Here is a 72,089-nt window from a genome sequence, read left to right on the forward strand (position 1 = left end):
AGACAGCATGTCTTCTTCCATATGAATGATGTTTCTAGACCATATTCAGTTTCCCGTTTGGATTAGTGTTCTTTTTCAAAGTCATTCTAAAGAGTCTGGTCAAGAAGGTAGTCCATAGGAAAGACATTTTATTTTGCGTTCTACTTCTCTGCATGTCTTGTTTAGGCAGAGTACTTTATCAGACTGGAAAAAAATAGATATTAGAAATTAAATGTCTGTGAATTGTGGTATGAGTGGATACCAAGCTTGCAGGCCTCAAAAGTACTTTAGCAAAAGGTGTTTCTAATTCACTAAACTTCTAAAGCTCAGTAATAATTTATCTTGGTAAATAAGAATCAAAAACATACACATACTGAAAGTGCAGTTATGCTCGGTAACAAAGTTGCTAATTTTAAAGACTTTTAGCTACTTCTGCTGTCAGTATTATCATTTTTTTTTTTTTTCTGGAACTGATAGAGACCTCTCTTCAAGGCACTTAGAGGATCCTACCACTTCACCTACCATCCTTCAACTAGTGTTAGTACAGCAGAGGTGCTGTACCTCCTCTTACATGGATAGAGTGGAAACACAGGTGGTTCAAAAACAGTCTATAAAAGAATGCTTTAAAGGCATAGCCCAATTTCCCTGTAAGAGCAGATTAACTTTATTTACTTTCAAGAAGAGACCCAATACACATCAGCTTAGAAAAATTATACAAAATACCAAACAAAGTAGCTAAGAGAGAATAGGCAATTTACAGTCGCCCTTTCTTCTAATAAAAGGGCACAAAGATACTCTGTTAAACAAAAACCAAATTCTTAATCATGCATACCCATTGCTGGCATTTGGATACTATCATATGTGTGTTCATAAATCTTGATCTCAAGGGTAACACACAACAGCTCTGCTAGATTTCAGTTCTTTGGGTTCAATCGTTTACCACTTTGTGGAGACTGGTTTTGATCCCCAGAGTAATTTCTCCCAAGAAGTGAATTAACTGTGTCTCTGTCAGTCTCTCTAAGGCGTGAGTAGTTTCTGGATTAACTTTATTGATCTTTCTAACATCTACACACTTTTACAACCTCCATCAGAAAAGCCCAAGAAGTTGAGGCACTGCACCCCAGTACAGACATAAGAACATTTATTGCACTAATGAAATAAATCAGAGCAGAGACAGGTAGTTAGGGCTAGCTGATTACCTAGCACAAACTGACATAATTCTATCAAAACCATAAAACTACAGTACAGTGATTTACAAGGACAAGCATGCAAATCTCTATCTCAAGACAGATTATAAAGGATGTACTATGTTCTTCATTCCTTTCTGACCAAATATACTATATATACGTATGTAGATAGATATTTGAGTATCTACAAAGGTTTCTAGCTTCATGCTAGATGTTAAGAGATTTTTGATGAATAAAACAGTATATTTAGCCTGAGGGAAATGAAATGGAAAAGCAGTAAAAATGCATAATTTTGTCACAAATTCCAAAGTTTCTGGAAGGAGAACTTGAACATATTTTCAATATTGTGTTTCCAAGAAGCAAAACTGTACAACTAAATGGCTAGAGTAAGGAAAATACCACAATCAATTCCATGCAAAAGAAGTCCTAAAAATCCAATTTCAGTACAGGGAAAAGCAAAACCAGTAATTCCATTGTTATTCTCATACGTGTACTATGCACACTTTCAACCTAAACAAATGCATGACATTCAAACCTGAGGTAAAAATTTCCAGTGTTACCCAGTACTATATGCATGCCTGAGTTGAGAACCTCACAATTGGAGGCTGATAGAAATGGAATCCTGGATTATCAAAAGTAGCCAGGATTTTCATTTTACATACCTTTCCTGGAGAGACTGTTGCATTAGCCTCACATAAAAGCACTGGCAGAGTAGCAGCCACTCTGAAGGAAGCTGGGAAGTTTCCAGAGGAAGCTAAGTCTTTTCAAAGTATTTCAGCTAGGTATTATATAACAAGATTAATAGGTGAATTACTGCAATGTCCCACTGACAGCAAGTGGGGATTCCCTAAGCAACACTGGCACCCTTACTTTATGAATGGAGTGAAGTCCTCCATCTTTTGTGGATATTAAGTCAGCGACTGCACTTCATGAACTTTCTTGTTCAGTTGAATAAAGTATATTATCAAAGAAATATAGTTCCTTTCCAAAAAGAGACAACATGAAAGAATTTTCCTCCTCCCTCTTTATAACTATTTCCCCACAAACTTGTATCTCTCCAGGGACTACATACATTAAAACACTGTCTCACATTAAAATCTGTGATCTCCATTTGCATTTGCTGACATCTACATGGATACTAACACTGAAAACAAAATATAAACTCCCTTCCTTTTGGACAATGAGGAGGTATTCATCTACTGCATGCCAATCCTCATTTACAAAGCAGCTGGCAGCACAAAGAATGGCTAAAAGTGATTAATAGCTACCTGTCAGCAATTTGCTTTGCCTACACTGGCTGTAATTCTGAGTTCCTAAATATACCATACAAACCCACATTTGAACCACTTAGCTATTATGCTATTGCTGCATCAACCACACAGATGGCAAAAAAGATTTCTAAGTTGACTGCCAGCAGACTGCTGAAAGTGCAGCAACAGTGGTGGAAAAATTCTAATAACTCTACACAGTCTGGCATTAGAAATGCACCAGACTGACAACTTTGCAGACTTAGTCCACAAAACAGCAAGGGCAACAGCTGTGCCATCTCCTCCATACTGTCCCATCACTGTATTTCACTGCTGACCTGGAGAGATCACGACTAGAAGCAAAGAAACATTTCAGTTATTTTGGCATCTCTGATGAGGCTGCTAGCAAGGGTGCCAATTAGTGCCAGGTTTCATCATATTTGTAAAGTGGAAATGTGTTTACTCAGAACTGGGCTGAGACTACCAAATTAATTTTACATAGAGCGCTTAGCCACCGGGTGGTAACAACTTGCAGCTACTAATGATTTGGCTGGATTTGAATTCTAGAGGTAAAAAGTGAAAGGCTGTCTGTCCCACCACTGGTCCCTTGAAACACTATGACCTCTACTAAAAATTTATAATGAGGAAGGAAAGCTGTACAGATTTTAGCCACACCACAACATAAGGAAGATATCTGCTCTTATGTTACTTATCCTTTCAAAGCATCTTAGCACTGCATTTAAGAGGATTACTGTAAACATTTTTCCATTTAAGAGCTGAAATAAAATCACCTGTTTGTGTAGTCCACAAAGAGAGTTTTCTGCCAATCACTAACAATTTTTAATACTGTAAGACACACCTTGCATAAAGCACTTTGCACTGTTTCAGTGTTAGGAAAATCTGCTGGACTAATGCTTCCTACCCCAGGCCATAAGAGCTCCATTAGGTTTAATTACACAATACAAATATTTCAAAATTTCTTATATCCCAAATGTGCAATAGCACAGAGGCATATTAAAAGAGTGCTTATTCATCTTACAGTTGAGAGACAGTCTGTGACAGAAGGTTGAGCTCCACTTAAATTTTAAGGGGACAGCTACCACTACTACCATTCATGCTTGTAGTACAGAGAACTATAAATAATTTGAAATAATTTGTGGATTAGAATCAAACCAAATCACGTGTTAACCACTGCTTTTAAAGAGACTCTTGTTTACTTCAAGAAAACAATCTCATTTCCTTTAAATAACTCCAGCAATGCTGTGACTCAGAACCCTCTGAAATATTGAGCCACTAGAATATATATTTGGCACCACAAAATTGCATGACACTGTATTTAACAGGGCATCCTCCTTTCTGATAGGTTCTTCTTAATGTCATCTCTTTTGTGTGCTGTTGAAGTTTTTGTTCTGACAAGGATGTTCAAATTGCTTTTAATATGACTGGGAACCAAGGTAAAGTACTTCAGCTCACATTAGAAGAGGGATTAGTAGAGCAATTTGTTCAGCCGAAGTGTAATGAACTGCATTTTGGCATCTGAAACTCAAGAGACCTATTCTTCCTTTAAAAGTAAAAATGTATCGTAAAGCTCCACAAGCAGATACCATTCTCCAATTTTCATGAGGTTAAAAAAATGTAATGGGTCAGTGCTTCTTTTCAGGTAACTACCCAGAAATGTTGCAAACATGCTTAAACCTTAGCTCAACCACTTGGGTTACAGCCAGGCCAGCTGAAGAAAGTAGTCCTACTGTATTTTTTCCTTTGTATAGTGTAGCAAAATACATAACACTTGAAGAATAAAAATAAGATATCCACCAAGCCCCAAACCTTCTAATAATAACTACAGAATCAGTTTGAGTTTTCAAGAGAAATTCAGGACTTCCAATCTTTCTACTCATCCTTCTGTTTTCTGAACAGGTCCTACAGGAGGATTTTCTGGTATCTATTAATGTCTAGACACCAACTGAAACTCTTCTCTGCTGTGTGGTACATTCTTAACAGCTCTAACTTCATGCACATCCTCTGGTGTTACACAAGGCTCAGGCTCAATATGCAACTTTTCTATCAGCTGCCAGTGGTCCTCCATCTGTAGTTAGACCAGAGTCCAACTCTGAGACCTCTACTCCTCTACTGACCTCGGCTGAAGTTGTTTGCATTACTGGGCTGGTGAGGACAGGAGGGAAACAAACATACAGGAGATGGGCACAATTACCTCAACAACTACCTCAAGAATAAAAGCATTCCCAAAGTGGTTTTTCTTTTTTTTCACTGACTGAACTGTGGTGTTTTTAGCTAAACACAAACCATATACTACGCTGAAGGGGAGATGAGTTTATTTGGTCCATTGAGTCATTTGGTCTCATTTTGAGTCATTTAGTGCTGTTTTCTTCAGAGCACAAAAATACTTGTTTTCTTTTTCAATTTCTTTCCTCACCTCCCATCACCCCAAAATGTTTACAGACTTACTTCTTTCAATCACAGAGGAAGCAAGGGAAGACAAACAGGACTGATGTGTACTTCTGTGTGCAGGAATGCCTCTCTTTCACTAACCTACTGCCCTCTTATTCCTTGCCACATCTAATAATAGCTTAGGCTAGGTAGAATTATGCCTATGGAGTTATGCCTAATTGTATTTGGTAAACAAGACAATTCACAACATTTATAGATCCTAAAGCTTCTTCTTCTTAAATTGTACAGAGGATAAAATTCTCTCTCCTACCATCATAACCTCTTTTCTTTAATACAGGATCAGGATGCTGACCTTCTCTGTACTGCTATAGCTGTAAGTGCTATAAACCTTTTTGACTTTTTTTTCAGCACTGTAACCAGATGTGAACATAGTCCTCCAAATGGGCAACGGCTGGCACAGACAGTAATCTCAGCATGACTCCCTTCGATTTGTACTCATCGGCTTCTGCTTTCATTTCACGTCTGGGCATTGTGCTTGCTTTCTATGTATTACATTTGTTTGCTTTGAAAACACTTTAGAAATGTTTGCAACAGTAACTCCACATTCATTTAAAACAAAACTGGAGAGCAGTATTGGAATTATGTTCCTTTACCTTCATTATTAATTTTTAAAATTATGTTCATTTACCTTCATTATTAATTTTTAAAAGGAACTCTTTATTAACTTCTTCACCTGGCTCCCTGGGAGTTGTTGGCAGGCTCTGCCTCATGCCAAAGCACTGTCACTCCCAAATTTCTTCCACAGAACAAAATGCCTAAATGATAACAGTGGTGAATCCAGTGAAGTCAGTAGCTGCTACATAGCTAATTTTCATTCTTCTATATCTCTACAGAAGCAAAACAGGGTTTTCCAGAGGTAACAGATCTATCCCTAAAATCTGCTTTTTTTTTCTACTTTGTCTGTACCCCAAGTTTTTCTTTCTAGTTTATCACAGATGATTCTTCTATTCCTTCTGTTCTCAACACTTCTCAGATCAAACAATTTACTAAAAAGTAAACTTTTTTCTTACAAGAAAACACATCTTTGACTAATCATTCCTGCTAGAAAGGCCACATGCCTTTCTTTCAGTTGTTCTGTATGTTCGTGGAAGTAGCTGTGCACTGGTGCAAGACAAGAACAGCTCTGTCTATTATTCTTTTCTGTTTGCTACTAATCATTCCCAAAGCAAGCATTTACAATATGCATTAACATTAGAACACTTTCAGCACTGAATAACCACAACAAAGTCATTCTTGCCTGCCAAGAAATTACAGACAGTATTACACCAACAATCTGACTTCACCCCAGATTCCAGTTCTTCAACAGCTGGCATTTCCCCTAAAAAACTAATTATGGATATCAAAATATATAAGACCTACTTCTTATTAAAAACTTATTAACAAAACAAACTTTCTAAACATACATTTTTATTACAATCTTAAAACAAAAAAACACGTGCTTTTTACTCTTCTTTCAACTTTTTCATATGCTTTACAATGTTTTACCTACAACCAAGAGAGGAAGGGATTTTTTTTCAGATGACAGTAGTGATTCTTATACCCTTGAATACAGAAACTGGAGCCTGATGAAAAACCATAATATGATGTGATTAAAGCACAAAAAGCCACAGCACTGTTACTGCAACAATCTGAGCCTGAAAAGCCTGATTTATTCCTAAGAGAAGTCCTCCTCCTCCTATTACTGGAAGTCTGTAATAACAAAAGGCTCTTAAATCAAGCCTAACTAAAGGATCTAAAGATGCACTTAGGCTTCTTTGTTTTTGCCACAGACTGGAACTAATTCTCAGGTAAAATTGTTTGTCTTCCTTAACTCTGACTGACTTTATGTCATTAAAGCCAACACTGTATAGGTTTCATAGCAGAACTAACGGGAAGCCAGCCGGAACAAACTTCTCATGCCCTTTGTTGTGCCAAAGCGTATGGGTTGTGTACTAGGGGGCTGGTGTACTAAAAGGCACTGGCTTCCTTTCAGGTTAAATTTTTGTCTCTTATCTCAAGGCATGAGGAAGGTCTACTTGGCCCAGCAAGCATAAAATTTATGTATGGCTTTTCATATTTTTACCTAGAGACAGTAAGTAATAGTCTTCAAACTTCCCGAGGTTTCAATATAAAATGTCTGAAGCAATTTTCTCAGCCTCCCAGTGCTTTAGCAGTTTTTCAAACACCCTCTTGTGCCAATAGCCCTCTGTCATTGTCTTTTAAGTCCTTTAAGGCTATGCTGATGTCCAAATATTAACAAGTAAAACTAACATTTAGATCATGTAGACATCTCTTGAATTAGTAGCCTGATAATGAGTTTTGCTGAAGTCCCATGCCTGAATGTCATGACCTTGCTGTTACCTTTGCAGCAGTATATCAGTGCAAAATACAGAATAACAGATATGTTCTAAATAACATTATTTCATAATGACATAATTCCCAAGGAATCCTTTCAGTTTTAAGACTAATCCACAATCTAAAGCTTTGCAGAAAGCATCAAGAGTGGTTCCTATAACAACACGGTCCTTCTTAATGCCTTCCAGCCATTTAATGTAACTGGAGTTGCCTGATAAAATCTAAGCCTCTAAAACAGAGACTCTCATACATCTCATGGTATGTAGTACATACATCAGTATGCTACTACTTATAACTAACTTCAAGATACAACATTATTCTAGAATTCTGATGTCCTAATTACTCACAGCCCATTAAATACAAGGTTCCATGGAACTCACCACTCAACAGTATATAGTATATTTTATGCATTTCAAGAACCTCCTCAATGTTGGGGGTTTTCCTTTCTGCTTCCCCCCCCCCCCCCCCCCTTTTTTTTTTTCATAAGAATTCCTTCTCATATTTTGTTGGAAGGCATCTGTATTTACTGGATAGGAAATAACAACCACATCAATAGCATTTTTCTTTACAAACCATTCCATTCTTTTCACTATCAGAACTTACAGAAAAAAAAAAAAAAAAAAAAAAAAAAAAAAAAAAAAAGTTGCATAATTCCAGCAAGACAGCAATTGTTTGGTGAATTGGACAGAATGTACATTTTTGTTCATCTTGAAAATCAGGAACTGCATCTGTATTATTTTGAGCATATGTCACTACTTTAAAATGAGTAATGGATTTTCCCCTCTGAAGACAGAATAAAATACTGGGCAAGTGAACCAGAGAAGAATGTTTTGATATGTGAGTAGTACTGGGGATGAATACATCTTTGGTGTTTCAGGGGATGAAGTACACAAGGAACTCTGTACTCTTTAACTCCTTTACTTTAACTCCTGTACTTTAACTCCTGCTTAATCATGAATCGACACCGTATTTTGAAAGAGAATATGTCCTTTGCCCCAGAGCTTCAAAACCTGTGCATACACACTCCCAGCAGCTCCACAGTTGTAACTCCTACCTTGCTGGAAGAAGAAAGCTAGTTAATATTCACGGATCACCTCCTCCAAGCTCAAGAGTGATGCATCCTAACAAAGAATAAGCAAAAATGCCACAAAGCCTGCATGGATGAACAAGGAGTTCCTGGAAAAAGTCAAACAGAAAGGAAGGGTCGCCTGGAAGAAATACAGAGAAATTGTTCAAGCAGCCAGGGATCAGGTTAGGAAAGCTATAGCCATTATAGAATTAAAACTATCCAGGAATGCCAAAATCAAGAAGAAAGGCTTCTGTAAGTATGTCAGTGATAATAGGAACACTAGGGAAAAAGTGGGTCCTCTCGAGAAGGAAGTGGAAGACCTGGTTTCCTAGAATATGTAGAAGGCTGAGGTACTCAATGGCTTTTTTGCCTTCACAAGTGCTCTGTCCACATAGTCCAAGTTGCAGGAGGCAAAGGCATGGACTGGGAGAAAGAAGAACCACCCACTGTAGGAAAATAATAGCTTCGAGACATGGAACCTGATGAGACACATCTGAGGGTCCTGAGAACTGGCAGATGAAGTTGCTAAGCCACTATTCATGGTATCTGAGAAGTCACGTCAGTCTTGTGAAGTTCCACTGACTGAAAAAAAGGGGAAACATAACCCCCATTTTTAAAGAGGAAAAAAGAGAAGACCTGGGGAGGTACAGGCAAGTCAGTCTCATTTCTGTGCCCAGCCAGACCATGGAGTAGACTCTCCTGGAAACTATGCTAAGGCACGTGGAATAAGGAGGTGATTAGCAACAGCCAATATGGTTTCACTGAGGGCAAATTGTACCTGACAAATTTGGTGGCTTTCTGCAATGGGGTTACAATGTTGTAACTGTAAGGGGAAGAGCAACTGGCATCATCCATCCAGATTTGTTCAAAGCAATGTACACTGTCCCACATGACATCCTTGTATGTAAATCAGCAAGATGTGAATTGAAGAGATGAACCCCTTTGTGGGTAAAGAAGTAGCTGGATAGTTGCACACAAAGAGTTGCAGTCAATGGCTCGATGTCCAGGTGGAGGCCGGTATAAATGGTGTTCCCTAGTGGTCAATATTGTACTGTTTAACATCTTTGTCAGTGACATGGGCAGTGAGATTGAATACACCCTCAGCAAGTTTGCTTATAACATCAGGCAGAGTGGTGTGGTCAGTACACTAGAGGGAAGAGATGGCATCCAGAGGCACCTGGACAAGCTTGAGAGGTGGGCCTGTGTGAACCTCAAGAGGTTCAACAAGGACAAGTGCAAGGTCATGCACCTTTATCAGGGCAATCCTAAGCACGTATACAGACAAAATATGTCCAAGCATATTTCTTTAAAGAAAAATGAAAATGGAAATGCACCCATGCACCCTACTAAATTGAGTGAGACTCTGTATCTCTGAAGTATTTTGCCTTCTGTCCAATGGTTCAAAGATTTTTTTTTATTTTTATTTTTTAATAAAGAATGGAAATTAAAAAAAAAAAAAATAGGATGACCTCTTCCTGAAGAATAATTTTGCCATATTCTAAGATCCTTTTTCTGTCTTTCCTGCACATTGACGCTGTCTTAAATATGGCTTGGCATAAAGCAAATATTACCCGTCATAATTGTAGGCAGCCTAAACACAGAGGTTCATATTTTAGGCCCCCTATAATGGGACAGATCTAGAGCACTTTGTGCATAGTCAAAATGCACATTATCTTCCTACTGCACTGGGTCAGGCCTCTCCATGTGTAAGAAATTTCATGGAAGGTCTTACCCCCACCTAAGTGTGTGAGTTGTTAATAATCATTCACAATTTTTAAGGATTAAGGTAAGCTTTAGAAATCAAAGACAGAAAAGTAGCATCAGATTCCACTCTAACCACCTGTTGTCTATTCAGAATGCACTGATTCCAACACATCTGGCCTATGAAGAACTCACGGTATAACTTACTGAAGCAGGTATTAGTGTTAGCTAAAAACTCAAGCCCAGGTAAAATGTTTTTGGTGTAGCTCTATAGTGTTTTCTTCCTGTAGGAGAAATTGCAACAAAACAAAAAAAGTATGACCTTGGAGCAGGTCTCCACCTGAAATCCTGGACAACCACCATAGAAGCTGGATGACCTCATTTCCTGTCAAAGATGATAACACAGCAATAATGAAATCATGTACTAGAAGAGAACAGGAAGAAGGGAAAACAAACAAACAAACAAAAAACACTCATCATTATTAACACTCTTTTATCAGCCAAAAAGGGAAAAGAAACTATAACCATTCTAATCCTCGTGTCTATGGAACAGTAGCTTATATATTAATATAGCTATATTAATATAACATATTAATAGTACTTTTATAGTCTAAATTCTCAGGCCTGTTTCTCTCTTCCATCACAATCTCAAGGTGTTTTCAATTCTTGCAGATTGCTTTTGTTCTACAAATGGAAAATACTTTTGATATCTTTGAAAAGTCAAACCAGAAAATATTTGCTTTTTCTTAATACAGCATAGTTTGGTAGAAATATCCCACATTTGGGGAAGGTAGAGGAAAGGAAAAAGCCTTCACGGCTCCTAACTTACCTATACACATTCAAATAAAGTAGATGACCTTTTGCTGTTTGTACTGCTTGCATTACCCGTCACTGTCTTGTCTTCATGTAGGAGGTTAAATTTGAGGATTAGATATCAATCATTTATTTTGAAAATGCCTCCTTTCTACTCCACATACACTGCACAATTTCAGTTTATTTTTATGGCTAGATCCAGAGGCTTTTATAAGCACTTTCACCCAGATATATCCAGAGTTCGTTTTTTTTTTTTTTTTTTTTTTTTTTTTTTTTTTTTTTTTTTCCTTTTTAGTTGTGCCCCTCTTAAAATGCTGGGGAGTTGCAGAAACAGCAGTTCAAATTCCAGTGACTTGTTCAAGCAAGGCAGTCACAGTCTTTGCTAAAACACTTTTTTTTTTTTTTAAGAAAAAAAAAAAATAAAAATAAAAAGAGAGAGAGAGATCTCCAAATGCTGGACAAACTTTACACTACATCAATTACTTTTTTCTTTTCTTTTTGTCAAGATAGTAAATTGCCCATGGAATGTCAAGGGATATTTCTCAAGTGCCTCCAATAAAACTGAAGTGATGAGCTAAATTATGAAAAGGTTGGTTGCAAATACTTGAACCAAAGCCAAATTCTCTTCCCCGGCTTTTAAAGTCTGTTGAAAAAAAAATCCTCATATATTTTGTATTCCCACTTGTTGCTAAAAAGAAGACTTATCTACCAATAATTATTCAAATTAAATGCCAGACTCCAATTTCATAGCCCAAAAAACCCAGCATGAAGTAGCTAACAATTTACTTAGTCACCATTACTACTGAATTAAATGAGAACTAATACTTTCTTAAAAAATAATAATAATAATAATAATAAAAACTTATTTTCATACAAAATAACACTGAAAGTTAAGTGGCACCAGAGTCATAGATCCATGAATAATCAGAGGCAAGTGGATCAGCATGCACTGTAAGCAGTAATACTGCACTGAGCACCACTAAGCTCAAGACCTATTTATTGCCTATGGAACAAACCTCCCAGCAGGATACCCCAAAGGCAGCTTAAGGTCAGGACAGAGCTACCCAAAATGTTAGCAGTTGTGGAAGGGTAGAATGATCCCCATTTATTTCTCGATGATTCACCTGAGGCCCTTTAATGCCCTTCAGGAGACTGACAGATTAGGATCCTACCACAATGATTCAGCAACAAGTTTCTGTGCCTTTGCGCAGCCACCTACAACAAAAGCTTATAACAGTTTCAACCTGGGATGGGAGACAAGACCAAAGCCCAGGATTCCTCTCGTACTTTGTTGTACCCGTAGGATGTGCTCCAAAGCACAGACAGCACAACACTGTTGCATTTAAAGGCCCAGGAAAAAGTCACCCAGTATTTTTCTGTAACAGACAGCTGACATACCAAGTAAAAAGGTTTTCTTAGGAGGAGGCAGCTAACAAGTTTTCTGATTGCCAGTTTTCTTCTGTGTGTATTAGGCTATGCTTCCTTTATTGTCAGTAATGGTCAACTTCTTGCTCTAGTTTATAGTTACCTTTTACATTCTGTTTGATTATTACAGAAATGCTTTGTCATATAATACAAGTAAAATATCACAGTATAGAGGCAGGGCTTGAGAAAGTATTAATGCTCAACTTCATTCCCTGTTTTTTCTAGTACTAAAGTAATACTTAAATGTGTAAAAGGTGACTTTTTATATAGCTTATGAAAGTGCAGTTAAATATTCTCTTTTGTTCACACTGACCAGGAAAGTCATCAAAGCAAGGACAAATGAAAATATGCAGGGAATACAATACTTGATTCCAGAATGTTCTTATCGGTTCTTAATATCACCATAGAGAATTATTTTGTCTCTAGTGCCTATTTCAAGACATTTCATTGTCCACTAGTATAGAAAATATAACAGAAACAACATATTTAGTAAGAAAAAAAAAAAAAAAAAAACTGCTATCATAAACACAGTGCAGTTACTTTTTTGCTCTGAGTATGCATATGGCTTGCGCAGCCCAAATCCAAATTATTACTGCTTTTCACACTCATTTATTTTAGATGCAACCACCTGGTGCATTGAATCATCTACCAGCACTTCCAGTAAACCACGGCATCAGGCTGGCCCCTGATATAATTTCATCATATCATTAACTACACATTTTCTAAGATCTAAAATGAAGACATGGCTCCAAGATACTTAATTTAGGAGGACTGGTATTCCATTAATGAATGTAAAGAAAAGTACAGAAGATTCACTGGATTCAGTGAGGGTTTTTATTTGTGTTGTGGATTGTTTTGTTTTGCGGGGGGTGATTTATTTATTTTTTAAATATTTTTGGTAGGTAAACATTATAAAGGAGCTCTAGAGCCACAAAGAACTCTCTCTCCTGGCACAAGAGACTATTTTCTGGGAGTCTAAGGTGAGATGTGTGAGTTGGTTTGACACATACATTCCCCTGCCATGAAACACCCCTAAGAAAATCAAGCAAATCACTTTTGACCAGCACAGGTCTGCACACAACAAGGTCCTAACATAAAGTTATCACATGCTCTGCAAAAAACTCTCAACCTGGTTTTATGTTGAACTGCTGGTGATTTTACTTGAATTGTTATCTCCTCTGAGGGAATTTATCATGGTGAACACAAAAGTAATGAAGCATTTCTGGCAGCATTGATGGGATGACATACTTAAAACGGGAATCAAACACGCAGCTCTGTTCTCAGCCAGCCAGTTTAACCCCATTTGTCCATTTTGTCTACTTTCAAGAGCAGTGGGAGATAATATTTTCTTGTGAGGGGAGGCAGTAGGAGTGAAAATACTGACTGAAACTCCCTTCAGACTGCAGACACTGTAAGGAACTCAGGATCTGAGCAGGTTTTTAAGACAATTCTACCCTTCACAACCCCAATAATGAGGGAAAGGAGTAAGAAGAGAGAAGCCACTTCCCCTTATCAGAATAAGCTTACCTGAACTTACAAACAATCTCTGACTTTCCAGTGCCTTCATGAATAAGGCAACTAAGATCTGACTGGGTCCCTATCTTCTTTCTTTCTAAGGTACACTAAAGAAACAAGTAGCTCTGAAAGTCAGAATATACATTTTATTAATTGCATTGATATAATGGATCTAGCTTAAATGGAATTAGTTTTTTTCATGGTAGCATGTCGTGCTGTGTTTTACAATTGTAACTAAACTAGTATTAATACCGCTCCAGTGTTTTGGCTGCCACTGAGCATTACCTGCACAGCACCAAGGTTTTTTTTTTATTTTTATTTTTTTTTCCCACTTTGCACCCCAGAGCAAGTAGGTCAGGGGTGGGCAAGAAGCTGGGGGATGGGACACTACCAGCACAGCTGACCAAGCAGACCAAAGGGATATTCCATGCCATATAACTAAATGTCCAGCAAAAAAACTGGAGGGGAAGGGTGTTTTGGGTGAGACAGCCATTTCTCAGAGACTAGCTGAGGATTAGTCTAATTCCAGGAGGTGGTGAATGAGTGCCTTTGTATAACTTTGTTTGTTTTCTCCTTCTCTTTCTTTTACCTATTAAACTATATCTCAGTGTGTGAGTTTTCTTGATTTTGTCCAGTTCTCTCCCCTGTGCTGCTAGGGGGAAGTGAGTGAGCGACCAGGTAGGAGCTTAGCTGCTGCCTGGGTCAACCCACCACAAGACTATCAGAGAAAGTACTCTGAAGCAGTACCCAAAGTACTACTCCAGCCACTTTCTTCCAGTGATCAAGGGAAAGAGAGAAAGAAGAAGGCTAATGTGGCACTGACAGTTCTGAACTGAGACCACTTTTAATAAAATGCATAATTTAAATTAAAGAGGATATCCATTTAAGACAGTCACATTAATTCAAGAACAGAAATTTAATAGAAGGTGTTAACTGAGCTCTATTTTGAACTTGTGTGAAAAAGATGAGACATACAAAAGAAGTCAATGGTAAAGTGAGAACAGCATTTTGTTGCAAAGAAATAAGCACTGACCTATTCTGTACAGCTGCAGTAAGAAACCAGAAGCTTTGCACATACGTAGGCATCACTGAAAGAAATACATATATACATATCCACAACTGTAATGAAGAGGAACATGCAAGAAAACAGCTTCCTACAAAAGGTCAAGGACCTAACAAGTTTTTGAAAGGGACTGGATACTTACAGGGATAGCAAAAATAGCAGTAGTTACTGTACTTGGTAAATATACATTTGGGGAAGTCACATCTAAAGGTTACAGTACTTTTAACCTGTCAGTGATAGTCATGTAACCACTGCTGTTGCTGAATACAGTCTAACAAGGTCAGAGCTAGGTAGGGAAAGCCATCCCTGCTGCACTGATGATACTACTGTTAAAGGCTGAGAAACCTTTCAAAGGCTGCTGGAGGTTTATCATTTTAACTGCACAATACATATACAGTGCATCAATCTCTATTAGTCAGGTCTTGTATTTACTACTAGTCCTTCGGGTCCCATATACTTCTAACAAAACCCTGGAAATGAAAGTGGTTATAATTGTCATTGTATTTCACCCAGATCAACAATATGAGGTCAAATGCTCTTAAAGCAAAAAAATCTGTAGTGACTATGTCTTTAACTTGTGTGAAAATGAATGACTTCCTTCCCGTCAGTAACATTTTCAAATTATTAATATTACTTTAATAATAAGAAAATAAAGAATATAAAGGGGTGCTAGGTCAGATTATCCCACAACTGTGGATGAGTATAACGTCTTCATTGCAAGAAAGTGCATGCATATTGGACGGGATGGGCAAACAAGGAAATCCCATTGTTTCTTAGCATTGATTTTGCTTCCTGTTGTACTCACACAATAAACTGTATGTCACACCATTTAGAAAAAAAATCAAAGCTGATACTGCAATGGCAAAGGTCAGCTCTTCTGCCTTACCTCTTGCACCACTGATCCACTCAACAACCCAGCAGGTAAACCAGTCTTTCTACCTTGCCACAATTTTTATGCAGAAAAGATTCTATTTTTACACCTTTCTTCATATATTTTTAAAGAAACAAAAAAAGCAAACAAACAAAATCCGCACAGTTGCTGTGGCGAGAAGTGTTGCTTAAAACAGTAATCTAAAGCATGAGGATATGTGGGAAAGACAGCTACTGAATCTTACAAAGAGAAGATGGTCCAAAACCCAAACTGATTGGAAAGCCTTCTGTTTCATATAGAAATTAACTTAAAAGGTACCAGATAAAGGGGGGGGGGGGTGGAAATCACTAGCTCACTGCATTTGGTGGGAGGAATAGATGTCTTGCTAATGAGCAGCTTTTCACACCATCCCAGTGAGGTAACATCAATGTAACCACACAGAAAGCCGCACACTGAAACATCTCAGGAGGTAAACATACCTGCCAAACTGTCCACAGTGGAGGAAAGACTACTATACTACTCCCGTTCATTTCTTTCCCTGTGGTGTACAGAAAGCAGAGGAAGGAGAGCAGCACCTATACAAAGTCTGTCACCAGCAAAATTTAAGTGTAGAATTACTTAGTCTCTTTCAATACACAGTCATCTCCTATCCCTGTCATTATTCATGTGTAAATGAACAATAATGTGGCTTGAAAGGCACTGAATAAAAAAACTTCAATTTTAAGTCCCACATATGTGATCTCAAATGATAACATGTAATAGCAACTGCAAAATGTCTACTACCTAAGGAAAGAAATTGAGAAAGTCAGTTGCAGTATGGGCAATCACTCTTCCTTTTCCTTCCCTACCCTGTATTCTTCCTTCTGCCAACTGTATATATATTTTTAATCAATAACTTAATTAAAACCGCTATAATAATATTACCACATTTGTTGTTAATTGTGCAATGCCACAAGTATATTGAGGGCTGTGTGTACAATTGTCATCTCCATTATTTGAGTTTATCCAGCCTCCAGTATTAATAATGCAGATAAACTTAACCAAGATCCATAATTCCTTCATCCAGTGCAATAAAGCAAATGATGCATTTACAGTTTCTCTGTCTGGAGTATTAAGTAATATAGTAAAAATGTCAAGAGCATAGTTTTCTTCCAATTAAGCACACAGAAGAAAGCCTTCTATTTTTAATTACTCTTTTAAATCTCTGATTGAAAAACAGAGCTGAAAATCAGTTCTGGAAACACTGTCAGCCTGATGAAAAAAACACACTTAACAGCCATTGTCTTCATTCAGTCTCATCATATCCAATTTCAAACTGGACTCTCCACCGTTTTTCACTTTTACTTTGAACAGCAAAATAGACCATTGATGAAAAAGGATTTATCCAATTATTATGAGCTAAGTAGCTTTAACTTTCTTTAGATATCCACTAACAAGATATAAAATGACACTTCCCGGACACATCACCAGCACAATAGGGCCTTTATTGATTTTCATATCATGTTCTTCAGTCTAAGACGACTCTCTTGAGGACTCTGCTTCCCAGCAGGAAAAAAAAAAAAAAAAAATGCCTTTTCTATATTTGAATTCAGATCTATTAATGCATTCCTTGCTGGAGACAGTGTCATTTCAGTTCTTTCCCTCTTTAGTTGATGTGTCTACACCTTGCTGGCTCAGTGTCCTAATGGATCCCAGGGTTAGAGGTCAAAGCATGAAAACAAAAAACAAAATTGCTCGGCTTGGGAATCGATAAGAAAAAGACTCTTAACACTCTGTCTAAGGGTAAAATGTGCAACCAATGAGGTGTGATAACTGTGTTCAAACTTTTGCTAAAGTTATAAATAGAGTATCAAATCCAAAAGACGTTACACACCAAAAATAAAGACAAAAAATAGTTAATATTATCATTCAATTTGCATTACTGCCATCAGGAAATTCACAGCTGAAGGAACAGATATTACTCTTTCCTTTTGCCATTATGAAAGTTTCTGAGGTACAACACCAACATCATTTCTTCATGATACAATTTACAGGCTAAAAGATTATCTGAATAGTTAAATGACTGCTGAGAGCTAAGTTTCCCAGAACAGGATAAGTTACTTTTGGCTGTATGCCAGCAGTTACTCATAATTACAAATTCAACCTGGAAAAAAAAAAAAAAATACAGTGACATGGTATTGGCATGTAAGAAGCCAGGTGGAGCCTTACCTGAATTTGGAAAGTGTAGCAGATTAGTTAGGTGGTTGCAGTTTCTGCCTGGCAGCAAAGTATAAATTTTAAGAAATATTTAAATTTTGTAATACTGAAAGAGCTATATAAAAATATATATATATAAAAAAAAGTGTTGTCCTGCTTAGCTTTACTGGATACTAAACTTAATGGCCAAAATTTATGGAGCTTAGATCATTGCAAGATGGCAAATGGAAAGTTAAAAGGCCCCAAATGTCTATATGTCTCAACTTTTACAAGTCTATCTTTGTCACAGACATCAAAGATAATTCCATGACAAGTCTGACAGGAGCCAACTCCAGTTACAAAATGAGAAATTCACTTGACAGATAAAGAAATATATTTAAATAAAAGACACTATATATACTGAAAACAAAGCTCTCAAAACTGATGCTCACTACATTCACATATAAATTTACTGCTCTGTACAAAGGTATAACAACTGGCCCAAAGGTTTACCTATCCTTAGTTCTCCACAAAGAACAGCTGTCATGTTTTATAATCATGGCGTGCACAATCTACATTAGACAGTCTTGCTTGATGTCCTTCTTTGATTCTTCAGGCACTTTACACCAGGCCACATAAATGTTTCTCCTTGTCAACTGAGAGAAAAAAAAAAAAAAAAAAAAAAAGACCTTCTGCAGCATCCATAATCATCTAATATGGCAGGGTATCAGATGCTTCATTTTGTGGGTTAAAAGGAAGATCACATCCACAAAAACACCCCATGACATTTTACATGCATTCACAGAAATGACTGACAGATCTTTTTCAGCTCTCTCAACGTTTAACAGCAGCAAAATTCATGCAGCCAATAGGCAACCGGATGCCTTGTTCTTTTCCACAGTGCATTTAAAACAGTATACAACTAAGACGGTAGCAAAAACATATCAGCTCTCAGTTCTCCTTGAGTTGTATCTCTATCCTGTACTTTTAGGGAGAAAGAGAAGCTAGAAGGAGGCAACTATTCTTTGGATACAATAAGGAATAGGGTGAGAAGGCTGGACAGGTAATTGGAAGCAACCTGGGCATAATTCATCACAAAGCTGTAAGAGGGTTTGGCACAGAACCCTGAAAGCCACTGTGGCAAGAACTAGTTAAACACAGTCTTTGCATCTCCACTGCTCAGGCATAGTGCCCAAGGCTAAAGTGTTCCTCACCCCAACCTTGGGGTCTTGTTCTCTTTTTCTTTTTCTGTTGTCCTCTGTGACCACAAGCAGACAACCTGGTAGACTAAACAACTCAGAACACAGGAATATTTTTCATGTGGACATAAGGCACTAGTCTCTACATGTAACTCAGAACTAGTGATTTGTATGAACTTTAGTCTCCTCAGCCCTCCAGAAATCATCAGTAATCCTTCATCACCTGTGTACATTTTCTTCTATAGCATAATATGGTATGCCAGCAGGAGTTCTCCCTCTGGGCCTGGTCTGATTCACCATAAGTCAGGATACACAGGCTATTGTAGCACAGACACTGAATTTAATTTCTAAGTGACTGAATTCCTTGGACCAAAAGAAAGTCTTTGTATGAACTTACATGTGCTCTACTGGGCACAGACGTCATACAAACCCCAATCCATTGCGCCAATCAACATAAACAGAAGCATATGATCAGCCTTATAAAACCACATTTTTAGTAACTCAGTTCTGCTGTTATCAGCACCAATTTATTAATTAACAGTATCCACACATTATATGTCATTGACATTTACTAGGACATCTACTGGCTTGCTTGAGGGGATATTTGCCATTCAGTTCTGCTGGTAAAATGCCTGCTGAGCAAAGACAATCCCAGTTTTGGCTGGGAGGGCGTACAGAATGTGCACCCAGCGGGAACTCAGCAGCAATGACTCAGCCAATTGATTAAATCTGAGCACTGACCAGCAGGTGTCTTTTTAGTGTGCTCTGAATGGTTTCTCCATAAAATCCTCTGCTTCAGAGTAGCTGGATACACATCAGTTTAGTCATATGTCAGTATGTCAGTATTTTTTTCTGAAAGATGAAAGCATCACTCATTTGTTGATCTCACAGAAGGAGTATCTTCTCATGTCTCAAAGTGCAGGTATCTCCTTGGGAGAGCTTTCAAAAATCAGCAAGTTATGAAATAGAAGACAACAGGAATTTTCTTGTTTGAGCCCATGTTGAGACAGTTGAAAACCAGTTTGATTTGGGTTTCTTTTCTATTTTTCCTCCCTTTTCCTTCCTGTTTCACAAGTAAAAACCAAGAGTGCTGGCATATCAACTCTTTGCAGAAAACTGTCACTGGGCTACTGAAAACTGACCATACGTTCCTCTCTTGTACCAACAGTTTTCAGAAAATCAAGACTACTGACCTGTACTTCTCTTCTGCTCTTCTGACATAGTTTATTAAGTTTGCTGAAAAGGTCAAGCCAAAACCTTACTGTTGAAAGGGCCCATGGCATTTCAGCACACCCCTGAAGTTTACTGAAGTCTTTCTAGATCCACATGATATTGAGGTCCTATTTAAGTCACTGAAAGACCTTTCAGTGGTATATAATGCAAAAACATAGAAAATTTAACTTCAGTGAAAGTTCAGAAAAGTCAACAATCTGGGCACTTGCATCTTTCTATGCAACATAATTTACAAAATATCAACAATATACCAATATATCTCCCACACAAACTGCAGTTTGGAGTATCTGACTGCAATTACTACAGATAGAGAGGCATTATTTGGGACTGACATAACAACAACAACAAGTCCTCCTGTAATCTCATTACTTTTATAATGGCAACACTTCCAACAGAAAGAACCACCGTATTCTTGGTCTCACAGCAATACCAAAATCCCAGAAACTAGCTGAACTCCTAATCTAACTCCTAATGATTTTACTTCCACAATTGTCTGTCCAGACCTTACTAAGACAAATGTGAAGAACATTAAAACAGCTGTTTTCTCCATACAAAAAAAAAAAAAAAAAAAAAAAAAAGAGCTGGCATGAGATATACTGACATTTTATAAATGATAAAAGGAAATGTGCTTTCACTCAACATATAGTTTGAACTCCCTTATATGAAGATAACTTACCACTATTTAAAACTGAACAACACACAAATGAAATAATTATTCTGAGTTAGAGCTGATGCTAAATATACTTTGAGGGTAGATCTGTAAAATCTTCCCATATCACATTACAAATCCATGCTTAATTATTAATGACCTGAGTGAGACAAGACCACAAGGGTAGTTTAGTCTTACATACCTGTGATTTTTTTTTAATGTTTCTTCATAACTGTAGTACTGACCACTACCAAGGACAGAGCACTGAACTTTAATTGTAGCCTTGTATGCTAATCATTATGATCTTAAGTTCCCTGCCACACTCAAAGTACTTGCAATATGCAAACCAGATCAGGAAGTAGCTCATATATAAACTGAAAAAGTTATCCAAGTGATTGACAGCTCAGTAGCACTGACCACCTTTGGTCAGGAATGTACCTTACCTTTTGATTAAGGCTGATAATGCTAGAAAACTGCCTTCATGAGGGGAACATGGCACTAGGTTAATATTCAAAAGAAGGTAGCTGCAGTGAGGTTAAAAGTTTTGCTGATCACCCTAAGTCCTCTGAAGTGTTAGAATAAAAATATAATAAGGCAAGTACATCAGTATGTTATGAGTAAGGTAGTTTGCACTACTGAAGTTGCAACACTAATTACGCTACAGTTTCTTTACCATAAACACAGCCTTCACCTGTGCGTTAAATAAACAAGCCACTACTCTGGATCACCTCTAGACTTCTCAATCCTGAGGAAACAATGGAGTCTTCCCTAGGAAACCACTCTCATGCTTGATGGGAGTAAGATTCAACGTGGCAAGGGCAGCGGAAATGGAAGGAGTCAGAGAGGCTGGCAACATTCGCTGACTACTAAGGAAATGAAAGTAGCTGGGGCCAGGGTAGAAAAGGTGTAGACAATGAACAAAAAGTAAGGCAAAAGCTGCAAAATACAAGACTGCTGCTGAAGGTATGAAAAAACAAGTGGGAGTAGTGACTGCTGCTCCACACACATAGCTCCCCAGCAGCAGCAGAGGGATTGCAAGTATGACAGATTGGCACTCTGGGCTGTGATGCTGGTAAAGGCTACCTTGACAGACCAGTACCAGAGGAAGCTACAAGATTTACAGGCAACTCTAGCCCTTCTCTCACTCTCCATCTTTCTAAAACAGTAATGGACAGAGTAGCCGCTTCCCTCCCCTCTCTTCTCAAAAGGGAAGATGCAGTTCTTCAATAGTACTGGGGGGGAGAGTATCAAGCCAAAACTTTCACTTTGACAAGCATACCAAGGGCTTGTAATCTTCCAAGTAATCACTACTGTTTGTCTCTCAGACAGCATGCACAAGCAGCACTGATCCACAAAGTCTGAAATGAACAGGCCTAAGGAAATGGACCACTTAGACCCACCATTTCCTCATGTAATTGTCAACTTTGTGCCTAGCTCCGTAACTTCAACTTCCAGTGCAGGATGTGGCCAGTCTTGCTGCTCATTCAGAACATGTCTTTGGCTTGACATGGACTGTCCGAAAACACTGGAAAGTCATATCATTACAATACAGCCAGTAGTATTTCCACCGATGCAAAAAGCTGACAGGATCCTTGAGGTTACAGTTTCCGTAACCAACTGAATCACATCAGCAGTCTTATTTATAAGCTGAGAAAGGGTTTAGAAATGCTTGACCTTCAGGAGTCAATGAAAGATGCAGCTGTCCTCGTTACCATCTGAAACTTCACTGCCACTTGCTGAGGCAGATTTAATGCATCCTTCTAGCTTATCAGCAGAAATGGTAAACAGTCCACATTAATCAGAACATACCCATCTCATCTCAGTCTTTTGGGGGATGAAGGTCCATTAGGGAATCAAAACCAGATAAAGCAGAACTCCAATTACTTGAAGCTTATTTCTGATTCTGCCTGAAGTATCCTTGTATTCCTCAAACAAAAAGGATGCAGGAAGTGATTTATTTTCAGAGATATATCCATTAGAAAACAAGAGCAGCATAATAGATTCCCATTTCTTTATCCACTTTTTAAAGCATATAAGGACTGGTAGTAATCCAACTTTTCTCAATTTCTTTCTGAATGAATTTGACATGGATTGTAATTCCCAATTTTCAAAATTTGCTGAAGTTTGGTATGTAAAACAGCCTATACACAGCATGCACACAAGCTATTATCAAAGATGTAGCAAGTTCCTAATGCAGCCACTAGTTTCAATCTCTGTGACCTTGCACTAAAGATCGGGGCAAATGCTTATAATGCACATGCATTAAGGTTCCTTTTTTTGATTATAAGACTTCAGTCATGAGTAAGATTTCCACAGTGAACATTTCCCAAGACACTGTAATTATGCTATTTCAGACAACTCAGTGCAGGTATGTAATACTGTTTTAGAAAGCCAGAAAGTGTCTGGAATAGTGTGTACTTAAGTTTCTTGCATCTCATACATTTTTACTTGCAAGACTGCAGTGCAATAAGAACTACAGAACAATCCTTTTTACATTAAAAAAAAAAAAAAATCCTTTAATAAAAATGCAAAAGTCCTGATGAGCTCAGCTGAAATCCTGCAGTCTAAGATACTTTTATAACCCATGATGCAGCAGCAAAATCTGGAAGCAAGCACAAAGAAGTTATAAGACTGGCTGTGTGGGGGGCTGTCTGTAGAATCATACTTTTACTTGAACCACCACACTCTGCTTCCCAGGTATTAAGCAAACAGCAAAGAGCCAAATTCCAAAGATAACCATACCAAGTGACTCCATTCTGCAGCTCAACACTCAAGAGTAGTGACACATTCATTTCTTAGTTGTCATGAGATGCTGTGAATGCTTGCAATTATTATCAGGATTTGCCTTTATTAAATCCAAAATAGTAAAGTTAATTTCCACAGAACTTGATACACCTCATATCAAAACTGTTGCAACTTTTCTTGATAGGAACAAAACAAAATTGGGTCACCCCACTACAGTCCAGAAATGAGGAACAACTCCTTAGAAAGATCATGATGTAAAAAAAATAAAAATAATTTAAAAAATCCTCAAAAAGCCTAATAGCAACTCATACTGCTTACCCTGCAATAGTTCATTCACATGCTTTCTCAAAAGCATAACTTCTTCAAAAGGATGAAATTTGCAACGTTCAAAATGTTTTTCAGACATTCAAAAGAAAACAGAGAGACCAGAGGCCCACCTCTGTATAAAAAAGAAAGAAAAAAAAAAAAAAAAAGACAATCAGCAGTTCTTTCAGATTCAATCTAGTTTAAAGAGGCTGACATCATGTAAATCCATCCAGAAGGAGACATAAAGCCACATCAAGTAACAGCATGATCTTGTGATGTTATACATGAGTATACATATTAAAGCTTAAGAAAAAGTCTTTCTTTTCAAACACCATTTTGCTTACAGAAGCAAACAATCATGCTTACATCTTCAAGTGTTCTGCTTGAAGAAAGCACTTATGGAAAAGACAAATGCTCTTATTGCATTGTGAATTCTGCCATTCAAGAATCAGCTATTCCCAAAAAAATAAAAATTAAAAAATACTATCAATCTCTGGCTTTTAATGTGCAATTTAGATTTCCAGAGCTAGGCTATTTGTGAAATCCAAAACCCCAAGACCACAACTGAGGAAGGACATGCACTATACCAACAGAGTTTCCCTCTCCCACTGCAGATCCAGGCATTAACAGGAAGAACTCAAGACCATAAGCCTTGGGGCACATAGCATTTATGCTGCTGCATGAAAAAGTAGTTTGCATGCTGAAGGACAGCAGCTGGGAGTATGACAAATTTATCCATTTTCATCCAGAAAATAAATCTGTCATTCTTGGAAGAAGGCTAAGCTGTTTTCAGAGCTTGCTTTGTGTATTTGCAGGGATATTCTTCAGGTTTTTTTTGCTTATATTTTGATGCTCTTTTTTAGGCTGTGACAGTTTTACTTGATCATGTATCCCCAGCCCACACCAAAACAATTATGCCCAATGTCTCTATTTATAGATGTTTCTGTTTATCACTTATCTGACCAGGTTGTAATCCTCTGTATTTAACACAGCCACAGCCAGAAGAGTCTCTGGACACTCAATTGGACTGGGATGGAGCAATTATAATGTTCCCTACTTCATTAGACTGGGGCTGTATGGCGGAATGTGCCCACAAGACGGAGCAGAAGTTACACTGTGAGGAATTCTGCCCATCTACGGACACCCTTCTCTGGAAGCACCCCTGCATATGGTGCTTTTGTACTCCTTATGTGTCTTTGCTTTAGAGACATCATTGAGTCTCCTAGCGAATGATTAGAGCCTGGAAAAAATATTTATTGAAAGCAATTTATCTGACAAATATTGACATTTGCTTCAAATTGCTTTCAATGGTTCATTATTTGGCCAACTCCACAGACTGCCCAAATTCAGCAAATAACTTTTTTAACACTCTGTTCACAACTCCTGAACTCCTGTTTAAGAATATTTTTTATTATTTGATGAGCAGCCCTGTCAGGCAAGGCAAGGCAATTTTGTCCCCACCTTTGGTGTACTAGGACGACAAAATCAGTGCTGGGCTCTTCGGGTTTATGGGTACATCTGTGCTTTACAAGCACCTAGCACAGCAGAATCTCAACACTGATAATGCTTTAGTGCATAAACAACCTACAATTTTTTACCCTCCACTTCACATGGATTTTTTTTTTTCTGAAATACAGGAAATCTCCTTACAGTCACATCAGCACAAGAAAGAAAATGCTGACAGTTGGCAACTACCCCAGCTAAGCCGTTCATTATGCTTTATTAAACAATTTGCTTTCAAAACCCAAATCAGTACCAACAATCCCTCGCCACAGGCTGCCATACTATGTACCAACTCTACTCTTGTCCAGGGACAAGCTCCTAGAGCTGTAATGGCTCCAGAAGTATCAAGGCCCAGAATACAAGATCAAAGCAAAGTCCCCTCTGTAAAACAGAGCATTACAGAAGCTGGGAAGAGGACACATCACTGCAACTCTGCATGACATCTCTCTTAACTGTGTACTCAGGAAGGGCTATAAACCTTGTAAGGCTGTAAGTGAGCACCAGAAATGCTGATGCAGAAGTGCTCTAGTTAAAATGAAGACCACAGAACAAGCTTGATGTAGGATCCAGTTGCCAAAAACAATCTCTGTCATCACTCACAAAGAACATAAGGGAATACAGCCACTATGCTCCACTCAAAAATGATGTTTGTGTTGCAAAGCCATGGCCTGCTTCCAACCTGGAAATGGACTCCATCCTGCGTATCAACCTACAGCACCGTTCAGGTTGTTCACACCATGTCCTAGGACTTGAAAATAAGGGGAACTCAGTCCTTACCTGTACGGGGAGGCATCTAATGAAGTCTTACCTCTCATGTTATCACTTACCATGGTACCAAGCATAAGCAACAGGCAAGTAAGAAAATAGGACAACTTTTTATAACAGTGGTCACGTAAGATCAAACAATCATAAAAGCAGCAGGTGAAGAGAGCATTTGGGGCAGGGAGTTCTTTCTGATGTCACAGGGAGATATTATCAAGGTAAAAACAGATGTAAGCACTCCTTTCATTACAGATATTCAAAATTATCTTGTACACTTTAGGGAAAAAAAATAAAAGGCTAAATATAGAAATGAAAAGCAAAGCTACTGTCTTGTATTGTTCTGCTCTTTTGCCACTCTACTGGTACAACTCTAATGCAAAGAATAACTGAAAAGGCAGAGACACATTTTTCTGGGTTGTTACTTCCCCCACCCCTCCGTGTAACAAGTCAGCAGAAACAGACTGGTGTACCAGCGTACAAACTAAAGCACTCTTTCCTTGTTCTTTCAAGTTCAACCCTTTTTGCCTCAGGAATTCTCCTGGCTCACGGGTTTGATGTCAGCCCTTGATTGTGTTTTGATGTTTCTGCAGATCTACGATTGAGTTCAATTCTCAGCAGCCAAAACAGACATTTGTCATCCTGTATGCATCAAATTTCCTGTGGCACACTGCCCACTTAATCATGCAGGCAAGGGGAGCTTTGACAAAGCGAGGGGCTGTCCGCAAGCCACTCTGACCTAGCATGTGTGGAGTCACATGTAATTACCATTACTTATAAGGATCACTCAAGGCTTCCTGGTGTTGCTGCACACCAGTTCAACCACACCAGAGTGTCTGAGTAAATATTTGCACGCAATGAGAGCTACTGAGAGGATTTTGTCTACAGCTACAGCACACAGTACATGAAATATTCAGCACGTGAAATGTCTCCAGTGATGCAGAGTAGTGCATTTTCGTTCTGATTTGATTAGTAGTGATGATTCTTTCATGAGGTGTGACTGTCCTTCCAGATTAGTGTCAGCCCAGATTCCATGCAGCAGTCACGGAAAAGAGATGGCAGAAGAACAGTCTGATATGTTACAAGGGTTACTTTGCAGAATCTCTACCAATCCCAAGATTTCTTCTTCTTCAAAAAAATCCAGAGCCTAAATCTTAATTTAAGAAATCATCCATACGTAGAACTGTAAATTTAAATGTAAATGCTGAACTCACATCTCAACACTAGTATGCCTTAACTAGTGAAAAACATAGGTTTAACTCAGGGAATTTCTTTATGAGCCACAAAAGAGACATCAATTCTTTACATACATACACAAAATAAAGCTAGAAATGTTACACTGGAAAATGTGCTAAGATGTGCTTCCATATTAAGCATACTAATCATCTCCTAATGTAGACCTTAAAACTCTGTATTTATACTGAATCAACAACGATTATGTGAATTATGTGTTTTCCTTTTAATACAAGCAATTTAGACTTTTCCACTCTGGTAACATTCCCATATTATTTCTGCACCATAGCAGTGAAGTTTTGAATATGAATATACTGGAAGAAAGCAATTCTTTTAGGAAAAGGCAATTAATTGGACCAAGTGATGTGACTGGAACAGACAAAAAAGGGCTGGTATCCTGAAAGCTATTGCTTTTGTTGTTGTTGTTTGTTTGTTTGTTTGTTTGTTTTTTCAGTTGCCTACATTTTCCTTCCTCCCCTACAACTTCACACCCCAGCTTATTACCCAAGCAGTTTCTCTCCTTCCTCCTTTTGCCCAATTTTCCTTTTCTCACACTCACTCTGAACTTTACTTTCAGGTCCAGGTGTAATCTCTGGCTGCCTCCCCCAGTCCCTCCCAGAATATATATATATATATATATATATATATATATATAATATATAAAATAAATCAGACACAATAAAGCATGCTGAGCATAATACGTCTCTTCTGAACTATGAGGGGCACAGGCACGTAACACGGAATGCAAGAACAGAGCTCCAGAAGAACATAACCACCAAATGAAAATCACTACAATGAAGTCCAGGCAACAATGCACTAATGTACTTCTCAGTCTTCAATTACTTTTCTAGGGAAGATTTTTGTTTACCTTTGTTTAAAACTCTGCAGGCATGTTCTCTTAGAACACGTCTATCAAAGTATACTGATGAGCATATTTTGGCTACTTTCTGCAAAATATGAAATGTTTAAGTAATTTTTTAACAGTTCAAAGAAAAAAAAAAAAGAAAAAAAATGAAAAAAAAAGATTCTCCTTTGCAATCTGTGTAAAATAAATCTTTGGTATGTATTGCCATCACTGTCTGTACTGGAGCCAAAGGTAAAATCTCTACACTACTTCACAAAAAGAGAAATTTAGAAGGGTTACTGAATACTGAATTACCCCAGTGGATCAAAAAGCAGTTATTTAGCAGGAGAGGCTTCTGTAATTGTCATAGAATGGGAAAATCTCAGTATTCAATATGTCTCTGTTCTCTGCTTCCTCTGTGTGGGCTTGTATTAAAAAAAAAAATGAAACACGAAAGAATATCAGTTTCTGAAGATCAACTGCCTTCCACTTGAAAGGTTTAGAAATTGGATGTCTTAGAAAATACTCTAAACCACTAAAAAAAAAAGGTTTAAAATAAATAAAAGGATGCATTTGAATTCCATGGGCAAGTTCATCAACATGGTGCCACAAAAACCAGGAGAGCAAGGGGTGAGGCAGAGAGTCCCCCTTTCTCCAGCTAAATGGACTTCAGGCTGTATGGCACACCTTGGACATGTTTCTAGTTTCAGCAGCAGCCCCTGTTTAAACCAAGGCAGCAGAGTGCTGGAGGATATGCCAGAGAGATACAGCACACCTGCCTACTACTCCAACTAGGAATGTCATTTTCCGAATCAGACCAGCAACAGAAACATGGAAAATGGACTGACAAAAGGGCTAAAACTGAGAGATCAGTGATGGCTAATACATCAGGTGGTACGTTTAAAAGTGGGTTAAAACAAGATTATTACTGCTGCATAGTAAACATTAAGATAAATGTAGTATTTCTTGTACTTTCCTAACTTCCAGTATTACCTATCGTAATATCTCATATATACAGTATAACTAAACTACAACACAGGTTTACATTTTATACATTCTGAACAGGTTAAGCATTTGGATTACCAAAAGATGAGGCCCAAACAACCAACAAGTTAATTCTAGCATTTTTTCTCTTTAACATATGCATAGGTACACATGAACTTCAACAGCATTAAAGGCCACAACAGATAAAAACAGTATTTTCTGGAAAGCAATGATCAGGTTCTAAAGTATAAAATAAAATAAAATAAAATAAAATAAAATAAAATAAAATAAAATAAAATAAAATAAAATAAAATAAGTAAATAATACAATATAATAAAATAAATATAAAAATGAAATAAAACAAAACAATAAAAATCTGGGAAAGACAGAATGCTGTCCTGATTTTGAATGCTTCTGTTGTTTTTGTCAAATCAAAAATCCAAACCAAAGCATTTTATCCGTGCTTTTGTTTTTGTCGAATGAAAAATTCAAACCAAATCAAACAAACTGGTTTACAATCAAATTAACAGGTACACTGAATACTTCCCTTGTCCCTGAAACACAAGGCAATCACGACATAATATCCCAGACATAAAATGTGCTTGAATTTAAATATATATATATATATAAAGGAAAAAAAATATAAAAAATAACGAAGGCAAAACCTAGATGTAAACAACTTTAATGCTCTGTTCATTTTGATCTAACGTTTGAGGCTTGGTCTATTATAAATAGGAGTCACTCAGAAAACAAAAAATATGAACTGGAAAATTTGTTTTGAAGGACAAAGACAATCAAGTTCATCTCTACTTCAGCATCACTGCAAAGTTTAAAAACTGGATAACCTTTTTGCCTCTTTTGTGAGATTTCTAATGTAAATTTTTAAATGAAATTTCATTTGTTATGTTGATACCTTGTTAAAAAATAGACTTTTGCCATTAAAATTAAATTTTAAAATTTAGCTTAAAACTATTTTAAAATATTTTAAACTAAGTCTTTTAAAATATTATCCTTAGATCTGTAATATAAATGCCTTAACAAGTATTTCCACTACCATATAATCAAAAATCTGAGACAGGGGATGTGATTTTGCTTGTACTCTATTAAAGTTTTTTTTATTGTTTTATTTGTCCTGTAATGTTGTTGCAAATACTCTGTGTAGTCCCTCTAATAACAAGCAGTTTCATTTGCTCTCAGTCATGAGATTACTCTGCAGATGATGCACACAAAAATAACTTCAAGCATAAACTGTAGATAGTGCGATAAAACAATTACTAAAAATAAGGGGAAAATATATTTACAATGACCATATGAGCCTCTGAAAGCTTCCCCAAGATTCTTTCTGTGTATTGTCCAAGCTGTATCTTGACTTGGGCACGAGCGTATAAATTCATTTTTTAACAAGCAAAGCAACTGATGAGTCAGAAATAGTGCATAGGCACTTTTGAAAAAGGACAAAGGGTGCACCAAACAATTGCATGTAACAGCATGCAGACTCCGTCAGTCACTTAATCTGGCCTCTCGGGCTTCAAGATTTAGCCTGATATCCTGAATAATGCAGCTTTTTTTGAGAGCGGAGGTGAACCGCTTCCTTTTTTATGTTGAAACACCTCAGAAGTTCATCTTTCAAATTCATTCAATTTCAATTAAGATTAAAAAAAAAAAAAAAAGAAAAAAAAAAGTGAAAGGTGAGTAGAAAAGCCTCCATGAGGACTCAATGGCTTAAAAAATCAAAAAATGAAGACCAAGAAACATAGAGAAACAAAGCAATAACAACAACAACTGTACTATTACCATACAGCAGGAACTTCGCTGTTGGACCAGACTAACTTCTGGGGGTTTCTAATCCTTAACATTAATACAGGCCTTATGAGAACTGATATAATTTTGTTTTATTTTGTATTGAGTCTTCACTGGGAAATTTGCACCTGGATTTAAACTGTGTGCAAAATAAAGATTGATAATATAGGTAATTCTTGGAACCTTCTGAACACAGAAAGTTTGATGTTTGCAAGACCGGACAACACAAGGCTAGCCTGTTTCTCTGGTAATTTACACCAAGATTAACTTTATCAGTATTCAGGACCACTCTCATATAGTGAAGAAAAACAGTGCAGTAGAAACATAAGAAGGGGAGATAAAAGGAGAGCAGTGAGGATTAAATGCATATTGTCTTAATTGAACTGAGCGCAAGACAGGGAATGATGATATTGCCTGAAGCTACAGGAAAACATTTCTGATGATCTAGCCTGCATGAGGAGTAAGGATGGAGACTCCTTAGTACATGTCACTTTTTAAAGAGTAACTGAAGAACTAGTGTAGCAGCATGCAAAATACAGCATCTGTTGCATGCTTGTTAAATTTGAATGAATGATTTGCCATGAATAATATGTTTGACAAACTAAGCCTCTTTTTCATCATTTTCCTAGATCACTCTGAATGGAATTGCATTATTTAAATGCATCCAAATCTCTTCTCAGCATTTTCCAACGTAGGACTCAGCAGCAACTATTCAGACTTTTGCTGAGCTTTGTTCAAAAAAAAGATAATGTGGCATTTTTCCATTTCCTGACTGGATGAACAAACATAACCTACTTCTGAGAATAGACATGCACAGTTATTTAAAAATTGATTTCCACGAGTAACTGGCTTTGTGACATACAAATACATACTCCATGAGGGGAAAAAAAAAAAAAATGTGAAAAACATGAGCAGGGTTGCCTTACACAGTGATAGTTTGCCTGACAAAAAAAAATACTAGAGAAACTTAACTACACAGAACACACATTACCACATTCCAAAGGTAGAGCTTTCCAGTAAAGTTCCCAATTATCTGATTGTTCATGAAAACCAAGTGAATAAAAGTTTAAGCAAGCAAATTTAAAGATCTGAGCAAGCAGTTAAGATTATCTACATTTCCTCCATTTTTTTTCTTTGTTTGATATTAATCCAGATCCCACCAGCATTCCTGGAATGAAGTATTAAAGTGTATTGTGTTTCTTTCTACAACACTTAGTCATTTATACCTACGTACACATACACACACACACACCAAAAAAAAAGAACTTGCTTCCCTCTCACTGTCCCCAGGATCTGTTTCTTGTATAGTATAAGAATCACTGAGAGCATGCAATTATTGAAATGAAGATGTTGGCAGCCATCCAGATGTCAGTAAGCATACAACGGGTTTTACTCACAAGTTTCTAGTGTGCCATTCTGGGCTATAATCTGTGAGTTCTAAAAACAGTGAGTTCCCAGCAGTGCTTGTTCCCTCCTTTGATGCCAGATTCTTTTGTAAAACACTGTCATCTTAGATTAACAAGAACATTATTTATTTTCTAATTCCCTGGTTGGTATTTGTTTTTCCTAGTCTATAACACGTATCTTGGAGAGAGCTCTCCTACCACAAGAGCCGAGAGTACGGCATAAGCACAAAATGAGTAACTAGAATCCCTGCCACCCTGAATTTAGCTCAGTGGAAAAAAGGCAAAAAACCTTATTTATTGGCATTTCTTGACCTGTCTATAACATGACAGCCTTTTAAATCCAAGTCTGAACAAATCCAGAATTTCAGAAAATATTCTTGGCATTAGAGAAGTGATTATCTACCACTTCTGATTATAATTTGGTTATAGACATCAGTTTCGCGCTTCCCAAGTGAAGAACGGTGAGGCAGAATGCAGAGGGTTTTTTGAGAAACTGCCACAGTCAACAGCCAAAGGTAAATCAGTCACAGAAATGAAAATTGAAAAAGCATTCTGATTTTATTTTTTATGTGACTGCTTATAGAAAGGAAACTGAGTTCAGCTCCAGAACACTTGAAAAATACTAAGGCCATTCCTAGCAGAAGTAATTCTATTCCCTTGAAGACTCTCTTATATGGATGTTACAATTGGACATGCCTGGTCACCTACATCCATTCAGACTCCCAAAGTCCATTTCTAAATGGAAGCTTCCAATACAAGCATGACAATAACTGGTCTATAGTGAGGAAAAAACAAACAAACAAACAAACAAACAAGCAAAAAAACTCATTCAACAAATACTATGTATCTAAAGAATGTCTGTATGAGCATGGGCCTTATTGCTAACACTCTTAGTCACCTGCATTTCTGTTTCCTCACCCTATGACGATGAGAATATGATAAAGTCACATAACCAAATGCAGAATTTATCCATTTTAATATCATCTCAGGAAAAGCTGTAATGAGAAAACTAGGCCATTTTTAATGTCTTGAACGTTCTCTTTCCTAGGGCACTGAATTTGGCTACTATTTGAAATGGCAAATTTGGAAAAGGAGGGTCATAAGAGGAACAGTTCTTTCTGCATATACGGTTTTATCTGCTAGGTCTCTGCAAGATCAGACTGGTTTATTAAATTATCGAGTCCACAAGGCTGGCAATACTACAGCTTTGAAGGCTGCAGGAACACACCTCTCTACTTCAAGTGAAAATATTTTTCCATTTATCTGTACAATACAGATATGTTCAGAAGCTGACTCTGAAAAAGCTGCATTTAACAATAATATGCTAGATATTTTAAATATCAAATGTTCTACCTTTCCCTTAAATATCTATTGAATACAGTACGAAAGTGACCGAACAGTTTATGTTTGGCAATTGTAAGGAGTGTTTACGGGAAGACAGAAATGTGACACTTGCTTCTGCCGTCACATGGCTGAATACCTCAGCTTACAGGCCTTAGTTCAGATGGTCACACTTAATAATGCTTGAGATGTGGGCGAAACCCAGCCTTCACCCCCTCATGCCTTCATCAGGTGCAGGAAGCAATTTCAGCTGCTAACAACTTGTTATGCAGCAAGGGTCATTCTACTGTGACACTAGTGGCTGCTGCGATCTTTGCTTCCCACTTGAACTTTATGTAGAATCAAGTCAGAGGCACCAGATCCATATATATTACTCTTCAACTGTGCAGATGCATAAAATGGAACATGACCACTAAAATTCATTTCCGAGTTCTGCAGCAGAAACACAGGTCAATTCTTAACTTACCAGATGATACGGTGACTTTGAAGGCATCACACGCTGAAGGAAAATTGTTATCATAATACAATACCTAAAAAACACTGCACTAGATAATACAATTCTTGCAATACGTCATTTTTAATAAACTATCAGTGAAGCACCTTAAGTTATCATGTCTCCCTTTCATCTGGTATTTTTAAATTCATTTACTCTAGATGTTTGCACATTTTCACTAAATGTGTCAGAGATAAATAAAATACAAACGAGGTTTTGCTATGACATTTTACAAGAGCCTCTTGTTAAAGATGGCTCAATATGAACACCAAGAGGCTGGATGTGCTCTGCAACTAATGTCACTTCATCTTCTTTGGACTAGAAACGTATTTCCTCATCCTTCTTAGTTTTGTCAATTACACTTACCAAAGCTGTCCAACCATTGATCAGAAAAGTGGAAAAAAGTCAGATCAAACACTTGGGCAACATTTTAGTTAACATCTGTTAGTGCCGCTTCAGCCTTTCAATCCATCCAAGGGCCTAGCCCACCTCTGCGCTGCACTCATTTCTGAGTTAGAAATTAGATCACTGTCAATTAACTTCAACGTGTTAAGTGTAAGCTATCATCCATTAAAGGAAAACTAACTAACTAACTAACTAAATAAACAAGATTACAGCTACGCATTGTAAAGCATTAAGGAGAGATCAGCAGCTGAGCCCCCCTTAGCAGACATGGCCACCCTGGGCCAGGGCCTCACAATAATTCTCCCCCCCCCCCCCCCTCCATTTTCCAGAAGCTTCTCCAACACCTGCCCAGCTCACCCTGCCACCAGCAGTTTGGGCTGCCTTCTCCCTCAGCATGGAGGCTGCACAAAGGTAGTGGGTGAATAAAATGTACACTGACTGCTGTAAAAAATTACTGAGCAGCACGTTGGTGGAGACCCAGCCTGCTTGTCCTGGGGGCCATGAGGAGGAGCAGGCTGAATGGACCCTTTTCATCCTTAAGTTTCTAATTATTCTGTAGAAGGATACTAAATTTTGTGCTCAACTGCTGTAGTATGCAGATTTCAATACATAAATAAATACATCAATAAGATAAATAAATAGATAAATAAATCTGCTACCATACCCAGAAATCTGGAAAGTCCTTGAGGACCTTGTGCAAATCTCTATATTTTCTGACATTTGTATTGTCTTTTAAAGAACATACTGACTCAGTAAACTAGGAGTCTTCAAATGTCTAATGGTACCCAGCTCCACAATCTGTTGTCATTATTTTGAAATATGGCAAGAAAAAAGAATTGAATGAAGACTGTATCACTTTAGACTGCAAGTTATGACAGCAAGTTCAAAACCCATCAAAAGCACCACCAAGCTTGCTCTTTTTTACCTTTGTATTCATAAAATAAATCAGAAGTAACCCATGGAATATGAACTGTTAAATTGTTTTTCATGTGACAAATTTCAAGAAAACAAGGTACTTTTCTACAGAGGGAACTGTAAACCATAGACTCTGTTGCAAAATTCGGTGAGGAACCAAAAATGACTGTGTTTTGATTTAGAAATGCAGCTGCGATGTTTACTGGGAGCAGGGCTTCAGATGACACTAATCCCCATACATGTGCCAGACACCTCCCCAGAGAAAGAAGCAACAGTGCACAGGAAGAAGTGAGCTTCAGGAAAACTTAGACTGGAGAAGAACAGAAGTGTCCAAATTACAACTCCACAACCTTCCTGAATTGAATGTCTTCTGTTAACTTCTGGGTTTTCTGTTTTTCAGAGCCGAATAAGGAAATAGAAGTACTTTTTGTGAAAAATTAGTTTGTCAGTAGAATAGAGAAGATTTCAATCAAAGCAGTTTTGAGTGAAAAAAAAATTGGCTAGTGGTACTTCAATATCCTTTTATCCACACATGCCTGAAGTTCTTGTTTTATTTTAAAAGAGAAGATCATAAAGACTTGCTAAAAGTGGAAGATCTAGGCTAAGACTCTAACTATCAAAGATACAAAAGCAGAAGCTTTGACTCCTGAGATCCAAACAAAAACTAATAACTATTCACTGCAAAAAAAAATATTCATTTGAGGTGCTGCATGCCTTGTCATCCTTCAGTCGAGATCAAATTATATTCCATGATCACATATACAATGAACTTGTTGCAGTTGTAAATTGGTGATTGATCACCAGTTATAACCAAAATCATCCTTTCTACATTAGAATCATGAATGAAAACAAAACTTTAGCTACATATCAAGACATTGTAATTGTATAATACACCCTAAATCTGAGGCGGATGGCACTGTAGCAGACAGTTGGAGAACAGAAGTTTGTGCATGAGATTGGGGGTAGTTACTACTATTTGCTATTACTATTTATTAGAAGAACTACATCTAGAAGGCATGTGGCTGTTTGTGATCAACCTTCAACATGCAAATGCCTTCAGCATGTGGACTGATCTAGTTGTGGCCTTTTGGACAACAGTTTTGAATTTTTTATCTAGTAGTCATGAACCTCTGCTCCTTGGTCTTCATTATACATGCAGATCACTTCCAAGATAACTTATTTTTTAGCCCACAGGCCCCAGTGTTGATAAATGAAACTGTTGCCTCCCTTCCTTTTTTTTTCCCCTTGGCTTTATCTTTTAAGACTTAGTCAATGTTCCTGGTATTCCAGAGATGCATTTAAATTATGGAATGAAAGTAACATGTAACTAAAAGCCATATTGTCTTCTAGAGATTAGATTAGCATGCAAAATAGATTTTGCAAGATGAAGACACAGTTTGAAATTGCATTCTTTCCCTATCAGTTCACTGTGGAAAGACTGATCCATTTTTCTGGATTACTTGCTGCGATAGCTTCTTTTTTTTGACCTCAGTAGCCTCCCAGAAGACCAGAACAGAGAAAAACTTTGGCATTTCACAACAATGTAGATTTAGATATAAGTTTTCTCAAATGATCAGTTGTCTTTTTGAAGGAGGGAGTGGCAGTGTTACTAAAGATAAGATGTGAGACAAATGATTAAATTACAATTCTTTTAGAAGACAATCTTTGGAAGACCATAAAAAAAAAGATCAGTCTAAACAGAATTTAGTGTAGTCCAGGGAAAAATTCAGTATCTTAAACAGTAGCCATAATTTTCACAGGCATTTTTCATTTTTCCCAGTTCATCCTGGAAGCCATCAATAGGTTTGGAGATCTCAATAGTGTAACACTTGACCAAACTGAAGTCATTTTCCAGATGCAAAATTTTTAACTTACTTGTATATAGCTTATAAAAATTATGCACCCCTCTGCTACCACTCTATCATTACTTGCTTATTATGGTTTGCTGCCACTGCCAAGTAAAAATTACTTTTTTTTTTTTTTTTTTTTTTAATTTTTATTTCACTCAATGGACACTTAAATAGGTTAGCCTTCAAACAGTTTTTGTGACCGTACCTTCTGGCTTAATTGGAAATGCTTCAGTATGAGCAGTATGAGAAATAAAATGCATGTCTAAATTCAATATCCTGTTAAATGTAGATTAAGAAAGAAATCTAAGAAAAGAAGTTTGAAGAACACTGGACAAATAAATTTTCATAAATGTAGGGGATAAACTTACATATATTATGTAACAAATGTGGAATAATAAAAAAATGCAGAAAATTATATAGTTTTGTTCTTTAAAGAAAGCCATGAGAGGGAGAGTTAAGAAATCATTCAAATTTGTATTCTGACAAGATTGGTCTTTTTTGGGAAGACATCTAACTGACTTTGTGCGTATGGTCAAAAAGAAGTGTGATAAAGTATTAGTAGTTCTATAGGATATTCATCCTCCGGATCTCCCAATGTTTTGGAAACTTTGATAAATTTTTGCATTTCTTCTGCAAGATAGAAAATCAAATATGATCTCCAGATTAATTCCTCATCCGTAATTACAATATGTCCTCCAAGGCTGCATATCAAAACTGTTCCAGAATCAGGAGCTGAACCTGGACTTTCTAACTGAGACACTAACTAACTTTTCTAACTCTAACAGCTGATTTCTCACAACAATAGAAAAATGAAGACAAAAGTTCTGCAGATGTCTAGTTGCACTTTATTGAAAAAGAGCATGGAGTCTACAAAATGTGGCAGGACATGAATAAACTGCTGTCAACACTACTGCCTCCTGCATTTGTAAATTCTGCTTGAGATTTCCTTTATCTTACATTTTAAAGTGATAAAAAACTCTGAACTTCAGTTTTGAATTCCTTTGCATAATACATAAACTTATCTGTTTTGTAAGATGGCAATAAAGAAGATTGCATTGTTTTCATTGTCAGCTACGAAGAACTTTCTTACCTGGGAGATTAGGCTATAAACTTGTAGTTGCTCTATTTTTTAAAAATGTTATCAGAGCTCAAATAAATAAAAGAGAGAGAGAGAGAGAGAACAAAACTCTATACGTGTTACATTTATTGTTTCAGTTTCTTTCACTTATTACTCCCATTCTAATCATCACAGACTCAGGCTTGAATAGAATTTTCTTTTAGATTTATTTTGCTCATTAACATTTTGACATGATATTCATTATATTTGGACACTGAATTCTGACAGTAGATGTACTTGCTAAAATTATGGGTTTGTTCTAATGAAGAATTGACTCCAGCTGCGATGTATATGAAATACTCAATTCCTTACTCAACTAATCATAAGATGCTCTGACAGAGCTGTGTTTCACAGGACTGAGATGTAGTCTTAGTACACCAGGACCTATAAAGCAAAAAGAGTCTTGGAGGGGGAACTATATTCCATCATATCTGAGGAGTTTTGTCAGTCTTGTGAAGTTCCAATGGACTAGAAAAGGGAAAATATAATCCCCATTTTTAAAGAGGAAAAAATGGAAGAAGGGGGGAGCTACAGGCCAGTCTGTCTTGCCTCTGTGCCCAGCAAGACCATGGAGCAGATTCCGCTGGAAACTATGCTAAGGCACATGGAAAGTAAGGCAGTGATTTGTGATAGCTAACATGACAACACTTAGAGCAAATCAAAGTGAAACCGGCAATTTGGCATTTTTATGAAGTTGAATGATTTCAAAACTTTTTTCTTGCTGTTATTTCCCCTAAAGGTTTTATAAAAGACATCATTTTAACCTCTTACTGACACAGTATTTATAACTGATAAATTCTGTTAAACAACCTTCTGAATTTGATCTAGATTTGATGGCAATTTGCAAGTAGCTTTCTGGGTAAGAAGTAACAAAATTTTCTCACGTAAATCCCAGTCAAATTCTGGCCTATGGCATCACAGAAGTCTATCATTTCACATGATGTCTCTTCCCATGTGGACTACAGTTGGAAGACAAGCATCATTCTGACTGCATATTGAGCCATGATGAACTAATTTTCTCACCAGAAATTATGAGGTTTTATTACTTCGTGAGATAGTCACCTCCCCTTCCCCTGCCTTTTCAACTGAAGCCATTGTCAGGATCTTTTTCATGAGAGAGTATTCCATTCATGTCATTGCTGAGCAGCATTAAAAACATTTCAAAATGAATACACGAACCTGCTGCTTTCTGCTGTGCGTAGAAATCTTACACTCTGGAACTAGTCCCTCTCCATTCCATTCACTGTACACTTATTTTCTAGAGCAACACCTACAAAATATAACCAATTAATAACGATTAAATTCAATTTATTTGCTTTTCACCTTACGTAAGTGTAGAAGATTACGCCAGAATGAAGAGAAAATAGGCATGCTTCTAGTAGAGCAAGAAAAAGGATAGGTAGCCTTTCGGTGTAGATTTTGAATATCTTCTTTATGAGTTAAAATATTTTGTATTGTCTGAAAGAGCATGAAAAAGTGTTTAATTTATTTTTCTATCGTTCTCTGCTAGCATACCAGAGAGAAGTTGCATGTCCTTTCGCACAACTCATAATCTTCATCAAGACTGTCACTTTGTAATTTGGTAAAATTCATACAGTCACTCCTCTATTACCCATTTAAAAGAAAACTGGTTGTAAGAGGAACCACTGCAGCCTAGGTGTGAAATAATAATAATAATAATAATTTCTCTTTTCTATGCCAGGAAAGAGAACCTGGCAACTCCCCTTATTTTTTGCATATTCCATGTCTACTTTCTCTTCAGGGTGACACTGCTGGCAGAGGTTTGAGAAAGTATTTGGAACATTATTCCTATGTGTAGGCAACCGATATAGATTGCTTGTACAACATACATTAACCAGGGATGTACATTTTAACATATGCTATATGATTGTTGCTCAAACCTCTACCTTTAACCATGAATTCCTGCATGAAAGTTATAGTAATCATCCTGATTCTACCGGAGTTTATGATGTAGCTGAGACATTGTCTCCCATCTGAGAAGGCAATTCCAACCTTACTGTGTCAGTTCATAATTAATTTTTAAATATAATTTTTGCAGAAGGTTCCCTGCAGTGTCAGAGAGGTTTTCTCATCATAGTAGCATCTGTTGTCTCTTGTATTTCTACTTGTGTAATCTACACTGTATTTTCACCCATTTCTTCCCACTAATGTGGTCTTCAGTTATGCTACTTTAGGCAGAACTTATGAATGTGGAAAATATGCCACTGGGTTGGCAGAATCAGCTTTTTGCACAATGTTCTTCTTACATTAATCTGAAGTATGACAAATACTCTATTTATATTCAGTAGTGCCTTTGTGTAATAAAATATGTCTGTACACATGTGCATATTTTTGGTTAAATGGAGTACAGAATAAAGGAATGATTTCTAAATGGTGCAGGATTTTTTTTAATGTGATGTGCAACACTGTATAGCTGATAAATATAAACTGTTCCATTGTAGTGTATTAACCACATCATAATCTAACAGGTGTGTGTATGTGTATTACATTATATATAAGACCCCTTATCTCTTCTATTTCAAGCTTAAAATAAAAATCAATCCCCGAATTGCTAACATGCAGGCACACAACAATTGCTGTACCAAGTCAGAGAGATCAAATGACTTATTCAGCGTAGTGGGTTCAGATGCTAGAGAGGTAGGTATTAACTTTTCATAAAGGACAAATAGCCCAGTAACGTAATGTTGAAGACAGGGGGAGAGCAGACTTTAATCAGTTTGTAGTCCAACATATCTTTCCTGTAAACTAAATGGCCAAAGTTCTTCTGTGCCTGGGATAAGTTTCATTGCTCGTCCTTGGACCTATATCATCTTCTTTAAGAAATACGATTTATTTAAGAAGGAGAAATGAAATGAAATGAAATGAAATGAAATGAAATGAGATGAAATGAAATGAAATGAAAACTTGTGGTGAGGCTACCATTAGCATGATACAACATTTCAGTAGTTTTATCATTACCAAATAATCTCTTTAGTGGTTACTAGGCAGATAAAAATGCCTTAGGATGTTGTTTTTCCAAATGGTTCTCTTGTAATGTGCTAAAAAAGTCTGCTGGGACCAATATTTAAGAACATAGTACCACAAAAAGTTTCTTCACAATCGGCTTATAAAATTCCCCTTCTTTTCTTTACTCCTGTTCCCTTTGGCTGTTTTGTGTCACTGAACCTCTCTGTCAAGCTGGAACTATTCATGGGTCCATGCTGCAATCTGAGCCCATATAAGAATCCAGGTGTTAATGTAAAAATTTTAAAAAGCTGTTCAACTTCTTTTTGCTTGTCTTTAATCATAATCATTTCTGCAGCCTAGCTCAGCTTGCAGTCCCACAGAATCTTGAATAGGTGAAGCAGCCTGGAAGCTGTGGGAGAGAGAACAGTACGTGGCACGAATGCAAAGGAAAAATAATTCTTAATCTAAAGAAACCGTATATCATGGCAGTATGCCCTAAAAATACAGCAAACAAGCTTAATTTCTGATTAAAGTTTTCATAAAACTAAATTATTCATCTGCCTAATCATGCTGCTCTGATGATGTCAGAACATTTCCTGATTTTTTAATTAACATCAGTTAGAGAAGGAGACACACGACTGAGGATGAGGTGAGGGAGAGAAAGGGAATATGCCTTGAAGGAGACAGGTGTGGCCTGGGTTTCTGCTCTCTGGATGTTCTCATTTTCCTAAGGCTCTTGAGGACAAAATGAGCAGCCTCGGGGAAATTATGCTTCCTGGTTAATTATCAATTATTTGGTGAATGTTAATAGCTTCTGCTTGTTATTCAAGGCAATATCAGCATAGCAACAATTGTTACTGGATGTTTTTTTCTCCTTCATATTCATCTTGAGTAAGGCAATGCTCACCTCTCCATTACTTACTTACAAATTAATAAAAGGGATTGAATGCTTTAGTACACAGGCTTATGAATAATCAGCAAGTGGGAATAATGTCTTGGATTTCCCTATCCATCCATACTTAGGCCTATAAAACAATAAATTTAACTCTCATAAATTAACACATCATCTTATTGCTAGATATTTCTGGGTAATGAAAAGGGATGGGTTCAGTCTCAATTGATTCCTGCTTTAAAAGTGTGAAAAAATTAAGTGATGCTGACTGAAGGACCCAGCAAGAAATCTGAGGAACTAACTTATGCTACAGAGGGCTCAGTGAATGATACTTGTTAATGATACTCAGTGAATGATACTCATCAGCACTGACTTTAAACATACAGAACTTTGCAGGACAAGGAAGAGGGAAAACAGTGGAGAAGGGAGGGGAATAAAATACTTATTTGGAAAAACTATGTAGGCAGTGGGAACTAACTTTCCCTGGGTCAGTGTGAAATGGGTATAATATTAAGTCATTCTTACCCCCTCTGGGAGTAGCTCAGGAGTTGGTTAGCTGCCACATTCTTCCAGCAGCTGTCATCTGATTACAACGTGCAGTCCATGATCAGGAAACCCAGATTTTAAACAGTCCAATTTATCATTTCCAAGGCATGCAGAGTTTATCCCTGCTGTACCTGGACCACAGTTCAAATGCCTCCTCAAGGCTCGTGCAGCTGGTGTCCTCAGCCTGAAGAGCTTTACCCCAGTCATTTGTCAAATGTTGTTAGCAGTCCCACTTTTCATTGAACCTCCTCTTTCAACAGCTCCATCACTATTGTGTATCTCTGGGACAAAGTCAGTGCATTACAGATTTCCTTCACCAAGAACTTTACCCATAGAAGACAAGCTTTTTTCCCCCCTCCCTGTTCTCACAAGGCTTATAGCATCCATGCCCTCTCACTAGCTGTATTTCTGTGTGTACAATAAAAATAATCCTCTGGCCAATGAATTTTTAAATATGAAAGCAAGTGTTGAAAGACACCTCAGCTTTAAAAATGTGCTTTTTGAAGTTAATTTTTCTTTGCCTTTTTTTCAACAAAATTCTATGTTATGTTATTGTATAATGTAAAGGCAATGGACTCTGGGCCTCTCTTGTTATATCTTTTGGCTCTTCGTACAGGTAATTAGGAGAGAAAAAAAAAAAGAAAAAAAAGAAAATATGAAAATAGGTTTGAGAGTGCAATGAGAAGGAAGTATGTCAACTAAGTTACGGTTAGGGGTATGACTATAAGGTTGTAGCAAAGAGCCAGGTCATCGTCACAGGGGAGAGAAGCCCAGTCTGAAAAAGTCCGAAGTTCCTTTCTGCAAGAGGAGATACTCATTAAAAATAACTGCTACTGTCCAATTTCAGTTCCCAGCTGATTTTTTTCTTCCGTCTTTGGTAAATACATAAGGAAGTAGAACTTTTCTTGCAGTATCCTGAACCAGAGTCTTGGCTCTGTACAGTCTGTACAGATCTGCCCCTGTTTCTAGTATTACTCTTATACCTCATAAACTGGCAGTCAGGCATCTGGTTCCTTCCAGTTCTGATCCAGAGACAGCAAACTCCTTAAATTAGACTTTCATTTATCTTAGTTATCTTGATTTATGCAGCATTCTCTGGAACATTCATCATACAGCTAATCTTGAATAACCTTCAGTAATATTTTAATCTTGCTGCCCCTAATTTTACCCTTTCTTTTCTCTGCCTTAGGCTTGAAGACTTCTCCTTCTGCCCTTGAAAAAAAAAAAAAAAAAAAAAAAGAAAAATACAAGTAAAAGCTTAGGACACATCTCTCGCTTTCTTCAAAAATTTTTCTTCCAGATTACTTCTCTTCAGCAGGTCTATTTCCCCACCACATTTAAAACTGCTGGAAGGTTTGAGGTGTTTAAAGTGGCACCTTGCTGATATGATATTGTCTGTCTAAAAAATCTTGGGTTAATTTCACAGTACAAAGTGATAAGGAATTGCACCTTGACAGTTCTCAATATATGCTTTATTGAATTTGGAGTTACAGCTATTTTTATTATGTGTTTTATTTTGCTTTTCTAGAAACTTCAAAATAGTTAAAACTTTACTAAATTTTTTGACAAATACTTCAATACCTCCCAGCCATTCTACTTCAGATTCTTTTCTTCAGGGACTAGGTCTTATTTATTTAAACTGTTTAACACATTTTAAACCTTAGTCTTTTTCTCTGTTATCATTCTCCCACACTACCACGATCTGTGCGTTTCTGGAGGGCATGTCTTCAGTCAGGCATCTTCCTAGCCAGACCCCCTCTAGGCTGCATTTTGTATACTGTCCTTCCCTTCAGAGCCAAATGTGATAAACTTGGATTTATTCATAGCCAGACTCTCTGGCTGTGGATCTCCAATAATCCCTGGCAGCAAAACTACTAGCCATTTCTCATGATGACGATCTCAAAGTTCTCTTCTCGTCTGGGGCCACGTATGCCTGAAATCAAGCCTGCCTCATTCAGAAATGAGACACTTCGCTGAACCTTGCTGATTTACAGTGATTGACTAGAAGAGTATTCTCACATCTATCAATAGTTTTGCACTTCTTGCTATATTTCCTTTCCTCTCACTGTACATGTCCATTTTTATATATAAAAACTGGAAGAGTAAAAGGAATCACTCTGCATTTAGTTAGTAACTTTATACAAAATAAGGCTTGAAAAAATCAGTAGCCATACTAAAAATTTATTCTGTAGCTCAACATAACATGTGAGGATCCAAAAGTCTCCAAACAGGAACTGGTTTCACATACTGTACTCTCTGCACATTGATGCAGAGCAGACAAGAGACCAAATTGCCACTTAAGCACTGAGCTTGGAATCTTCTGTGTCTAGGTTAGTGCTTTAATCTTAAAAATAATAACAGCTAAATTTTGTTCTTACCATCTCTATGAAGCTATTTGATGAAGTTTAGAATAGAAGACATTTCTTTCACTTTTTTTCAAGCCCTAATCTTAGCAGTTAATGAACCCAGCTCACAGAATTCAACTCGAAAGGCATTGCTTTGTTTCCTCCATTTCTATGAGTTCCCTCTCTGGGTTTCTGTTGAAACAAAAGAAGTAGAAAATTTTTGATTGCAAGGTTTTCCACAGGAATATTTTACATAGGCTGGGATGTTTGCCAGCAGTACTATATACAACCAATACCACTCCTTGGTTAAAGGCCTGAATATATTTCTGATGACTGAATGTTTCTAATACGTAATATATGCTCAGGGCTGTATATGTAGCAAAAAAGGATGTTTTTTTTTCCAGTCACACCATAACTACATATTTACTTCCCAAGACACCACAACAGCAGCTGGCATGTTCCTGGGAAACTCAAGCAAAGAAGAAACATTGCAGTGGTGAACTCGCTAGCTAAGGCACTTGTCTTCCTGATAATGAATGAACTATGCTGGTTGAATTGCACAAAGAAGATTGCCCGGGCAGCACTCTTTTCTAGACTACAGTCTGCAGAGATGGAAAACTAATAGGCACTGAGTTCACAAAAATGTCTATACAGTATATCTGAACATTTCAGAAGGTTTCCTACTGGAGAACAGGAAGCAAAGTTCCTGGAGGTATTCTGGTAACCATGAAAGACGCCACTCCCCCAGAGTTTTCTTCTTGTAATGGTAAGTCACTGCACTTGCTTGCCTTCCAACTAACATCTTGGAAATGTAGCTGTTACTGGCTTCTAAATGCAGTAGGTAAACTCAGATGTCCATTTTAATTTCCAAATGTAATCAAACTGGAAATGTAGACTAAGAATTTCCAAGTGCTTGTGGGACAGGACAATACAGTTTTTTAAAGCTTAAAAAAATAAAATGTACTGCAGATATTTTTCTGTTTGTTTGATTGTTTGTTTATTCATTTCCCATTAGGAAAGGAAATGAAGAACAGATTTATGCAAGAAAAAGTAAGAAAAGGTCTGACATAAACACTGCTTGGGTCTGTCCTAGGATAAAGCAAGTAAACAAAAACTCTGCTTGGACAAAATTTTAGTGTACTTTTATGGAATTTCTATTTGAGAAAGGTTATGTTGTGACAAACAGGGTTGGTTTGAGCAACCAAATAAATAACGCTTTGACCAACATCGTTGTGTCATCTTTTTGACAAAGTTCTTTCTTGTATGTTAGGTAGTTCAGAAAGTATTAAACATTAAGAGAACTTAAATACCTGTTTAGCACATAAATACAAACTTGAGTAGAAAATGTTACTGTTATAAATTGAATTAGCTTGAATATCAAGCAGTAGATTTATAGTCTTTGCAGAAGACATTTGAACAGCTGATCAATATTTAACATAGTACTGAATATGGCAGTACTTTCCCATCTCCCTGTATAGTAGAGAACTGAATAAAGCCACCTTACTTTCATTGTCTTTTCATCCAACAAGTGTTCTGATCTTTGTATCCAAAAATCAGCAGCCTGACCAGAAAGCAAGACTATGCTACAGTTACACAGCCACAATGAATGATTTTATAACTTCCATATCTCCTGAACGGCACGTGCCTTTGGGTTTTTGCTCTTTCTTACTGATTGGAAATAGCAGCTAGAAATGAGTAGTACCATGTACATGTACAAATCATATAGGCTATCTAAAATAAAAATCTGCTATATAGCTAAGCAAGAAGATTTTGCCATTTTCAGTGATTATTGAATTATTGCGGAGTTATTCAGCTCATTTCACAATGCAAATAGCATAGAGTATTGCTGAAAAGCTGTTGAACCCACATAAATGTATATGGGTTCAACTAAGCCTAAGCAACTTTTCCATAAAAAGTGTATTCATACAAGTAAAAATATAAATGCACGATATGAAAAAGCTGTAACTTCTATACTCTTATGGGAGATTTTTTATCAAGATGCTGAGGACTGCACATATAGAGGGATTTAGGGAAATTGAGATTCTCTCATAACAGTTTGTGTCATCTGTTGATGGTGTAATGAAAGGATGTGTTGTATAGGTGTTGTGTGGGAGACTGCAGAACTGAAAATGCTGCTCAGTCAACTCTATTGAGTTTGGCAGGAATCTTCCTGACGCAGAGCTTGATCCTGGAGGATGCTGAACCACTGTCTTATTAGCCCAGGGAACGGGGCCTCAAGAGCTTAACTGGAGACTTTCTTATTAATTTTAAGTCTGCTTGTGGTAACACCTATCACAGTAATATTGCGGGATAAAGCCAGAAGAGCAGCACCGTAGCAGATACGATGGCAATGTGTGCATTTTGGGTTGGCCTCATTTGTGGTTGCAGCAGTTGCATGCAATCTGGTCTCCCAGGTTCACAGCCTGGCTGAACACAGGAATGGGTCCAGGGTGCATTTCTCTTCCAAAAGGTCCCCCTTGTTCAGAGACCAGAGAATGAGTGTGCAGGTGCATGGCACACACTGCCATGTGCCCGACACTCAATTCTCTATGCACCAGCCATACATAGTCTGCAAAATAATTGGCCATGAAGAGGAGTGAAGATTTCTAACTCCCTTTAAACAGACTATTGCTCTTCCGTGAAGAGACTGAATGAAAAAAGTCTGTATGACTCCAGCATGTTTCCATGAGAAGTAATGTTTTGTATCTTTATACCATGTTTTATTTCTTTAAGGTAGAATTTTTAAGGTAGCAAAACCAAAAATTACCCCTCGAACTAATTGCTAAGTTTAAAATAACAACTAGGAACAGTTTATGATTTGGAAAAAAAAAAATAAATAATACATAACAATAAATGTCTTTATATTTTTATATACTTACATGTATCTATATATACACCACACCCATCATGTTCATGCCATTATTTAGCACATGCATGTGTATTTGTGTGTGTATAATCCTACCAGAACACAAGTATTGGCTAAATAGTCTTATTCTGTTTATGAAGCCAGTTAGTTTCTCTCATTTGCATTCTGTAATTATTAACTATCCCAAGATTTCATTTTGAAATATCAGATTTTTATGTTCCTGAGCACTACTGCAAGTTATCTGCCACACTTAAAACGGATCCAATGGATCATATCTGTCTTTGTGGTCATGCATCAGTGCTACTGTAACTCTTTATATTAAAATTGCTTTAGATCTCCAGATGGTTTTTTAATGTTCAATTACTTTAGGACTCTAATGTAGTTTCCTGTAAGCATTTAAAAAAAAAAAAAAAAAAAAAAAAAAAAAGAATAAAAGAAGCTAGTTGAAAAATTAATACAATTTCAGTCTCCTCTGTTACTTTAATGCTTGCATGTGGTAAAAAAGTTTGGAAAGTAACCCCACAAGGTGGTGGCATTCTGGCATCGTCCAGGGCAGGGAAAGATGTGGGATGAGGGAATACTGCATGGGCTGGTGTCCCAGTGGTTCAACACTGACTGACTGGACAGCCCCACATCAGCCACTGAGACTAAATGGAGAAACCAATCATTTTTTTTCTCATTTGCATCAGTGACACACCTGTGGACACAGCTGGCTTAACTGCTGTTGGGGCGGGGGGTGGGGGGGGCAAGAAGTAGCCCCAGCACCATTCTGCAGCTCCTGGCTTTGTAGCTAGAAGTCCTCATACAGCATAGGAGCTTTAGTCATAATGACTTTTTCATCTTAATTGACAGGTGGAAAGACACCTTACATGTTCTTGGAGCCATCATCTGCAGAAGATACAGAAAAATAGGGAAAAATTTACAAAAGCAAATTGGGAATAATCCCCAATAGTTTGTTGTTTTGGACTGTGGCAAAGTCCAGAGGCCAGCTCTGCAAGGTACCTAAGTGGGGGCCTGATTCAAACACAGGTCTTTGCTTATGGGCATAAATGGTGCGGCATGTGCTCTTGGAGCAAAGTGCTTTAACAGAACTAATCGGGAAGAATTCAGTTCCTTGTCTTAATCAAATCCAACAAGTCCCAAACTGCTTATGCTAAAATCACTTGTAACAGTTATTCCCATGCTTCAAAAGAAATAAGAAAAGAAGACCTATTTCAGATGTTACCAAACAATAAGCCAGTGTCAGATTTACTATTTTCACATTACAATTAAGCTTTCTGACTTTATGTATTTCATACATGGATTTTTCTGCTAGTGTGAATACTTGCTAAGAACAACAACCAAAAAAAAATCTTACCTTCCCAATTAGGCATTAAATGAAGGCAGTGTGAAACTAATAATTTTGATATAATAAGAGGAAATTAAAATGACAACTGAGCATTTCTTCCTCACAAAGTTTCTGCCATAGTCACTTTCCTACAGAATATTACATTATGTATTCACTACAACGTTAACAAAGCTCTTCTTAAATAAACCCGTTTTCAAACAACCATCAGAGGTTGTCAGACAAAAAAATATTAATAATAATAAAACACCATTGTTTCATGCCAAGCAAAATAAATTTTCTATATCCAAATGATATGAAAACAAATTGAACAAAAATGCGCAGATCAACATCTGAGAAAAAAAAAAAAAAAAGAAAAGCACAGACTAAAATATATGTCAGACTGTGCTAATCTTGATGCAAAGGAAGAAATTGGAGGGATGCCTTTGCATCTCTTCTACTGACAATATTTCCTTATGCGAGAATTAATATTAACTGGAGCAAGGAGTAAACAGGGACTGAATAATACTTGGATAAAAATATTCCCCATGGTGGGCAGAATGGGTGGTGAGAACACTCACCTGGATTCAGGTCATAATCCAGTGGACACTAAAGTCTAACAGCACTGATGTTAGAGACCAGAGAGCCCCTTCTCAGAATAACCTTTTCATGGAGACATTTTACAGGGGTGAGCAGATCTGAAGCCCTTCAGAAACTAGAGAGAGGGAACTGAGGTTTTTCAGCACAGTGGAGAAAGTCACAGCCACTTCATTATTGAGCAAAAAGACTGAGACCAATGATATTCATTTAACTTTTGCTTTCAGGTAGTTTTTACAGCCCAAATATGGACTAAATTTGAGTTATATTTCTGATGTGCTCAGGGACAACTTTAACATGTTTAGGTTGGCTAACTAACATAGGTCAAAATATAAAATTTCACAGGTCTAGTTGACAAATTACTTGGTGGGGGAAATGACTTGAGTGTTTGGAAGTGTGTCAATTCATCTTGATGGTTATTTACTGATTTGATACATTAGAACCTTTTATCAGATCAATTATTTATGTCATCACCTGGAGGAAAAAATAATTATAAGAAAATGCTTACCAACTATTGAGCCGATTAAAAATAAATAAATAAATAAATCAACAAGCAAAAATCCAGTTTCTCTCTGAATTCTACACATCTGTTAGTATGCTCAGAAAATTATTTTGTACAAGTTGCTGTTGTGCCTCTTTAATTAGATAAAAATACATGCCACCAGGAACTTGCACACTCCCAACTTCTTGATTTCTTTAATAGAAAATGAAGGTAACAACAAATCTATCTGCAATCCTTTTCCCATCACTAATAATAAAGATGAAGTTTGTTAGTTGGTTTAAATGAAGAATTAAAAGGAGATCTTGCATGTAAACATAGCCAGTGTAAGTTTCTTCCTGAGGGTGGTACATCCATGGGAATATACCAATTTAAAAAACCTATCTGGTTTATGTTAATTAGTTGGTGGTAAGTAAAAAGCAAAAGCAATATCTTTAACAAAAAGGAGAAAACCTGCAATAATTGTTTATAAAATCACAGTCTTACAGCCTTCTATGATATAAGTTATTGACCACTTACTTTCAAACTTACTGATCCATTTTGTGGAGGTTTTTTGAGCTTCTCTTTCCTATCAAATGATTTTTGGGGTGTTCTTCATTTCTGAAAAGAAAGATGCGTTTATCTGAGATGTTTAAATGATGAGATGTTTAAATTCATCTGAGATGTTTAAATCTAGTTAGATAAATAAATAAATAAATAAATAAATAAATAAATAAATAAAAAGAGCATATCATTCTTCAGTGTTCTGACAGACAAATCATACTGTTTCAGGTGAAAAATTAATAGCACAAGTAACTTGTTGGTGGGGCATTGGGAAAGTAGGGAGAAAACATCTTTCCAATTAAATGTGACAGATCCCATCACCTCCCCTCTCCCCCCCCCCCCAAAAAAAAAAAAATAAAAAAATCCATTGGAAATGCAGATACTGCATGTCACTACATGTGAATGCAAATTTAAATAGGATTTAAATATGAACTATGAAAACAAACCGAATGCTCAATTCTGTCTTCTTCTCTACAGTGGACATTGTGCTAAAATACTTCAGACCATATTTTTTTGTCCTGATTAACTTTTTTTTTTTTCATAATATAATTCAGATTTCAGACAACATGCCATATTAGGCATCCTGGCAAATCCTCTAGTAACAACTATGTCTAGCAGCCTAACGATACAGTGGCAAAAATCAAACCTGTATATTAATTTTAAAATTGATTTTAAAATTCCTTCTGTTCAAAACCTTTAGTAAACAAAGATTAACAATTCCTTTATTGCATATTTCAACTTCAAATCTATAAAAGCTTTTAGTTCTGAATAATTCCACTCACATTTTTATCCCTTTTACTTTGATAAGGATCAGAAATTAATCTATGCCCTAAATGAAGAGAAAGAAGAAATCTCTTCAATTTTATCATTTGGGACTGAGGCACCTTTTCCATGTTTGTATAAGCTATTTTTCCATCAGATTTTTAGTATGCCTTGTGAAAGTTACTGTATTTGTAAGTTATTTGAACTTTTCAGTACATGACCCTGTGTATAAATCCTATTCTGCTGTACTATCAGCTCCCTCTGAAATTAGGGGTCTTCCAAGAGCTCAGATACAAGTCTTCAAATTTCAAGACCTTTTTTTTTTTTTTTTTTTTTCCATCAGAAGATTTCAAACACAGCTTTGCTATTCCCAGAGCAAGCAGCATTTTTGGTAACACTACAGAAAAAAATCAGGCCCTGCAAGCAAACACAAAGTAAAACAATAATATACTAAGCACTAAATAAATGTCCACAAATCAGAAGTCCAGAAGTTATGAAAATGAGTGTGGACTAAAAGTGCACAGGAGAATGGTTAATTTGAAGACTAAATTGCCTTGTTCAAATGGTTAAAATGTTTCTTTTTCTTACAGAGCACATGGAAACAAGTTTCAGTTTGGCACAGTAGATGAGAATAATGTATAAGAGAGGTGAAGTGATATTAATCTTCCAGCTGAGAGGAATGTTACTGCATGTCCAACTGTGACAGTTTCTTTTGCAGAGAACAGCAAAAAAAATTGTTTAAAGGACAATAGCTATTTTTTCCCTTTTAACTTAGAGTGCTTTGGATGATGAGACAACTCCATTTGTTTCTTCAGCTACAGTTTTGACTGCATGTGATTTAAGTAGTAATTCTAACTTAGATCTTCCCCTATGTCTGAAGCATATCTAAAATTATATAATAAAAAAAAAATGTGGAAAAAGAGAATGAGAAATAAGAGGCCAAACAGCAGTTGGAAGCAAAAAAAGCATTTGAAACTAGATTGCATGGGCATGCAGCTCCAACAGAAACATCATTTCACACCAACATTTCGCTGCTGAGATGCATTCACATTTGGCACAAGAGATTCGTGCCAACCCAGAGAGGCTGCTCTGGGGAGGAGCCTCCTGAACCTTGTCCCTGTGGCTGCTGCAGGAGCAGCCATGGAGAGTTCAGGAATTCAACTTTGTGGACAGTCTTCAAAATAAGCAGACAGCTGAATTAATTGTCACTTGACAGGGAACACAGGCTGTGGACGACAAATTGAAAAACAATGTTTCAAGGATCTTAAAATTGTCATCTCAAACTGCAGCTTAGTATAGCAGACATTTTATGAGGAAGTGATGAGTTATTCTAAATTGAGTGTTTTGTTTTTTTGTTTGTTTGTTTGTTTTATAATTGCATTTTATAATTGCATTCTTAAGTCTGAAAAGGGTATTTCTAGTGGATCCATACCTTTCCCTCTCTGAGTCTATAGCAACAATTAAGTATGTCTCTCTGCTGACATCAATTAGTTATGCTATTGCACATTAATGCTGTAGAAAAATGAAGCTGTTGACAATCAAAAGCAGAAGATGTTGACAACATAAAAAATGCTGCTTTTTAAATTTCAGATTAACTCATAACAAATTCTGTAATTCTGTGTGCCAAATGGAAACTTAGAATTTATAAACAAAATGAGATAGGCTTGAGGTATTGTTTTTTTTGTTCTCTGCCATTTTTCCCCAAAGAGAAAATTCAATAAGGGATGTTCTAAATAATACCTAAATAAATATTTGGACTAAAATCCATCCTCAGCACTAGAGTCAAAAACTACATGAAATAAAGTAACCTAAAGGAAAACTACAGTTAAACTGTGGGCATATCTCCTCTTTGCTGTATGCTTTTGTCCTATTTTCCACAGTCTTTTGAGGTAGGTTTAAACTTCAGTGAACAAAAGGATACACAAAACAAATGATATGATTTCTAACACTGTTAAGTTAGCCTGTAGAGCAGTATTAAATGCTTTGTCTTAGCACCTGTTTTAAAAATGTGTCCTTCAAATAAATACACTGTCTTGGTTCACCAATTTTCCTTTTTGTTTTCATATTCCTGTTTTCTGCAAAACCCACATACATTATTGACACTTTTTGTTCCTTAATAAATGGTGAGGACAAACTCTTGAGGAAAGGCCACTGTGTATGATCTCATTCATGCTCACTGGCTTTTTTCTATTGGTGGAAACAGCCTTAATTCATAAGAGCACTAAATAATTTGATTTCTTCTGCAGTCTTTGATTGTGTTAGGTTACTAACTTGGCTTTCCTTCACATTATCCAGTAACAGAACTGGGAATTACATGCAAGGCTGTGCTAGCTGGATTATTTAGGGTTCTTTGTATTTTTCGTGTGCAGCTGATCTGGCATGAATGTTAGGTCGACAGGCTCTCTGCAGGGAGTTTCTCTGGCTGGGGAATCTCCAGAAGGCTTTGAGTGATACGGTGACCAGCCCATCAGCCACTGTTTGGTGCCTGTTGTGACAGGCTATAGCTATTCCAGTGGCCCTTCAGAAGTAATTAGTTCCTTTCAGATATTATCATCTTGCTATTCTAAAGCCTGACCATTGGCCAAGGTGAGGACTGCTTCAAGCAGCTCCTTCACTTTCTGGAAGCATTTCCACAACCTTCGCACAAGGCAGCCATGCTACAGGAGGCACTTGGCAGTGGGAGGTGTGCAGCCCTGAGGGTGCATAAAAACTGCTCAGAGAAAAGCCAGAGAATTCCCTGAGGTTTGCAGTGCCAGCCTCAGACTGTCACAGCTTGGAGTACCTGTTGCTCCAGATTTTATCAAGAGATTTTATTAAATACAAACCTACGCTACGTTTTCCTTAACAAAGATTCCTTTGGAAGAGCTATTACAAAGAGGTTAGTCTTCCTGCAAGACATGAAAGGCTGTCAAAGCATTTCAGCATCCCTTGGGAGGCTGGTTCAGTCACTAGCATGCTGGGAAAGCTTCTCCTTCTCTCAGCAGATCTGCACCTGAACCCCAAGAAAGGGCTGTGCAGGGTGACTGTTGAGGTGATGTCCAGCTCACGGTGCCCAAGAACCACACACTGCTGAACCTGAAGCCAGAAAACTATGCAGAAAACCTCTCTGTAGATGTTTATTTCTACAATTTGTTGATTACTGTGTCCTAATATCCTGTTATATATTGGTATTCTCCTGTTCTAGTTTTGGCTGGGATGGAGTTAACTTTCTTCCTAGTAGCTGGTATGGTGCTGTGTTTTGGATTTAGGAAGAACCAGGACAAATTCTCTATACTTAGGCTCACCGCCATTATGTCTCTCTGTCACAAAACAATGCTCCCAGCTCCTATTCAAAAACTCTATGTATTTTAGGCACCCTCTGTTACTGACCCTGGTCAAAGCCTAGCTCTTCATACTGTATGACCAGGCAGCTATAATTATTGCTTTATGGGCTTGATATATTTCATCGGAGATAAATATGTGAGTATTTCAGCTGTAGGCTGATTTGACAAATGCAACCCAGGAAAAACAGATTTGTTTACACTGTTGGGCTGGCAGTCTGTGGACTGCTTGACTTCTGTTAAAAAAATAAATAAATAGAAGGAATCAGTGAAGTGGTTTGAAGAAGTACTTATATCAAGATTCAGAAAGTTAGTCTTTTTCACTATTAAAAAGCTGTGGCATTTATAGCTTGCTTGCTTGCTTAAATAAATCAATAAATAATCTTTTACTAGTGTGTAAGACTAGCTCTCAGCACATTTTGTAAAAGAAGAACTTGAAATATCCATTACAAATAATCAAAGCTGAGAAAACATAAATAAATAAATAAATAAATAAATATGTCCAAACAGGTAAAATTACTAGTTTTTCAGTTCCATAGAAAAAGACCAAAAGGACAATAGCGTGACAATAGTGAAAGGAATTTTTTTAAAACAAACAACTTTTGGAGAGTTTGGGATGAGTTTCCCACAGTTCAGCTAGAAAAAACAGATCACATGCATGAGCACTTTTAGTTTGGAGAAGCAACGGCTAGGTTCTGTATATCAAGTCACTGTTTCACTTGGGATTTTTATTACTGATATACTTAACTGATGCATAATATTAAAAAGTAGTTCAATAGCCTTGCTTAGTCTTTGATCTCAGATTATTTTATTGTTACTCCTATACATTCAGTTACCATAAGTATTTTTTCATAAATAAATTCTTCTCAAACACCTCATTGTCCTGTGCATATAGCATCTCAGTCCAGTGGGCTGTGTGAAATCTTTCTTGCTTCATATCCACAATCTCACTCTGCCTTTTAATGGTTAATATTGCATTCCTGTCAGTTTACTGTCTAGGAAACCATCAACATAGATTGACTGGGGGTTTAGGAAAGGTTTTGTAAAGATAAGCATAGGAAAGCACTGAAAGAGGCTCTCCAAGAAGGCCGTGGAGACTCGGTTGCTGCAGATTTTCAGGGGCAGATCACCAAGCCTCTGTGAGGCTAATGGATCCCCTCAGGGGATGTCCTGGCACTTCTGTTCTTCATTTTCAGCAGCTTCCTATGGCAAATTTACCTTGGGTTTGTGCTGACAAAGGAGAGTGCTGAGCTGAGAGCTACCTCAGGACTGAGGTTTAAAACAGACACAGATGACATCCTCATGTTATTGTTGTTGCTTTTCTCCCAAGGGACAAGAGCTTCCTCCTACTTGCCCATAACAACCAGCAAGCAGATAATCCTTCAAGCCCCACGTATATACTCCTCCCTGTTCATGCCTCTGCAGATCAGGCTTGTTTTATCTGCACCTTTCTCTGGACACAACAGCTTCTGACAGCCCCTTACTGTTCTTTCTGCTTTACAGCTTCAGACACCTCTTCCTAAATGCCTCTCTAATGGGGAGTGCCAGCCCAGGTTTCAAGACAGATCACACACCTCTGAAGAGCTAAACAACCAACGCTTATGAGAAGAGCCTGGCCCAAAGGAAAGGCTGCCAGCAGGCAATTAGTGCACAAGCATCTCCGCATTGCCTGAGGGATGAACTTTTTGTTAGTTTTTAGGCAACATCCTTTGTTCTCCTGCCTTCTGCTTCATGTGGCAGTGGGAACTTTCAAGGAGACTGCAGAGGAGGTAGAGAAGGCAACAGGACAGGAGAAAAAACAACGTCCTCCAGGTGGTAGTGGTTGTTTTACTTTAGTCACCCATGAACAGAGAGTTCTTCCTGAAAGTCCAGTTTGTCTTTTATTTCCTCTGGCCATTTCTCTGAAAGCTCTGGCTTGAAAGTGATTAATTTTTAATTGTTCATGGGATTTTGTTTCCTAATACTTTGCATTTTTATAGTCAGTTCTGTGGAAGGATCTTAAAGCACTTTCTAAATGATAAATTAAGGCTCTCCAAAACTGCATGAGCTGGAAAACAAAATAATGAGGAAAGGGAGACCAATTCACTTACCTCTAGCTGAATAGTTAGTCCTCAAAATACCCAGGAGGAGGACCCTGGATTTTAGTGCTTACTCTTGTGCTTTAATGTCACTTGAAGTACAGTGGTTATGAAACTACAATCAAATATTCTTCTACAGTAAAATGCTGAATCATGGGGTAGCACTCATTGTATTCATCGAGGAAGCTTCATGCATCCACTAGAGCAGGTCTGCAGACTGAATATCCCATTCTAGTCTTATCTGCCTTACTTCTTTCAAAATGAAACAAAGCAAAAACAAACAAACAAACAAACAACACAAAAGAATCCTACTCTCATGAAGTATATGTATGTATATATATAGTTATCTATGTAAATAAAATAAAAAATGATTTCTTCAAATTCAGTAAGAACACAATGTAAAAAGTAGACTTTTCTAGAAAGGTATTCTACAGGAAAAAATAATAGGTCAATAGGTCTTACCTTACAGTAAAAACTGCACTAGGGAAGATAAGATTCAAAACTCAATTTAGTAGCTTGGGAGCATCTTTTTAGGATGAAATCAAACTTCCCCAACATTTGGTTCTGCTCTAACAGAAAGGGCAGAACATTTGCTGTTCTTGTCTCCTGGGCACCTAAATCACCATTTTCCCCTTTCCCATCCCAGTCCTAGCCTTCCAAGGCAGAGCTAGCAATGCACACAAGCTAATTGCTGTCATAAAGATGGCACTTGCAGCTAGCTCTTAATTAGGGTTGAGATAGCGAACAATATGTATATAAATTAAATGAAAGCACCAATAATTAAGTAATTAACAAAATTTGGGTGCTGTCTACTATAAACAACACAAACCTCACTGAAATCAATGGTAGATGTAGTGCGTGTTGCACCAAGAGCCAAATATGATACATCAATTCAGTTGTTAGGTAGATTTTTATACAAAAAATATAGTCATGATTCAGGTGTACTTCCAAGTATTTATTTTTTCATTTCCTTTTTCAGTTCATCAGCTTCACAAATGAAATATGTGAATATTATTATTATATATATATATAATATATATATTTGAGCAGCTTAGAAAAGCTTGGAAGAAATTATTCTGAGAAAATATTAGAGCTGCATTTTGACTTATTTGTTAAATATTATAAATTATAAAAGTTAAATATTATAAATTATATATAATAAATAAAATTAAAAAGAAAAGCAAAACAACCATGTTTTTCTACAGAGAGGAACAAATATTCCAATATTCTTCCAATTTGAGTCTTGCTAGCTGGGCCCCTACTCAAAGACAGGCTTAACTGCTTTTTTTAAGGATCCTAAAACTGCCCTTGTGACAAGGTAGTGCAGAAGGAAGTTTACTAGAGAGAAGCAAATACCTTAGTCCTCACAGTCAGACCTTGGTTGCCACTCCCCAGTGAAAATCATCTGCAAAGACTCCAAGCAGTGCCACAATATCCCTATTGCTAGATTCGCATCATCCAAGTAGTTACGCCCCCACACACAGTTTATGAGAGTGCACTGGCATTTTTAACCCTCTGAGAGAATGCACCAAAGTGCAGTTTTGTGGTGGTCACAGAGCTGTGTGCAAGGTTTTTGAGCCACTGCACAGCGATACCTACTGTTGGGGGAGGGAAGTCCAGCACTACGTTATTCTGATTCCTGTCATTGCCAACGTATAGCAGGCCTGCCTGCTAGTGGAGTCATCTACAAAGTTTTTTAGCTGTTTTTTTTTGGCATTGAGAAACATTTTTTACATAACTACCATTTCAGAGCCTGTATGTGTAACATGAGTGTTTTTAGGCAGAAACCCCAATTACATTGTCTCCCTCAACATTTTAGTGCTGGTTCTTAAAATACATATTGCATGCGCTCACATAAAGCAGAAATGCTCTATGGTTTGAGGAACAAAATGCCGTGCCACTGCTAACATAAACATTTTCAGTGTGAGTTTTGTTCCTGCAAAAGCTCTTGATTAACAAGGAACAGCTTGTACACAAATCACTGCAACTGAAGCACTGAGCATGCTACTGGCACTGGCAGGACCTGTTGCAAGTTTTGAAGCATAATCTGAAACTGTCACATATGTGACCCCACTGCATTATTTTTTTTTTTTTTTTTGCTGTTAATAAGGCTTATTTAATGCTCTGAAAATGCACTTCTTCCTGGTTGTAAAATATACTGTTTCATTAACTCACAAACTGGCATAAAATATTTTATTTTTTATCATGTTTATTATTGGCATTGATTTACTATGAAAACTGAGTTTGTCCAAGGGAGCGCAGTGTAAATTGAAGGAAAAGCTGCAGGACACAAGTAGATCTAACTGATAGAAATCTATCAACAACAGTCAATGACAGTGCCTCCTGGAGAAACACTGCACACGAGTTGTTGAATGTTAAGAGTGTATTTTTTACTCTGTAAGAACCAAAGGATTTCTGTTGTGTAATAATTAAATAAAGGTCTGCCTCTTGAAGATAACCATTAACAATAAAGCAGAATAGATTCTCAGTTTGTGTGAATTGCTGCAAGCCACTAGAAGTGTTGTCTGCTTCACATCACTTGTGATTAGCACTTAACAGGAAATTATTAATAGGGCAATTCTATTTTCATTGCACACTAGCCATTGTTAAAGCATATGCCCGAATTATAGCCATTTACCTGTAATCGTATAACTATTTTATTTTTCTAATAGGATACCTGATTTGTGATTTTTTTTTTTTTTCTTCTCAAAGCAGGTGGATGTTTTGCTCCATACATGAGTTATGACTGGACTAAAGGGGAAAGTGCTTGCTAGTTACTAGAAATATGTTATATTTAGAATCTGGTGCCAATCTGACTTTTCTGGTTAGATGTATTCTATAAGAAATAGAAGCAGAAGCAGCACAGAGTGAAATAAAATTGAATGCAAGCAGTCAAGCAGGAAAGGCATTTTCTGCTTATGTTCCTATTTTCTGGAGTAATGTATGCAAGCGCCATAAGATGTACTGACCATATTATTTCTAGAGGCCAGAAAGAATCAGCATAAAAAATAATGCATATATAACATAGACTAAAGTGAAACACTGCCTTCAAATAGTGAGAGATCTGTTTTGAAATATTTTGCTAAAACTAGTATTTTCTACTCAGAAAGAACTGACAACAAATCTGAGCCTTAGAAGTTTGTGGCATTCACATGTTGGATGAAGAGGCAGGAGCTCCAAGCTTTGGCACTGAACTGTAACCTCAAGACTCTTATTCCTCTTTGTCTGACTCTTGTTCTGGTGGGTGTTTACACTAACTGCCCTTAGGGATAGGGACCATCTTTTACTGCGTAATACAGAGGTTTATCAAAACTATCCCCTTCCCTTCTCATCTTCTCCCCCTATGGTAATCCCACCAGAATTTAGTGATTATTTACATCTATATTTACATTTCTAAGTTTCTTTTAAGAGTTACTCTTGTGCTTCTTCCTTAGCTCTTCTGAAGGGAATGAAAATTCAGAAGTAAAATGCTTAAAAAAAATAAAAATCAGCCAAGCAGATTTTGTGGATGTGCACTGACAAAAGGTTGAACATGGAAATGAAGAGTGCTCAAAGGAATTTGACTAACAGGATAAAAACTTGGAGGAGGTTGCTTTAGCAGTGAGAACATGGGAAGAGTAGTTCATCTGCCTGGAAGTATGCCGTTTATGTGAAGATGTACACATACATATATTTCTCCTTTTTATGCATTTACATAGAGATGTCTTTTAGCAGTTGTTTCAAAGGGAAAACGGAAAGGGAAGGGAAGGGGAAGGGGAAGGGGGAAGGGAAAGGTGAAGGGAAAGGCGAAGGGAAAGAGGGAGGGGAGAGGAGGGGAGGGGAGGGGAGAGGAGGGGAGGGGAGGGGAGGGGAAGGGAAGGGAAGGGAAGGGAAGGGAAGGGAAGGGAAGGGAAGGGAAAAGAAAGTCTCCGGAGCTGACATGTTTGTGAAGAGCATTTGTAAAGTAAAGGGATTACTACACTAATGACCTGTGTCCTACGCCTCTATTAGAGGAGTTCCGGATGGAAAGGTAGAAAAAATAAATTATCAAAAATATATATTTTTAAAATGTCTATTTTTAAAATGGATGAGCTGAGCCTAGTTGTTTAGAATAAAATAAAAGAAAGCTGAAAACCAGAGCTTTCAGTCTGAAACTCCTGATCTTAGGAGAAGAACAGTTTGGAATTTAGTCTCCAGATGAAAACTTGGATTTGCACGTTTTGCTTTCAGAGTGGTATTTTTAGCTCAGAGGCAGGCAGAAAACAATGAAGTTACTGAAATTTCATGAAATCAATTTCTAAGCCTTCTTTAATCTCAAGTTTAAACAAATTCAATTTGTTTAAAGCCACTAACCTACAATTTCTGAATTATTTTTTTGTGAGGAGGCAGGGAACAGCTTTTATTTGATGAATGCTTTTAATCTATTTGTGTTTTCTGATCTTCTGGCATTCCTTTGGAATCCTTTCCCTCTCTGCTGGATTATTCAAAAGAAATCCATATGCTGGTCTCACTACTGATGTCCTAAACTGAGCTCATGCTTCTCCTTGCACACACTGACCTGGACTGATGGGAAGAGGGTAAAAAACATCTAATTTTGCATGGAAACTTTTAACAGTCTTTAGCCTATCTGTGCTGAAAGCTTTCTTAGCCTCTGGTCTGAATTCATTAACCATATGATGACTTGGCAAAATTGCACTGTTTCAAATGTTTATTTTTCAAAGGCAATAGCAACGAATCTTGCACAAAACAAGCTGATTTCTTCTGCTTGTAGTCTACTTTAGAAGGGGGTGTTGATACCTGTCTGAGATACTTCATGTAATGTGGTTCCAATCATATTAAAGAGAGACATTTCTACTAGTATCAGAAAACGTGAAATACAAGAAATCCATTGATACAGAACCACAAGTGATTTTAACAGAGTTACCCTGGAGTTACTCTGGTTTAGCTTGAAGCTGAAATGAAAATAGAAGTTGACTTTCAATTATTATCAAGGAAAATTCATGACAACGACTGAAATATGCAGAAAATCCCAACAAAAGTGTGATGAGACAAAAACCTGCCAACTTGTGCTGCATCTAAAAGCATAAACATGTCATGGCAGAGAGACAAAACTACTTTGATTAGTACAGGTCACTGCCTGTTCCTTCCAAATCATTTCATTTTTCAGAACCCTGTTGTATACACGCAACCCACTTTTTCTACTTCTGATGAATTCTGGGGGAACACAGAAAGATCTTACACCTCTGTAAGAAGTTACTTCTTTTTCAGAACTCCAGGTAAGGATTTAAGGATTTTCAAGTTTGTCAGCATGTCATTCTGAAAAGGATAAATGACAAAGCAGGCTCCCACTACAGTGGCATGTTTTCAGATTTGATTCATGCAGGAATGAGGGAGTGACCAAATATACTGGAATGTAGGAAAAAGAGAGGATGTGCTTGCTGAATTTAATTTTTGAGGCTGTTTTTAAATATGTTTGCCATCATTTTGAAAGGCCTAATATACACATCAGAGTGGATTTACTGCATAGGTGTGCCCTTCAGTGCCTGATGCACTGCTGGTCATCTGACTATGTCACTCTACACACTCCCAAAGTATTAGAGCTATAATGATTTCTGCACAAGTGCTTAGATGGCTTAGAATGCAGAAAATAGGACGTCAATAAGCACCACTGAATATAACTCATAGTTTAACCAAAGATTTAAAAAAGGTGAGGGAGAGAGGGAGAAATACCATGGCTGTGGTGTTACAAGCTAAGACCTGTTTTCATTTTTCTCTGAGATACAGATGTATGCAACTAAACCCTCATTCATTTCTGTCAGGTATTACAAATGTTATTAGAGACAGCAATGTTCAAGTCCACAAGACATGAATATTTCATTAAGGACTGGTAAAAGCTGAGAAAGGTGTAATAATTGAAAAAAAAAAAAAAAAGTATTGGGGAAAAAAAAAAAAAAGACAGTGATAGAACCTTTTTTTTTGTCCCAGAAAGAGGTGATTCCAGTTCACTGTCTTCTGAGCAGTAAAATTCTACTAAAATGCGAACAATCTTCTCTTAAAGTTCACTGCATCCAGAGGAAAGAACCTCTGTTGATTTCAGAAGGCTGTGAGTCAGGCATTTCTATTCTCAGATAGGAAGAGAGGTGACCAGGATGAAATCTATACCAAAGTTAGCTATTAAGGACTGAACCTTAGAAAAACTTCCATGAAAAGACAATGGAGAATTTTCAAAAAATATGTTTCTGACTTTCTTGAAAATCATAAAAGTTACAAAAAGCGTGGAAATGAAATAACATTTAGAAGTTGTAGACTAGTTCTCCCAGAATTCAATTCATGATATCTTCCTTTTTATAATGAATTTCTGCATAAAAATAAGAGTTATGCTTTTATTTCCTTGGGAGTTAAATTATTTTTAGAGGAAGGTTTCTTTCTGTTCCCTCACCGCTTCCAAATAATAAAAAAACAAGCTGCAACATGTGTAATGAATTCTGCAGGTTGAAGAAAATACAATGAAATACTTAACATAATAATAATAACAACAATAATAATAGACTACGCTAGCTACTGCTGTGAAGTGACAAACTATCCATGTGGTACTTTATCTCCAGGAGCTGGCTAGCTCTTCTTGTGGTTTTAGTCTGTAGGGTGACATTACAAGTGGTCTTCCTGAACCCTAGGGTAGGCTGAAAGACAGCTCACAAATGCATATTTGTACCCAACTATAAATATGTTTGATATTTGCAATGGTCACTGGCTTCAAAGTAAGGTTTCTCTATTAACACATGAAGTTTAAAATAAGCATCCCTTTTGAGCCACAGTAAAGGGCATATTATCATTCCTTTCAGAAATACATGCAGTGTCTGATTGTACAGTCATTTTCATTAACATAAGACCTTTAATCAGCCTCTCAAAAACAAGAAAACATGCACAACACTTTTAAGGCTTTTCTCTGGGTGTCTAACTTAAACATTTTACCTCCTTTTGTCTCCTGTTTTTCCAGAGGTCTCGGTGGGATTGTGGGAAGAAAGGGCTATGTCTGCTTCAGAACAACATGAAATCTTGACTAGGAACAGATGCCTTAAGGCTGAGCTCAGCATTGCTGTCTTCTCTCTGAAATATGTGGCAATTTTAGTTAAAAACTGGGAGGAGAGACATTAAAGCTGGCAAATCAAAGTAACATCACCCACTAACTTTCTAACAGTACAGTAAGCCTGGGCATATTGCCTGGGCACTCAACCTGCACCATTGCACTGGCTTCTACATAAGGATAAGCCCTACATTATAGGTAACAGGAACCATCACAATGCTAATATGATTTATGAACATGTTTTTCCCCTTTTCTGCCACAGTCTTAGACAGCTCGTTCATGGTTACTAGTTATACAAAATGGTTCCCTTCTGTAAAACAAACTAAGAGAAGGATACCATGTCAATTTTACTTCCATTTAAAGACAGTAATAAAAACACGTTTACTCCAAAACAGTCAAACTCTTCATTTCACAAGCTCTTACACAAATTAGCCCAGAAGTCTAGAGGAACTAACAAACAGCAACCCTGTAATAAAAAAGGGGTAACCCACATAACAAGGAGAAAGGGAACAAAAATAAACTGTTTAGTCTGGTTTTGCTCTTTGGAGAACCTGGGCAGAACCTTGTACCCCTCGGCCATTTCTGGGCCAGGTTAGCAGAAATCTTGGCTTTTAGATTTACCTAAAATCTACGAGCAGTTTCCTTTTTCACTTCAGGAGCAAAACTGCTACTCTCTTACTATTATCTGGTCACAGATCCTATAACATGGTGTAACACTGACTTCCGTTACAGCACATACAGCCTTGAGATAAGGCAGAAACTAGTAGAAGGGTGGGAAATACATGGCTAAGTAATATGACAGTAGGTGAAAAGGAAAAGAGTTTAAGGTAGGCCTATTTCAAATACAGGATAAATATGATCTGTTGCCCATAAACCTTAGCTTTAATGAAGATAGTTGTTGTCTGAATCCCAGTTTTTTCCACTTCTTGAGGCTCCTGAGAGCCACCAACAATTTACAGAAGATGGAAAGCATAAGTATGTATTACATAAACATTAATGAGGTCATAACCTCTGTTGGAGATTACAAGCAACTCCTATGAGCAATATGAATAAATGCACTACACAAATGCATTTTATTATAAGAATCATGATATAGTTGTGTTGTAGACCTCTGAATTAGTGAAACAGAAACAACTTTAAACATTTTCTCCAGAAAGAGATATCATAATGATATAAGATGTTCTCTTACTGTCACTAATCCCCAGGATGTTTCTAAAAATTAGAAAATCTACCTGCCTAAAATGCAGAAAATTACCAGTCGAATCCAAACTGAAGCTTGCTGTGTTGGGTAAAATAGAATTACTCACTGAACTAAAAATAATATTTTTCAAAGTTCAATGGTTTAGCAAGGCCAGTTTCTTGAAAACGGTAAAGAATAATGAAGAAACCTAAGAGACGGAAACAAGAGCTATTTTAACAATATGCTATTAAATGCCAGACAGCACAGCCAGGCAATTATGTGGAGAGTGTCTTCAGTCAGTAAATAAATACAAATATGAAATATGAAACTGCTTACCAACAAAAGAATAAAACTTTGTGCTAGAGTTCACAAACATTTAATGTTACCTTCCCTAACCTTCAATAATCTCGAAAATACATCATCACAGAGACTAACAATACAAACTTCTGTCTGTTGTGGTGCACAGAAGTCCCCTGGGGACCAAAACAGTCTGTGGCTACATGGGCTCCATGTGCTCCCATGCAAAAGGGATCGTGAATGTTAATATGAGCTCTACCACCTTTACGAAACCTGGTGATCCTTCAGTGGACCATAATTCACATCCTGAATAAGTTCAGTCTTAAATACATGACAGAAATGTAACCTTCCCTCAGGTCTTGGCTGGCAATTTGTTCTATTGTTCTGGCTTTGCCAGCTAAAGTCTTATTGGCAGCTGTACCCAGCTTTTTATCTGTTATTGCTCTGATCCATTGGGTCATCTCTCCCAATATTATCTTAGTGCATTAACTCAGTTCTCAGGAAGTATACAGAGCCAAGCAGGGACTAGTTACAAATGCTCAGCATCAGGCCTACATAGCAAGTCTGCTCTTCTTTTTCATAATCTGCACACATATTTCTTCACAGCCATGTTATGAGTTAAAAAATTACTAGCTCTTGTCATCCAGTGCACTAGATATAAATGAAACTAAAGCATCCGTTTTGCAACATTTTAATAAAAAATAAAATAAAATTCAAAAAGCAGCTCATTCCTGCAAGTTTGGAGCATAGCAGTTTTTAACAGGTATTCCATAAGATATGCCAAGTAGACAGATAATTTAACGGATCCTAGGCTGTTCCACGGGCTTCTCCATTCAGCTTCTTACAAGATTTTAAAACATTCTTGTCCATTTTTCTGGTGCCACACAGGGCCAAGACCTCAGCCAAATAGCTTCCAGACCAAGATGAAGAACAACAGTAATATTTGTGGCTTACTACTCATTACTAAAAGGAAGGGGAGAAGATGCTTTGGTGGGCTACCACAACTTAAACTCCCATTTGGATGAAAAGGTATCACAGCTGAAACAAGGTGGTTGCAAAACAGGAAACACACTATGTTTTTAAGATATCATTAAAGAATGTGCAACCTAATTTGTCTACTGGGAAATGCTGAGGGCCTTGAATTGGTCATTCTTGGGTTTAATCATGTAGGCTCTGTTACTAAAGACTTCAGTAAACAGGCATGGATTTAGACTGTGATTTTCAGTGTTTGTATTCCATGGGGGCTGGGTATTGCAGGTCTCAGAGCAAGTCTATTATCTCCTCAGCCCCAAGATAATTTCTTCATTAGTATTTTTATCAATTTATATCAGATATGTAGTGTGGAGGAAGCTCTGTTAATCCCCCTGGCTCTCATAAAGTGGGCTATATTGCAATTGAAAGAGAATACTCAGTTTACAGCCTCGTTAACATGCTAACAATCAAGATTTTACATTCTACAAGCTTCTTATTAAAGTGGTAAATTAATTAGCTTGCCCAGACAGTAAAGGTCTGAGACCATCATGTAATATGAACTTAATTTAGTTTGCATTTCAAACACAGCCAAGTACATTCCCATGACAAAGCTTTCAAGGTCAGGTTAACAAGTGCAAGGACCAGGTTTCTGACTGACCTATTTTCAGGAAACTAGAATTTGTCCTGCCTCCCTTTGTCTGTCTGCTCAAAAGCAAGAACAGTTTCAGAGTAATTGATGAAATACTGGCTATTTCAGCAGTGAACTATTTATGTTACTATTGTTAACATATCATTAACAGTATTTATTCTTATTACATACCCTTTTTGTATATTTTTTCAGCCTATGTTTAATACTGTGATTGGCATTGCCATTTCCAGTTGTCGTCTACAAACGACCATCACAGCCACAAACTCCAGTCTCCACAGGACTCGTTCTTTGGTGCTGTAGAACAACTAGTTAAACAATTTTCTCCTGTAGGAGAGAAGGTTCCTCTAAGTATTTGGCTCTCAGAAGACAGTGACTTTATTAATCTTTTATGTGTCTCCAGTATTTTTTATGCCATTAAAGGGCAAGTTTGACCACTTGTAATGAGTGAAATATGGGATTGATCTATGTATCCTCTTCCTATCCGGAATTTCAAAAGTTTATCCATACTTCATCTCTGCACTTATCTATTGCTACAATTTCTCCTGCTTCCTCTTATGAACAAGATTGTTTGCACCATTTTTCTGGCCTATACCCAACCCTTTTCCTCACAAATTTTTATTTCTTTATCACAACATTTATTTATTTTTCAAAATCTGCTGTTAAGAACGTAAAACTCAGAGCTCAGCCTTAATCTTGCAGTTGTAAACCAAGTCTGTTCATTAGCTTCATTTTTCATATAAGGGAGGGAAAACAAGCAGCCAAGCATCCCAAGTTTGAAATGAGACATGGCTGGATTATTGGCAACTGTCAGAGAAGCAAAGGATTATAAAAATACAATCTAGTCTGTGTGAAAGAGAGGCTTGAAATATTGTAACCTCTCAGCATTAGCAGCTGAAGCATCCATAAAGCCGAGAGAACCTATTTGAATCCTGTTCATTTAAAATTTAATGGTGTTTTCCTGTATTGCAGATATTGTATAGAAAGATGGGAGTTAAATACATTAAGGAATTCTAAACTGTAGACATTAGTGGAAACAGAAACTAAAATCCAGAAGGGAGTATTATTTCCTAAATGAGGATAAGAGCTAATCAATCTGTGTCTTTCTAAAATCTAATTATGAAGTCTAAATACTTTATGGATAAGAGATTCTGATAATGTCCAAGCTGTTTAACAATTGGAAACATACCTCAGGTGATAGCTTTGCTAATGGGTTTTCAGCTGCACACAGTCCAATTGTGGCTACAGAGTTCCTGAACAACTCAATGTATGTTTATTCATGGGCAGGAATAATGGGATGGGCTTTTTGTTTGTTTGTTTGTTTACTTGTTTTCTAGATGTCTTAAGCTATTTGTGGTAACTCATAAGGGTTTCTCCCTATGTCTTTAAACAGGCAAATAAATAAGAAGACTTCCCCACTCTAACCATCTGTTGTTCACCAGTATACTGGAACAGGAAAACATTATCTACTTCAGGGCAAATCCAGTTTTGTAATTAGCTAAACCAAGCTTGGCACAAAAATCTTGTTCAAGCCCTCTCTTATCAAGTCTTTAAAAATTCTGTAGAGCCAGTCCAAGAAATCACATGTCCATATTTAAAAGGTATGATCAAGGGCTCCAAGAGCAACAGTGGGTTCTGCAGCCTCTTCCCTGATCACTGACCTGCAGCTGGTCCAAGTTACTGTCACCCAGCCTGCTCTACCCAAAGTAGGGGGGCACTCTGGGCCATCATCATCAGCTCCCACTTACCTCTCCCTGGGGAACAAGCCAGCTTTCATTGCTGTCTGACAATAAGATTTGCAAACACTTTTCCCCTAGGATTTCCTGCATGATAGATTTGTGATATCAATTAATTCATAACTTCCCAACACATTCCTTGAATGATTACTGTAGACAGTTCAGGACTTAGCATTACATATTTCTTCAAACATCTTTGAGTCTAAGGCCTGGAGAAGCTGGACAGCACAAAACAAAGTCGATTTTTCAAGACTCTGATTCTCATGGGGAGCTACCACCATACCTCTCAGGAGGCCAGCCACTTCTCTTCAAATATCTGAATATAGGAAATGTAGGAAGTGATTTTTTTTATGGCTGCAACTCCACCCCAACAGGATGTACAGGTTAAATAATAATAATAACAATAATAATAATAATAAACAGATTGCTTCAAAACTCTTTGTAAAGATTGCCATGTACATCTTAAAAATCTTCCCAGAAGGATCTGTGCTGAGCAGTATCTCTTTAGGTGACAAAGAATTGCCACAAATCACCCATCTGTCCCAAGCAGCACAAGAGTCACATAAGAGAAACAAAAGTCACAAAAGGCTGGATTTTAAACTGCTAGTAACCTCTTGTTTTTAAATACTTTCCATAAGCTAATTAAATAACCTGAGAGGACATAAGAGTTATCATAAAAACCAACATACAATTAAATACTGAGATAACTGCTAAGTTGCATCTCAATTAGAAAGAGTTTGCCTTGATTGTTCTGTTTGTCAGACAAGGATCAAGAATTGATTTTCACTGTATTAAAAGGAGAAAATTGTAGACCGAGCAGGCATTAGGTAGAAGTGCTTGGAGGAGTTTGACTTGTGTAAGGAAATGAATACATTTGAACCTTGAGTAATGAGAATCAAGGTGGCAAGAGCATGACTAAAACATAGTATTTATTTAACAAATATTATAGATGTAGATTACAAAAGGTTGGGAGCATAGCTGCAACTGTAACATCAGAAAAAGATAGGCTTAGGTTTGTAATTATTTCTTCCTTTAATCAAGAGAATAAAATTCCTCCTTTTAAAGGAAGAATTAGTTGTGAAACACTGTACAAGTAAGAAATGAGAAACAAAGCTTATAATAGATTATTACAATCAGCACACATTAACAAAGAAAGCCCATCTATCTTGCATGTTTTTCAAAACCATCCTTTCTTTCCTTAAACAGAAAATAAAATACTTGTAGTCAGAATTGCAAGAAATAAAACCCAGCTATGTGAACTGAATCTTTCAGCTCTGATGTACTTTGTTGATCAGGTTCTTCACTTTCAGTAGAAACTTTGGTTTCTTTATGATGTTTTGCACATATCTTAACACTACTTTGGCAATGTATCTTCTAACATGAAGAAGGCAGTTCCAATTCTGCATACAGTGTATATACAACCCGTGCTTTTCATCAGAGCTGGACTTTTATGGCTTATTATCATGAGCACCTGTCCAGAAGAAATTGGCACGGCTAGTGGGCTGGCATTGTAGGCCACCAAACAGGTAGTGTTCTGGGCAGAAAGGGGAAGAAAACAGTTGTTATCAGAGCAGAATCTATCCTTATATTTTCTCATTTCTTCTGAGATGCCTTTTTTTTAGTAAAGGCAGATACGTGTGTGTTTGTTTTTCCTTAAAATTCTCTGGCTTGTTGAGAGTCACAGGTACAGTCTAAACTAGACTTTTTCTTCCAAAATTTTCCAGACTCAGGATGTTACAGTGAAACTCTATGAGCATCCACTTCCCTTCAAGAAGTTTGGGGCCCTGTATCAGCCCTCACCTAGGCCACTGTGGTACTTGCAGAAGCTTCCAGTGAGGACAGATGTCTGGTCAAAAGCTCAGACCTTGGCTCTGGATTGGGGAAACACTTGCCAAATGTGAGTCATTACAAATAATGTGTTTTGGCATTAATGAACTGATCATTTTTCCATAGACAGATCTGCACTAGAATCCTGAATGTGAATAAGGCATAGATCCCCCAGGAACTGCAAGTACTCCAGAAGAAAAGGCTAAGTTCTAAGCCCTTGGTCAATATCGGAGATACAGTCTGAAAAATCATACCACACTATTCCAGAGGATTAATATATATTCAGGAAGAAATAATCAACGACACAACTGACTAAGCAGAATTTCTTTAGAAATGGGTCATTATCTACACTCTAGTAGATAATACGCTATTGGCAAAAGGGAAAGAAAATGAAGAGCACATACTAGAAAGTATAACTGGGCTAGACAATACATAGACCAATCCTCTGTTTTGCTCCACCTTACTGAGACCTTGTCTAGAATAATTCCTCTGTGTACTTTGGGATACTTCAGAGACATTGACCAATTTAAGTTCAAAGAACAATGAAAAGAATGATCCAAGTTCTGGAAAACATTTGTGAGGCAAGATTGAAACAAACTGTGTTTGCTCAGCCAAAAGAAGGGACAGAAGTGAGCAGAGGCATCCCTTGAAGTGTATAAAAGGCTGCTGTATAGAGGTAGAATATAGTGTGCTCTTCATGAAGATGTATAGAAAACAGTTTATATTTGAGTGAGGCTTGAGCTAGGTAGTGAGAAGAGTATGACAGTAACTGCACAGGCTGCAGGAGATGTTACGGACTTTTCACTATAGGAGCTATTGGGGGAAAAAAGTTGAGCAAAAATCTGTTAAGAATAGCAGTGGTAGTACTCTCTATGCACTAGGCCAGAGAGTGATCTTGATGATTTCTACCATCTTAGTTCCCTCACCCCTCCCAACCATCTCTCTGTGTAAGATAAATTCATTCAAGGCTTCTGCCAAAAAAAGTGTTTATCTGGCTCT

General features: G+C 37.2%; 1 long non-coding RNA gene across 1 annotated transcript; it reads right to left on the reverse strand.

The window, feature by feature from the left end:
* Window positions 1-6,119: 6,119 nt before the first annotated feature.
* Window positions 6,120-34,891, reverse strand: LOC118160755. Its single transcript, XR_004747659.1, has 3 exons — window positions 34,710-34,891; window positions 8,271-8,337; window positions 6,120-6,200 (listed from the first exon to the last, which is right to left on the reverse strand). It is a non-coding gene; the product is annotated as an uncharacterized LOC118160755 (long non-coding RNA).
* Between the last annotated feature and the right edge of the window lie 37,198 nt (window positions 34,892-72,089).

Source organism: Oxyura jamaicensis, chromosome 1 (genome assembly GCF_011077185.1).
Source record: "Oxyura jamaicensis isolate SHBP4307 breed ruddy duck chromosome 1, BPBGC_Ojam_1.0, whole genome shotgun sequence".
In the NCBI taxonomy this organism is placed as follows: domain Eukaryota; kingdom Metazoa; phylum Chordata; class Aves; order Anseriformes; family Anatidae; genus Oxyura; species Oxyura jamaicensis.